The sequence below is a fragment of the Xylocopa sonorina genome, chromosome 11, assembly GCF_050948175.1.
Source record: "Xylocopa sonorina isolate GNS202 chromosome 11, iyXylSono1_principal, whole genome shotgun sequence".
Lineage (NCBI taxonomy): Eukaryota > Metazoa > Arthropoda > Insecta > Hymenoptera > Apidae > Xylocopa > Xylocopa sonorina.
The window spans coordinates 717,869-778,816 of NC_135203.1; the positions used below are offsets into that span (position 1 = coordinate 717,869).

Consider the following 60,948-nt stretch of genomic DNA (forward strand, 5'->3'; position numbering starts at 1 on the left):
CGCAAATTAGTCCCACGTCGACGTCAGTTAGTCAATTGAAATTCCTGTGGAATTTGACAGGTGGAACGATGACGGCGATTCCGTTCCTTCTCATTCAATATTCTCCATAGAATTTGCAAAAGAAGAAAAAAAGAGGAAAGAACTTTAAGTAATTCTCTACCATCATCGAATGTCGGCGTAGGGTAAGCGACCGATCTTGAACGTGAAACTGACCAGGAACAAAGAAAAGAAACATGCGCGAAAAGACCACTTTGAAAGGTGAAATTCGCGTGAAACTCGGACACCGATATGTGGGCGATGTAATTAGATGAACGTTTGAAACTCTCGTTCGATTTCTCGTACGGGATCGATAAACGTTTAAGGGGCCGCGTTTGCACAGATGAAGGATCACGAATAGAGAAGAAGGCACGATATGTCGTCGAGGACGCGGGTTTCTTCGCATCGATCGTGCGCGATGCGAGTCAAACGGCATTCCTTTCGTCCCTGAACGCTCGACGGAACGTCGTCCGGCGGAATCGATATTCGCGAGGCATCAAGGGAAACGAAACGGCGCTCCTCCGATCAAGAAGTCCGGAATAGGTTTCAGAGAGGCGGAAGGGATCGACGCGATACTATCGAGGGACCATCAATTTCTGAGTAAAACTCATTTCGGATCGCGGACGATCGGTGGAAACCGGGTCAACTCGATTCTGCAGGTCCGATGAAAACGATGGACGTGTTCACTTTTGTCAACGTGGCGGCGTTCTTTTTAAAATCAGAAGATTTTTCTTCTGGAATTTGACGTCGTATAATCAATTACTTGGTCGAGAAGATATTTTACTTTTTCTCTGGCATAAACGTAATTCAAAATGGTGGTAACTCTCCTAAAAGAAAAAGCTCTGTTATTTCTTCTTCGATTCTTCTCACTCCAATCAATTCTCACTGGAACTCTGTAATTTCTTCTTGATAAAGTATTTTCTCGATGTTTGTTTCGCGAAAGGTTTCCGTTCAAGCGCGATTTCCTCGCTGTGTCCCTTTCCCAAACATCCGACGACAACGGAGGCGACAGAGAGGGGGTTAGTACACCTCGAAGGTTTTCATCAACATTTCACGTAAACTGGACCACCTGTTGCACGCAGAAATGACCACTCTGGTGGCGAAAGGGTCGCTCGTTCTTCTCCTTTGAATTATAGACCATCCTCTTCTAATTTTCTTTATTTACCGCTTAAAAAGCAATGTTAATCGTTTAATCGTTCTAGTCGGAAGGTTTAAATAACTAAATTTTAATTTGATTCCACCATTAAAATTCGTCGCCCTTTATATTTCGCCTCGTGCAGAATGTTTGAAGCAACCGTTTCAACGATAAATAATTTAATTTCAGTTTAATTAATTAATTTTATTTTTTTTAATTAAATTGGTTTTATATTTACTAATATTTAAATTATTCATCGATTAAACATATTCATGCAATTGCTAACAAACATGTTAATGTTAATATCAATATATCATCACGCTTGTTTTTACAATATACTGTTTTATATTTTATATTTTATTAGATTCTATATTTGTGCAATAATTATTATAAGAATAATTCTAAGTTTATACTTGTTTCTCATCTATTATTTGTTTACTACTTAAAACAAGCAACGTCACAGAAAAAATGTTAATTACTCGTTAATCGTTCGTAGTCAGATGTTTGGAATAGCCGAATTGTTCGTCGCTCGTTTCTTGTCCCGTACAGAGTGTTTAAAGCACTCCAGGTTGTGATATTAATTTAGAGTCCTCCGCTCAAGGCTACATACGCGTCTCGATGAAAAGTGACGAAGGGAATGTCGTGGGTTTTCTGCCGAATGTCGAAAACCATAGACGAATGTGAAAGGCAACATGATAATAAAAGAAGATGGAGTCTAGCCAACGAGCTACGCTTGAATTGTACTGTTTTATCTTAGGTTGCACTAAGAGGAAGGACTTAAGTCTTGTGTAATAGTTGAAGTGAGATATTATTAATTTAATTGGTCGTGTCGCTGTTGCTTTTAAGTCGGACGCGTTTTTTATAATGACCGTAGAAATATTTTGGTACAAAGAGATTTTTTGTGAATTAGAGAAATTAGGGATCGATCGAACCAAACTGTTCCGTACTCGTGTAATCGGTGACGAGTAGTGCGCTTATCAGACGCGGGAGGAAAACGAGCTTTAGCGATTCAACCGTTTGCGCTCGACAAGATTTTTCGGTCGGTCGAAGTTGCGACTCGAGATGATTTATTTACAGGTAACTAATTCAACTTATCAGTGGAGAATCTCCCATTATCGTTGCTGTGCCATTCTTCTGACTGAAATGGGAATTTTCTATTGACTATTTCCACTCAAACGGTTAACACTGATTTCTTCACGAAACAAATCCGAATCAAATCTTCGCTCGAGCTAACTTCGGTTTCGTTTCTGAGATCCATTTTCAGAAAGCTGAAATCAATCGATGAGAAACTCGAGTTGCCGTGTAGAACACCGTGCCGACTGGGAATCGCCTCTCGGGCGCAAACAGTTAAATTAGTAAGATACGAAAGGAACGAGAGGGGAAAAAGGGAAACAAAAAAAAGAGCACTTTGATATCACCGACGTGCCGTTGCGTCTATCCGTTTCCTCGCTTAATCTGTTCAAAAGAGAGATATATATCGATTCTCGATCGAGCATACCAGTGACGTACACTAGGCATAAAATACGACCCGATGCATGAAATCTGTCTGAAATCGAACGATCGATTTGCGTGGATAAGATTGATCGAGATCGCGTACGTTCCTTGTAAATATATATGTATATTTTAAACGAGAAAGTCAGAAATAGACTTGCCTAACGCTTGTCTCTCTTGTACTCTATAAGACTAGATTGGTTGTTAACCTGTAAATACATTTGATTATTTTTTCATGTTCTTAGAAAGGCTATTGTAACCGTAAGCGTAAATTTTCTAGCTGTAACGACGTTATTCGTTTTCATTTTTGTTACCTTAACTCGTTTACTGCCACGCTGCAATCATACGTTTCGCTGAGGACGCCACCAGACAAGTAGAAAAGAATTTTTCATTTTTTAATACTGCACCTTTTAATTTAAATCATTCTCTTTCAATTTTCATTTAACTTTTTCATAAACGGTTAAAAAGTGGTCGAAGTTAATTTCAACTAAAACTCTCAAAATAGAAAATTGTTGGTAACAAAATAATAATTTTATTCTATAATTATTTTAATCTACATAATCACCATTACCGAAATAAATCAGGACATAAAGAAGTTAAAGAAATAGAAATTTCAGTAGAAAATTACAGAGATTACAATTATCATTACAGTATAGGTTATAGAATAAAATAATAATATTATTATGCAAAATGGAAATGTCCATCGAACTCCCCAAAAAATTGACTAATTAAACAAATTTGAATACAAAGTAAAATAATAACAGAATAACATAAAAGTTTCATTCTATAAGAATCAATCGGCTAGTTGAAAAGCTTTGTTTTTCTCGTCCATCATCGAATTTAAAGTGAGCGTCGATGTGTTATTGATTAAATATATATAGCGATGAGTTAAGCGAGTCTGGTTCTGACTGTGTCCTAACACAAAAAGAAAAAGCACAAAAATTATTCCGTACGCGCACGGTTTCCTTGGGACAAAACGACGTTCGAGTGAAAAGCATAACAAGCAGAGCCTATGTCTGTGTCGCCGAAACCGGAAGCAATCTGTTCGAACAAGTCGGGCGAATTGTCGTTGACGTATTCGATCGGATCTTCAATGATATTCACTCACATCTGTACAGTCTTCGTACTGTACTACAATACTCGACAGTCAATCGAATCTCTAATTCAATTAGAGTTAACCACGTAACGGTAGTCAATAACAAAACAAAAGAGAAAATTATCTACTTATACATATAATTATCAAGAAATGAATCGTTCATTTCAATTGGTCACCGGAGGAGTTTTTACCGTAAACACTCGGTTTTATTGATTTTTCAATTCTTCACGTTGAAGTGTTAACAAACAATTATAAATTAACAAATTGTTACAATCTTTCGTTTTTAGGGAACCTACTAGTTTCTTAATCTTTCTCTTTATCGAGTGAAGAGAAATAAACAAATATAAGTTTTATAAATATAAATTGCAACAAAGGTTTAGAGCTATGTTTAACAGAGTTAGTAGAGAAAATTTGTAAAAAGTTTAAAAATAATTCCGAGTGTTACAGGGTTAAAGAGTGGGAAAAGTTGCTGACTGAGGTTGGGGTAACCTTCCCTAAAGTAGATTCTTCCGAACTGTGTCAGACGCCATAAGTCAGGAATCAGACGCGATGTCACGCGTCGCGTACATATCCCAACAAATTTCCTATAATTTCATCAATTTTATTACCATGATGCAAATAATCGAACATTTAATTCCATTCTAAAAATTTGTGGCCGTTTCAAAGAACGTTCTTAGTATTGAATCAGTTCGTAAAATAAATATCGCAGATTCTCATCAGATTCGCGGCCAGAAAAGTAAGAATACTCTAAAATAAACCCACTACTAATCGAACTCCTTTAAAATTGAAAAACAATTTTGTTTACCTCTCTAAAATAGTTTCATCGCTTTTCGATCGCTCTGGAATGTTGCAAAATCTTTCTTTTGGTTCTTTTACTAATTTTCCCTAAATTAAAAACTGATATATCATGGTTGAAATTTACGTTGAATAGTAGAAGGATAATTAGTCGATGGAAATAAAAAGATATATAGCAAGTCGCAAAAATAATGAACGCGCGAATACAAATTAACGTTAGATCGTCGTTGTAATGTAAACTTGAACGAAAGTAAGAACAGAAAATGAAAAAAAAGAGGTACGATAAACGAGCAATTGAAGTTATTTTTTAGATACGCGAACGATATAAGCCATGATCCAAGAGGGTCATGCCTTGTGCGGTTCTCAGTCCAGCGAATATTACTTTACTTCTTTCTTATTCAAGGTTGGAGCACGCGCGCTTTTTGGGCTCGAAGTTTTAAAAAGGTGTGCGACGACGATCCGAGCTAAATATGTTACGATACTGTTCGTTGTGAACGAACTTAATTTTGTTATGTTCTGGCGACCATATTGAATGCGAGTAACACCGCTGCAACATGTGGAATAGATTTCTAAAAGTACAAAATCTAATCAATTAAATCAATTAAATCAAAAAAAATCAATTAAATCTTTTGCGTGAAACAATGTCAAGTATCTTTCTGAGTTACAGGATGGTCTGAAATAATGGAACCGAAATACTATTTTCTACTATTTTTTGCGTGGGACCAGATTATTTAACGCATAGATATTGTTAAAATTGGTTTCAGAAAAGAAATAGCTATTTTACAATAGCTGAGTACAATATACTTAACCAAACAGAAGATAAACAAATAAGACGAAAATGTAGAGGAAGATTTTTTCATTTAATATTCATACTTAATGTCGAAAAAATCGAGTTTGATTATTCAATGAACACGTTTTATTTGAGCTTATTCAACATTTAAAAAAATAAAAAAATAAAAAACGATGATACAGTGACGATTAAGTAAATAAATTGAAAAACCTGTAGAATTTTCAAACTCGATTTTCTCGAATAAATTGATTTCCTTGAATGATAAAATATTATTCTATATTATCGCCTTATTTCTTCGCGTAAATTCATCCCCTTTCCAATTGAAGATGTTCCGTACATTAGTTACGATACTTTTTCCCTATCTTAATTAATGGAAGAACACAAATTTTACAACATCCTGTATACCTGAAATTTGCTATCGGGCATGATTTTAACTGCAATGTTTCAAACGTTATCAACGTAATTGATCTGTAATTGATCCTCTCGCGACAGAAGTTTTATCTTGTCTTTCATTCGATTTTATTTTATTATCAAACATCATAATGCTAATCGCTCGGATTCACGTTAAGCACCCGCGAAGAGAAATTTTCTAGTAGATAAAGCAGATTAAACGAAATCTTGACGAAACTTATTGCCCCTTGGCGGTTGTAATGTTAGCCAATGGACAAACGAGCCGGCGAACGATGGAGAAAAGGTTGAAACAGATCGAAGTGGACCGATTGTTGTTTCGGTTCGTCGCATAATTAAGCGTTTAGAAGACTCTAAAGAGGACCAAAGTAGTTAAACGTAACTACGTCGATGCCGTGGCCGCTGTTAAATACAGCGATAAAAGCATAATTAGTTGCCAACTTTCGCGATGATGCCCGTCGTCAATAAGCAAAACGACGAGTACCAGTTAGATGAGGCAGATGGCGGTGAGGATGTAGATAACGGAGAAACGGTGGGAATGAACGCGATGTTAACTGTTAAAATTACGTACGCTCGAAAACACGGTAAAAAAAGAACAACGAAACTAACGTGACAAAGATTGTCCGTGTAATTATAATTTAAAATTAACTAACTAGACCGAATACGCACGTTATATGCTATGTATATGTGTATATGTACATGTATGTTAGTCGAATTTTCGCTACACCGAAACTTTTCGCGAGAACGCTCGTCTCTAATTAATTTCGGCGCGCGATACTTTTCTCGGAGCATCGATCGAATTTGATGCTTCCGACGATTGCTCCACGAATATAGTTCGTTTTTTAAGTTTCCTTTACGGCATTAAAATCTGGTAATTACTCCGTAAACTCAAGTTTTCAAGATTTTCTAAACACGTGCTTTTAGAGTAAAATTAGTCGCGGAAACACAAGGGGTCCTGAAAAATAAATTATCGCGCATCGATCGTGTAATTTTTAACCGGCAGATAAGTGACAGGTTTACCTTTTAATCCAATACAAAATTGAAATTAAATCCAATTACGAAATTAATTAGAGCGCGATCCGGGTTCGCCTCCGTACGCGATAATTTAGATTTCGCTCGAGTTCCATGCAGAGTCGATAAGTTGGAGACCTGCATGCAACTGATGCCACTATGAATCATTTCGCACGCACGCAGGCACACACGCGCGCGCGTACACAAACATACGAAAATGATGTCAATGAACGAACGTTGCGAAAAATAAACACGTTCGTGAAATAGAACTCCGCAAAGAGGGCAGGCATGATCGTCAGTAATAAATTGGTCTTCGTGAAAAAGGTTCAAAGCGAAACGAGAAACGGAAAGTAAAGAAAAAAACTGGAAAGCAGAAAGAAAAAAAGGGAGAAACGTGAAAGGTAAACAGAAAACATAGGATTTAGATTAGTGTGATACAAGGTACGACAAAGCAATAATTTAGTGATTGTATGATAAATTTGATTGGTGAATTAACGAGTTAAGTTTAATGGTAAACTTTTGGAACCTATAAATACCTATACTCGATAAATCGTATAGTTTTGTAGAAACGCTGGGAAAAGATTCGCCACTTCAGAGATGAAAAACCAAAAAAAACAAATAATAATAATAATAATTATAAAAATAATAAAAATAATAAAAATAATAATAATAATAATAATAATAATAATAATAATAATAATAATAATAATAATAAACAATAATAGTAGTAATAATAATAATAATTAACAATAGTTAATAATAATAATAATAATTAACCTTAATTAATAATAATAATAATAATTAACCATAATTAATAATAATAATAATAATAATAATAATAATAATAATAATAATAATAATAATAATAATAATAAAACGCTGTCTTGGGATCAAAGATATAACGACGAAGGACTGACAGGATTAGTAAAATGTGTGAAGCTGACGATCGTGGATACAGTTTTTCAATCATTTCTTTCATTCCGTGAAACTCTGTCCTGCCTTACATACTTCGTACATTAATAATCCATTAACGTTTTGATGAAACAATTATATAGGTCTCGATTTTCTGTTAACGAATTATACGTATAATATCGAATTTTTGTAACCGGTGTTATAAGCTTTACAGAATCTTTCATATGTTACGTTTAAACGTATCGCATACGAAACTGAGAAATACAAGTTCACTTCAAAATGCATGAACACGATGGATATGCTCTGACGAAAGAGCCATTGCGAATGATTACATGCCTATAATTTTGTACCTGTGTTCCGTGTCAAACAGTAATTGAATAAAAGAACGACTATTTTAGCTTATTCTGTAATACCAAGTCTAACGTATATGCATATTACGTACAATGTGTATCAATTGAAAAGTATCAACGAGCAGTTGCAGTTTTTCTGTTTCCAAATAAAATGCAGGCTCAAAATTGTCTACTTAGTTGCACAATATATGGAAGAAAAGAACAATTATATCTCTAATTGTTTCATACGGGAACAATAACACGTTAAACAGAATTTTGCAAATTTCTCGATCGAATACTTTTCCTCGGAACTAAACGTTCAAATAATTAATATTCCCAAGGGCGTTTCGGCTCATAAAAAAAAAAGAAAAAATAAATTTTAAAGAAAATCCCAAGACTGATAGTAAATATATCGAGATGCATGCACGTGTATTGCTCCGATTTATTTAAAACAGACGTCTAAACGAGCTCAAAGCGTATCTTGTGGAAGTCGTTTTTAAATGTTCTAACTTCATCGATAAGAAGAAAGGAACAGAGAAAGCATGAGAGAAAACGTGAGCGAATGAATGGGAGTCAGAATGGACGAAGGTCTGCAAAATTTCACATTTATGGACGCATATTATGCGTACACGCTCGTGAATAGGAAGCAGTTATTTTGGTCTTACTGGTCATACCAACCTATACACGTGGTCCAACGGTAATAGATTCAACAATACAAGTGAGAAATGATGTCTACTTATTTATTTAAGTAGACATCATTTCTCACTGCGCAGACGTTATCAAGCGTTTGAGAATGTGTTGAAGCAGAATCACTGGTCTACGTTTGAACAATCTGTTACTTATCGTTAATAACATCCTGCACTAATCGTTGAACAATTTAGTTTTATAAAACTTGTCACAAACTGGAGACAAGTACGTTGGGAACAACACAAGATGGAAGAAGGATAAGATTTGTTCCTAGAGCCATGAATTGGCTGGCAAGAGAAGACCTTCGTCATGTTAAAGCATTTTCAATCTTATCATAAACAAATATATATGTGGATCTTCGTATACAAGGAATGCAAATAGACCTCCTTTTCCTTTCTTCATTTTTGTTTTCCTGTTTTTGAATAAACGATATAATATTTTAATATAGGCGAGGAATTAACTTGCGCGCATGCGTTATTTTTCAATGAACACATCATAGGAATTCCGCCAAAGCAAAATCTAACAATTAGCGATAAAAAAAAAAGAAAAAGAAAAAAAAGGAAACAGTAACGTAACAAGTTATCAATGTACTTACAGTATTTAAGGATGAAAACAGTTTAATTGCACTACATTTGTAAACTTTATTAATTATACGTTGCAAAAAAATGACGTGAACGAACGTTGTTGTTTAATCCACCTTACTCGTCACTCTATTTATTTAGTCTTTTAAGAAAAGAGAATTACGCTCCTTTTTAAAAAATAATCGCTCTTTATACAATTATTTGAACAAAAGAAGTTGCATGATCTTTGCATCACAATAGCGCTTTGCATTATACAATTACCATGCTATAACTATATAATGCGATGGAAAATTTTGTAAATAATTTGTACATATTACACGCACTTTTTACATAACGGCTTTCGTTACAAAAAGGTTCTGTTAAACAATAGACAATGCTCACGTTGAAAATAAGCAATACTGGATCGATATAGAAGGTGTATTCATCTTTTTTGTAAAGTGGTACTCAATTTCCACAACGCTTTCAAGCTCCACATGTTGTAAATTAAATTATATTATTTTTTATAGTCGATACATACTCGTATATCGCTACTTATTACAATTATGTATTTCAAACTATAATACAAAATACTTAACAGGCTATAATCCATAACAATATGGTTTTATAATCGCTGTTGCGGTTGATTTTGAGAACTGCTTCCCGAAACTGTTTCTGGCTGAGGAACCGCGTTTTCCTCCTTCTTGTCGACGTCCCTCGCTTTGTTCCACTCTTGCAAACCTTTTGGCAAAGTGGTGTCCTCTTCAAACGATCCTGTGCCCTCAACAAATTGCTCGTAAGTTGATTTTTCGGGGAACGGTCTAGGTCCCAGCAACTCTATCATATCTTCTCTGCTTAAAATTTCTTGCTTTAATAACCGTTCAGCCACCTGAAAAAGAATTACTCATTTATTATTTATTTGGTATGCTATTCGTGTATCAAGAGATACTACATATTTAAACTTTATTTCTCTCCTGTATTTAATTTTAATATTACTTAATTTTTCTTTTATCTTGTTTAAATTTAGTTAACTACTTAGTTAATTTAGTAACTACATTCTAAGAGTACGTATACCTTTCGTGCATAAAGATTATTTTGACGTCACATCTCTGGTCGCGAGTTAATTATATATCTTTTAGACTAAATGAAATGTTTTGTACCTTAGCTACGTCATCTTTATGTTTCATAAGCAGATTGCGTGTGTGATTATGCGCACGTTCAATTAATTCACGTACTTCAGTATCAATAAGTTGCGCAGTATGCTCAGAATATGGCTTATCGAAAGCCATGTCGCCTTGTTGTGGCATTTGAAAACTAACATTACCAACTTTCTCATTCATACCGTATTGAATGACCTGAGCATATGCATTTGAAGTTACCTAATGAGAAATGAAAATAATTCAACATTAATACGAATTACTATTTGTAGGATTTGATACTTAACTTGAACCACTATATGTTTGTGAGAAAACAATACCTTTTGGAGATCGTCTTGTGCTCCAGTTGTTATGCGATCGAAAAAGATTTCTTCCGACACTCGTCCGCCGAGTGCCATACACATTCTGTCAAACAACTGTTCTTTTGTGTAAAGGTACTGTTCATGTGGCAGATATTGTGCATAACCTAAACCTTTCCCACGGGGAATTATGGAAACCTATCCCGTCAAAAATACGAATAAAGTTCAGATACAAAAATATATAAATATTTATTTATTTATTTATTTATTTATTTATTTATTTATTTATTTATTTATTTATTTATTCATTTATTTATTTATTTATCAAACGCAACGAAATTACCTTCAGAAGTGGATCCGCATACTCCAAGAACCAACCTGCTACTGCATGGCCAGCCTCATGATACGCAACCGTTCTTTTTTCTTCAGGTTGCAAAATATTTGTCTTCTTTTCCATGCCTGCAATGACTCTTTCAATAGCCTGTTCGAAATGTTTTAACTGAATATTATCGTTCAGATCTCTCGCCGCTATTAAAGCCGCTTCGTTGCAGACATTCGCAATATCAGCTCCTAAAATGAACTATTTATAATAATGCGAATGTATGATTTCAAGTTGTTTTGGGAGAGTAGTTTTGGTAATTATAATAAAGGATAACATCGTGTGTTAAACGTTCAAGTACACCATCGTGTGTTTGTACTGAATACTCAAACATACAATGGCTCCTCAAGGATCAAGGAAAATGGTCTACAGTAATGCCTCTAACAATACTTCAAACAGGTTTACATACCTGTAAATCCAGGTGTTAAGGAAGCCATTTTTCTAGCTAATTGATCTTTATCGATTGTAGCTTTTAAAGGTTGTAAATGTACTTTAAAAATAGAAGCACGACCCTTAATATCTGGAGCAGAAACGTAAATTTGTCTATCAAACCTTCCGGGTCGCAACAATGCTTTATCTAAAATATCTATTCTATTAGTTGCCGCCAACACAACCACATTAGTAGTGGTATTGAATCCTAAAACGGACAATATTATTTCATGAAATATTTAAAGTGACTTGAGCAACCTATAACCAGTGTACCTCTAGGAAAAGGTAATTACAACTCATATATAATAATAACATTTTGTACAATCATTATAAAGTTATTATATATATATAAAGTTATTATATACTGTGTAACATTCGTATACACATGTATACATACTGCATACGTCGCAGCTATACTGGTATAGGTTGCTATACTATACTTCGCTATAGCATGTATCGCTGCATACCATCCATCTCAACTAGAAGTTGATTAAGTGTGTTCTCTTGCTCTGAATGGCCGCCAAAATTACGACCTCCTCTCTTCCTACCAACGGCGTCAATTTCATCGATAAATAATATACACGGAGCATGTTTCCGTGCCATTGAGAACATATCACGTACCCTCGATGGACCAACACCGACAAACATTTCCAAAAATTCAGAACCTGATACGCTAATAAAAGGTACATTCGCTTCGCCAGCCGTGGCCTTAGCTAATAATGTTTTACCGGTACCCGGTGGACCTGTAAAATATCGTACAATTTTTAAATCGTTATTTTATGTAAAACGTAAAAAAAAAAAAGATAAGGCTAAAATACTAAAACGTATATTTACCAGTCAGCATTGCACCTTTGGGAATCTTTGCACCAAGTTCTATGTACTGTTGTGGATTTTTTAAGAAATTTACAAACTCCATAATTTCGATCTTAGCTTCTTCGCAACCAGCGACATCTCTAAATTTTAATTACACAGACATAGAAATATTTACGATAATTTTATAGTACAAAAATGAGAAACGAAACATTACTCCAACACAAAATTCTGAATAGGTATTGTGCAATTGCACACAACTTTTTCCTACTCTAAAAAACCGACAATTTATTAACCATTTTATCAGTATATTCGTGTTCCTTCTACGATGAGTATTTGTTACTTAAAATCTTGTTATTTTCTCTCTGTTCATTTCACCTTAAAACATTCTAGGAAAAGCGGTAGAAGAAGCCAGGAGTAGAAGAAAATTGTCTACAACTCATAGAAATCTTTTCAAATATCATAATGACATAACAATACGCAATATTCTCTCCGTTAACTTACTTAAATCGTACACCAATGTCCTTGGAGTTAATTAACTTTGCAGTTGACTCCATTATGGAACCAAAAAGACCACCTCTCCTTCCTCTACCGAGGGAATCCAGCGATTTACGGAATACATAATATACGAAAGCTGTAACATTTTAAAATTATACTTTGCTTTTAAAATTATAATTTGCTTGTGTAATCTGCAATATATCCGGAGAAACGGAATAAAAATAATATTAAGTAACAAACAACTTACCCCACAAAACCAGCTGAGGCAAAAATTTTAAAATATGATACAATTCTAACTCATCTCTGTAATGTACTGGTAAATAATTTTGTGGTTCTACATTTATTTCAATTTGTGCATTTTCCAAATTTCTTTCAAATGTTTCAACGCTACCAATATTGAACCACAAAGTGTCCTACAAAATGCATAGAATGGTTAAATAACCTTATATAATATTATATTTACTTTTATTAAATTTGAATTGAGTCAGTAGTTGAAATATGAGAGTAAAAATTGAAAATTAAGGTTTTACCAACAGTAATATTTTGAAGCCTTATTTTACTTATATTGAGAGAAGGAGAAATTTAAGGCAAACCCAACTTTCCTTCTGATCGAACGAAAGATTAAATTATATATGTTTATTTTAAATTGTTGTAAACTTACTTTTCCATTCACAAGCTGTGCAGGCAATAACTTGACGCGCACCCATTGTTTATTGACAACTTCCACTTTATCTACTATTCCTTTGTTCAAACATCTAAATAAGAGCAAAAACCATTTACATAAGTTTTTCTCAAATTCATACATTGAAGTCTAGAAAAGATGATTACAACCAATTACTTTGTTATAAATTCTCTCCATGTGATTTCCATTGCAGCATTCGATGTATGGTGCAAATATAGATAAGTACATCCCATTAATAAAAAGCCAACAATGAGCATTTTCTCATTGTTTTTATTTCCAAACGAATTGTTTCCCCAATTCCATTTAAACTCCCACGAAAAAGTTTGTTTATCAGTATTTGCAGCACGTGCAGATGATTTTTGACCTCTGGTTTCTGATGCCTGTGATTTGGAAGGTTCTGTGGATGGTTGTTCCTTAACTTTCTCACCATCTTTTTCACTTGTTTTATTAGAAGTACGTCCTTCTACAAAAAAATATTAAATTTATGATCTTTTATAATAGATTAATATCGCACAAAATAAATTAGTAAGTATGAAATATAATAACTTGGTTTGTAAAATTTTTCAAATCCTTTTGGTGGCTCATTACACAGTAATCTCCATTGGTTCCTTACACGCTCTATTATGTTTGTTCCATTGTTATTATTTATCAGCGATAAATATCTTCTTAACTATAAACATGTTACAATGTATAATACATATAAATCATGTGTGATATACAATAGATATATGAAAAAGAAATAGAAAGAAAATAATTATGCTTGTCAATTTTGTATCAGTCATATTATGATGATATAATGATCGTCGAATAAAATTTACTTCATTATCATAATTATTATTACTTTTAGAAAAGGTCAGTTATAACTCATATTTAATAATAACATTCTCTATAATCATTACAAAATTATTATATACGTATATTGCTGATCAACTTTTATATACATATGTCTGTGTGTGTGTGTGTGTGTGTGTGTGTGAAATAGGTATTTCGCTATTATACATCAGAAATAAGTAATAATTAAATGCATCGCAAATAATACAAAGTAGAGCAGTGATAACGTGTAATCAAATTGTAATTTTTACTCGTAAATGTTATTAAAGAAAATAATAATAGTAAAGAGAATAGGTTATAATAGGTAATATTTGTACCTGAAACATATTAGCATTTTTGTAAACGGAACTCAAAACAAATCTTTCTAATTTACTTGTCGAGTATAACAACTGATGGGCCATATCTCTTGAAGATTTTTGTAATCACGTAATATGATGAAATTTCGATACATTCACTCTGTCCGCACAACAGATTACCGGCCACAAGACCAAGAGGTTGCATCAACAAATATCCCCAGTCTTAATCCTTACTTCCCATTTACAATGCGATCTGCAAATCGACAAACATTCTTAAAACCGATATAACATTGGTACTATAATATATATATATATATATATATATATATATATATATATATCGCGTGAACAGAACTGACTAATAAATGAGTTTTAGACTGATTATTACCAAGGTAATAGTATTATTCGATGCTGCACTGAAAATACAGGATGATTCATTAAACATGCACACTGCGCTTACGAACGCTTGCACGGCTTAATCACTACGTTCAAGACAATCAACCAGTGGAATGTTATTTTTTTAAATCAATGAGAGTTGAACCAAAAAAGTAAATGGATTTTTAAGTCGTGGCTCAAAAAATTCCTACATCTCGTCTGTGGTACGTATTCTGGAAATGTATATTTTTGGCAACTGTTCAAAGAGAACAGTGGCGGTGATCGATTGTGTACTGGTAATCAATCTATATGAGCCCTCGCGTGTACAGTTGTGTCTTGATTGAATCGCTCTATAGAGGAAAACAATGGGAAAGATATTTTTAACATTCTAAGAAAGATTATTTTTATTAAAACACGCGCTCTCACACTATTGCAACATTCGAATGAACGAAACATATGAGTTTCGACCAATTCGCATACCATAGTGAATTAAATATCTTTATATTTCCGATAATTACTTGTACGCGTTTTATTGCTTTTACATTGGTACTAAATTTCTAAAATCTATTATAGCTGATTCTAAAAACTATATATATATATATATATATATATATATAGTTTTTGTACAAAACGTGTATCAACCTATTGAACATAGAAAAGGATACAAAACCCCATTGCAGTATATTTACTTTTATGTAGCGTATGTATATATTACTAAACTCTAAATTTATTATACATATTATTTTACAAAATATATATTATCGTATTAATGAATTTTAATTGAATGATTATTATAATACGATATGCTAACTTTCCGTCTGAGAATAATTTGAATTTTCTTCTATGCTTATAGCACAAGGGACGTACTCTTGTCCTGACTCCTGCGAACAAATAAATCATGTACACGCACACTTTTTATATGGTTGTCAAATAATTAGAAAAAAAGAAAGAAACACACTGAATTAACAATAATTTGTCGTCCTTCTTCCAAATTAAATCCATCCACATCTTCTGCTGTTAATATTATCATAGACTCTTCTGGTATACTATTCTCATCTATGTAAGTTATAGGTATTTCTGATGAAACCTACGATTAAAATTCGTTATAATAATCATAAAATTTTATTAAAACGTAAAAATTTTTGAAATACGGTAATACCTCGCAGTATGCGAAATCCGATCCTTCAGTTTTTGTTCCTATATTATGCTTAGAATCAGTTAATCTTTGTTTCCTCGAATTTAACGATCGCTCTGATTTTTTACCATCTTGTTGAAGACGCCTCCATATTGTAGTCTTTGGAATATGATAAGTCATCGATGCCGCTGCTTGAGACATTTTCCCACCTTTGCAAGCAGCAACAGCTTCTTCCAACCGAGACTTTTTTAATTCCTCATTTTCTGTCTTTCGTTTCTTCCAAAATGACAATGGTAGTTTCCCTTCACCTACTAATCGAGCCTTATCCCTAAATAGCGTAGTTTTGGGAATCTGAAAAAGGCAAGTATACCTATCGAAACGTTTAAATAAAAAAAAGAAAAAAGCAATAACAATACGATCGATAAAAAATGAAATTATCTACTTCAAATTCAAGCGCAACTTTGGTTAGATTCTCTCCTCTCTCTAAAGCCTTGACTGCAGCTTCCCGTTTGTCTGAGCCGTAAGATCTTTTCATTTCAGAACGTAATATTTGATATCCTTCTTTCTGAATTCTCCTCCACAATACAGTCTTGGGTATGCTAAACATTTCTGATGCATGTTGTAAACTTGATCCACCTATAATAAAATAACGAATTACATTGAAAAATATTATAAAATTAATTGTTCATCGTAGATGAAACAAACACCTACCGATCACTGCATTTATAGCGGCTTTCATACATTCCGCTGGATATTCATTTCTAGATGCATTTAAATGTATACCTAATGCTTTAGCACGCATATACAAGGTTGAACGCGGTATATTATGTTTAGTGGAAGCTTCTATTAGAGTTTGACCCGACTTTAAATCATTTATTGCCGATGCTAGCATATCGTCGCTATAATCTCTTTTGGCTGTGTCCCGCCTGCGCTTCCTTTTCTTGCTCAGAGTGCAGTTCTCGGTGACCTCATCTTTCTTTTTATCCTCTAAATCTTGGTAAGCATGCTGCAATGCACTGATAACATTTTCTTCAGCCTCGCTAATTACAGTCACTGGCTCTTCGTTATTGTCGTTAAAGTCTTTATTTTCAACAGAATCAGTTTCATCAATCTGTAAATATAAGCAATGCCATGAAGAAACGAAAGGCAGTTTTCATCTAATTTCTTTGAACTCTTAGCCACTGCTCTCAAATGATCGAACAATGGAAGTTACCTCTATGAGGCCGCAGATTTTTAACGAACGTGCTGCATCTAACAAACTACTGATATTCTCAACAGGAACTCGCACCTCCCCATGATAAGTGAATTCTATGATAGATTTTATGTCTTGTGCTGATATATCGCTTAATATTATTGTTGGATGATCTTCGTTTACTTGACTCAATATTTCCTAGAAAAACAAAGAACAATTATTTATTCAACAAATCATGTTGAATATTGCAAAGGTATTCGAGATGCAGCGTATATAATTTTTAGATGAAAAAAAGTAAAGAGATTAACTTATATTTAGTCACATTTACGCGTCTATATAAAATTTTATAATGTTTAATAAAAAATTAATTAAAAACAATATAGAGAAATTAATTTCAATTGTCGGCTTATATTTATTAAACGAAAACGATTGTACAATTCTCAAAATTGAAAATTGGGTAGGAGGCGTTCTCTCCGTATACATAAATACAAAAGTTGTTTACTCGAAATAAAGTGCTACAAGCGCAGAGAACTATGCGATGAGCATGAATTCGTTCCCCAGCGGCAGCCAGGGTAACGTCCACCATGCAATCCTCCTCTAGGAGTTCTCTAACTACATCAGATAAATGACTCCCATAGTCATTCCATTTAAACCAGTAGCTCTGATTAATCTCATGTTGGTTAGCAATCTCGGACATGCCGTTTCAGTTTCGTTTCCTTTCCCGGTTTCAGTGACCCGTATACAAACGGAATTTGGAACAGGACTGAACTCTTCACAATCGAGAAGTGCGTTTTAGTTACTCGTTGAACGTGACATGGTTCAAAAAGTGCAAGAAATTTTCATGGTTTTCCTATATAGTAATTTCTAATATCATCAATTTTTCGACTATCCTAGACGCATGTTGTTACGCACTTGTACCATTTACGGTTAAATATTTTCTATTCAATTTTTTAATCTCAGCAGATGGCGTTTGGAAAACTTTCATTTAATTTAGTTATATCGCTAATTTACATTCTCTTCTCTTAGTTTTTACTTGCCGCTCTATTCTCTCATTGCACACTCACACCATACTTTCCTCATCAGCTTTCCATTCCTTATTCAATTCCTTATTATAATTTTGAACTAGACTATCTTAACGTTAACTATAGAATTATCTATTCCAGCATTTTAACATAAACATATTGGGTTAGCATGAAAGTATTTTCGGTTTTGTAATGTGAAATAAAACTTATATTTTTTCTGCATAGTATAAATTAACAGCTACAAACCAAATTACACATAATTTACTTGTAAACGAACCTAAACATAACTGATATCGAATGTGCAAAGGAAAAAATCGCAACGCTGACGGTAATCTTCTAAAATAATAACAACCAACTATCGATATATGAATACTGAAACTACTTTCTTGCCAACCCAATATAATTTTTTCATCTTTTCAACTTTTACGATATATAACACTTTCGATAGTATATGTTAAAAGTACATTATGATTGGTAGATATATAGGTATTCTACACTGTAACATACGTGATAATCGGAGGGAATTTAATTCGAAATTTGTTAAGCATATATATATAGTAACAAATATTCTCTAGTGAGCATTTGAACGCATTTATTTTACACATTTATTCGTCAATATTAAAAATTTAACTATTCCGTTCGAAGTAAATCAATTTTTATTCGATAAGGTTGGTAGAAAATAGGCCCGCACAAACTGGTTGAAATTTTCTATACATAGATTAAGGGTATGGGTCAGGGATTCTCAACCTTCTTTGTGGCGCGTTCGACATGAATCATTCGTTATTACGATAGTTGTTGCGCGCACATGTAGATATCGTGTGCTCCTGGGTATAAGGCTGTGAACCCTTGCATTTAGTAAACTCGTGTCCCTTCGTATCGACACATTTGCATGTTTTGTGATTCTTGTAAAGTGACAAAGTGTTCGTTCACCAAGTTTTTCATCATTTCGTTTAATCGTATATTATAAAACAAAATGGCAAGTCGTTCTACGTGTACATCATTCTACATATTATATACCTGGATATACTATTTTCGTGATATGCAAACATGTGACAACATAACCATGATGACATTTTACTTACGTTAAAAATAACGTATTATTTTTCATTAAATGTGAATACACTTATTTTCGAAAAGTTATGCACTATTTTCCCAATCGATAGTTGGTTGGAGACTTTAGAACTTGAAAAATTCTTTTCCACACTCAATACGGTTATTGGAGCTCTCAAACATAATGTAGTTTTCGTGTTACGTTATGGTTAGGTTATTTCGTGTCGCATAAAATTCAAGGATGGTATATCCTTTTCATACATGAGGAGAAGCTTAATAATAATGATGCAACTATTTTTTCATAGAAACCTTTGATGTTACACGGGCACGAACGTGCCATAACACAAATAAAATATAACAGGGAAGGTGATTTATTATTTTCCTCGAGTAAAGATAAGAAACCAAATGTTTGGTATTCTTTGAACGGAGAACGTCTTGGATCTTTTAATGGACACAATGGTTCTGTATGGTGTATCGATGTTAATTGGGATACAACAAGATTTTTATCAGGCAGTGGTGACAACTCTTTAAGAGTTTGGGATTGCCAAACTGGTTTGTATGTCATTGTCGTTTAACCCGTTCCAAGCTTTAGCTTGAGGTGTTACATTTCCGATCCTATTATTATTATTTTTTTTTTTATTATATAAGTAAGGTTGATAAATAGAAGGCATAAAAAAGTCTAAATGATAAAGCAAATAATTTTTTTATTCATTTAATGAATTCGCTATCTTCATTAATACCTTATTAATATTTAATAATACTGCCTTTGTTATGAAGTAAGATTTCTAGTTATAGATGCATGCCCATCAAATTGTGGTAGCAGCGAATGACAGTTATGGATACATTCATTACCGCTGCCTTAGTTATAGATGTATGCACTAATAGCTAACTGAATTTTGCCTCAGTTGTGGAAATGCATCCTGTAAATGCTTAAAAATAGTTAATATTTCCATTAATTCATTTTGGCAATATATTTTTGTGTTGTAGGAAAAGAAATAGGTCTACTTCACACAAATAGTTCAGTAAGGACGTGTAGCTTTAGTTATTCAGCAAATCTTGCTGTATATTCCACTGACAAAGCTTTAGGGCACCAATGTGAAATGTTTATCATGGATATTAAGAATGTTGATGCAGTTTTATCGCAAGATGATGCAATTTCCAGAATTGCTGTAAACGGTCCTAAAATCTCTGCTATTTTGTGGGGTGCGTTAGATGAAACAATTATTACTGGTCATGAAGATGGTGAAATTACTCTTTGGGACGTTAGGGTATATAATATACTTTTATGATGTAAAATATATATCTAGTTAATTATAACAATACATATGCACAGTGACTACATTTCTCATTCACAGACAAGAAAGAAGCTGACAAGTGTCAAAAGTCACAAAGCACAAATAAATGATATGCAATTCAACAAAGATGGCACCATGTTTGTAACTGCATCAAAAGATAACACTGCCAAATTATTTGATAGCGAGTCGTTGATGTTATTAAAAACATACAAAACGGAAAGGCCTGTCAATTCTGCCACAATTTCTCCTATTTTTGATCATGTTTGTCTTATGCAGAATATTTATTGTATTGGTAAAATAACATTTAACAATTAATATTTATGATAATTATACATTTATAGGTGGTTCTTGGGGGAGGTCAAGATGCAATGGATGTCACAACAACGTCAACTCGTCAAGGGAAATTTGATTCCCGATTTTTCCACTTAGTTTTCGAAGAAGAATTTGCGCGTTTAAAAGGGCACTTCGGCCCAATTAACTCTCTTGCATTTCATCCTAATGGTCGTAGCTTCTCAACGGGCGGTGAAGATGGTTATGTTCGTATTAATACGTTTGATCAATCCTATTTCGACTTCCATTTTGAATACTAATTCGATGAGATTAAAAAAATAAATATGTACCAATTAAATAAACCGTATGAATTACATTTTTTTATTAAGTTTGTCCGATTATCTCTTAACATACTTGTAGCTAAAGAGATCGTGGTGGTTATTGACAGTCCACATCGTCAAATCGAAAGAAATCGAAAGTAATCGTGTGCATCGTGCAATTGTAACGATCGGTCAAATTGACATGCTGTTACTAAAGATATGGTTTTAATTGGTGTAACATTATGTATATTTCTTAGAATAACACAAATTTTATTATTATCAATATATTAATAGGGATAAGAATTTACTGTATCATACCTAAATTAATTATTTTATTTGTATAAAACACATACATTTTATTCGTGGAAACAATATTAGAGGTAGTATTGCTAGTAGAAAATGCTGAAATATTTAGCACATATAAGTGAATCGTATAGAAAAAGTAACATAAACACAAACTTACTTCATTTTTTATTTTAACGTTAATTTTTAATATCAAGATGTTTGGTTATTTAAAAAAATATTAGAATTTATATTTGAAATTCATTTTTACCAAGTAACGCGCTTTTACTTGAGCAACATCGTATACAATGTATTCATTGTATAAGAGAGCTGTTTTTTTCGGAAGCTTAGCAGGTACAAATGCACCGTACGGAACTTCAACTCCGTCTTTCATTTTATAAACGTTGTTTGGGTCAGGTTGCGTCTGACCACGACCCCAAGTTGAATGCTTACTACTTGGTAATTTTTCGATATAATCTGCTTGATACCTTTCGTACATGTTACCCAATGCAACTTCGCAAAGCAACAATAATCCTGTAGGATTCTGACTATTTGTACAACAATAATTCGCAGATTTTGAAACCATATCTGCAAAGTATATACCCTTACCGAACATGTAACCAGTAACAGGTGCTTCTGGTGGTGCTATTCTTAATCCCTGAGAAAGTATACCAGCAAAGTTAGTGGTTCTAGAACCATGCCATAGTAATTTCTTGTTGGGCAATTTTTTGAATGGTTTGTATCTACTATCTTCTCCTTGCCTCTTGATAACAAACAGATCTTCAATTTCAAGTTCATATTGCGTGTGAGTTGCTGCGTGCGTATTGTTTACGTACTGTTCGACCATTTTATATTCCTCGCTTTCCTTATCTAATGCTTTAATCTCAGTATTCAATTGTTCATAGTGGGCGTCAAGCGGATTTTTCGTTTTATCCATTTTAGTATGCAACAAAGAATAGGCGATCTCCATTTCGAGTAACGCGTCCAACATTTCGCATTTGGCATTGATTTCTTCTATCGTATCCAAAATCTTAGGACCAGATACTCCAAAATTATGGGGTATTAAATTGTAAAATCTATTTGATGCATCAACCAATTGTACACTATCAACGTTTTTATTCTTTAATACTTGTTGCAGCTCTGTTAATACCGTATATGCCTTCTGAATTTGTTTTTTAGACAATTTCCCGAGCGGCATTTTATCTGTATCAATTTCGAACTCTGCCATTACTTTTTTCATGGTTGCTTCGTCGAAGATTAGTTTCATTAAATCTTGAACTGGTTTTTCTAACTCACTCTCAATATCAGACTCTAATAATTTAGTTGTTTCTTCATCGCCGTAATCGATATCTACCGGATACATTTTTTGTGGCACTTTAACAAAATCTTCTCTTCGATTCCAGCAATTTCCACTTTTCTCCTCGTACAGAGACTCAAATTGTTCTATACACTCCTCCAATAATAAATCCTCCAATTTGGTACCGCCAATAGTTGTACCAATTCTACCCCAACTTCTGAATAACCAGTACTTGTTTTTCTTATCATGTTTTAATATCTGTAATTTGTAATAGCTGTTCTTCTTAGTTTGTATATCTGTGTGTACCAACGTGACGGTATATTTATCTTTACCCCGTTGATATACATGCGCACAATCTTGTAAACCACTATCTGGATCGACAGTTCCACCTTCTTTCAATTGTAATTTCACTTTACCAGATCCTGACTTTTCATAGATACTTTTACCTTTACTCTTATTAGAAGTAGATTTTTCTGCCACAATTTTAATTCTATCGGACAAATCGCCGCCCCAACTTGAAATGGTTTTCTTTTTAATCAATGATATAGCCGGCTTTGTGTATTCTTTAGCCTCTTCGACAAAGTCCTTGGTAATGACCTGAATGTTGAGATTCTTAGCTTCCTCCATCTTTTTACTCATTTTATCCACTTCATTTTGAGTTGATATTACAGCAGCTACATGTTCATGAATTTTTGAAACTACATCTCCTCCCAAAAGCATAATTTCTTTTTTTAATACATCCTTATTTATTCCTGTCTGTCCAATAATAACAAATTGCATATGCTTTAATGGTTTGGGTTTTACTTCAACTTTGATTTCAGAATCAACATCCTCGTCTTTTTTCACTAGACTAGACGTTGATGGTGCAGTAATTTTGATCAATCTTCTTCTAACTTTGCATTTTAAAGATCGGCTGTTAAATATCAAATTAACTGTTAATTCTTTTTCATATGAAGCATGCATCATACGTATATGAAAATACTTACAGCTCTGGATATGATCCTTTTAAATCCAATGGTATTACAAATTTTTTTCTTTTTGGATCCTGGATTACATTTTCACATTTAGTCCATTCTGTTAAATTCCCGGTACATTTATATCCGAGCCCCGATTGATATACAAGCTGACCATTGCATTTTAAACAAGGCTTTAATGTTCCAAAATAAATTGCATCTGATAAACGATCTATTATCTGTAATGACACATTTCTTCATCATTCAAATGCTCCTTCGATACTATTATCATAATATACATTGCATACCAAGAGAATTTATATTCGACATCATGAGTTATGCATATATATATATATATATAGATTGGGCCATGCATATGTGTATGACGAGTACAAGTGCGTGTGTCACTCTGTGTCGTACATATATAATTCAAGTGGGATGTAGTGTGTACAAGTATTAAATTATACAATTAATGTAACACCTACATGTGACACTCCTTCTGGAACATGTTGTTCATTTTCTTGCAGCATACTGATGAGATCAGGCTTTTTTACTGAAGACAACATATCCCTAATCTTAAACAATTCTTCGTTCTGCGTTTTTATTTCCTTCTCTTCTTGGGCATCTTCTGGTTCATCTTTAATTTTTTTAATTGGTGGAGCATCACCGGACTTGATCTGTGGTAATACAGTTTTGAGCTTCTTTTGGTCATCTTTGGAAAGTTCATCTTTGCCAGGAAGTTTATCCCCGCTCTCATAGAATTCTAAACTTTCTCTTATTTTGACAAAGCATTCCAGATGATACCATCTATCTATACCACCATACTTTTTGCCATGCTCACTTTCAAAATCCTTTTTCGACACTCTGATTTCACCCTGTACTATTCTTTCTTCGCATCCTTTACAAGTCGATCTACTAGATTTTGCATACTGAATCAAAAAATCACGTAATAGCCCAGCAGTGATACTAGTACGCTTTTTTCCTCTCCCAAACACCGGTAATGGAAGGTTAAGTGCATCTACTATAAAAAAATGTCTTGTTTTCAATTATTTCATTGTACAAAGTGAAACTTAGTTTTCTATATGATAATAAACAAACCAATTTTCTTCTCAATGTCTTTTTGGTCTTCCCAACGAATATTATCAAAATTAGAAAAATCAGCAGTGTTTTTTGGTCTTTGTTTCAAAAAGAAACACGGTGGATGATACCATTTCGGTATCGTTCCATCATGAACAGGACTCTACAGGTTAAAAGACATGATTTAACAAACATCATACAAAACATGCAATTCTAAGGTATGTGCTTGCACCACAATTAAAACGCAAATAAAATTATAATTTATCTACAAAAATTTATCTTTACAATATTACATTCGCTACGTTCTATTGCAATCTTGTTTCGAATAAATAGCAAATTAAATTACATGCTTAACCATGTTACGCAGGGTGAAACAAGTTTAATAATAACGAGAATAAATGTTTATAATTTTTCTAAAGTTAAGTTAGTAAATAGCGTAGTACCGATCGCATTAATTTACGTAACGTTAACACTTTTCTAGCGTTCTATACCTGAACAATAACAGCGAGTCTTAATGAATCCTTTTCGATAGATTTCTTGCAGTTTTGACAAGAAGCTCGAGAGCTTTTTGCATATTCAACGGCATATGGTAACTCGGTACTCATTATTACGTGTTTCTCGTTCTACAATTTCAGTTTCTAAGCGAAGTACTGCGACAGAAACGGTGCATTCGGCTGAACGAACGTTCACAACCTGTGCGTTACGCGCCATACATTCGGAAATTCAATTTCTCTTTTTGAGTCGTGCCAAATAACTCATTTAACAATATAAAATCTTAAAACAACCATGTGCGATTTTAATAATATTTATTCATATTGTACCGAAATCATTGGAAATAATGTATACAAAATATTTTAATGCAATGTATGCAAGTTGTTTAATTGACCAATTTGAGAATTTAAACCGGATGTGACATCTGAGTTTCTATGAATTTAAGAATATGTCTAATTGTAATCTATACAGAAATTGTCTTTGTGTATCTGCAATATGAACAAACATCTACTAATAATTTACAAACGTAACAGAGTGTAAGAAGACATTCTATTTCAAAATCGGTAACCTTTCTGACAATATTAGAACAAAATGTTCTCATGAAACATTGGACTAGTGTGCCTGCATTTACATATGTGTATACCCTGACTTGACAAGTGAAAAATATGATTTTAAATAAAATTTTCACTCTTTCTCTCTTTCTCTCTCTCTCTCTCTCTCTCTCTCTCTCTCTTTCTCTTTTATTCTATTAAGTATAAAGTTTTCAATTTAATGTTACGAAAATTGATTCAAGATTACACTGATTATACAATTTTTAAATTTATTTTCAAATTAATAATTAAAAATATAAAACATACATTTATTTCAATGTAATACGTACTTGTAATACGTTATATATATATAATTACTATAATTAATATATATATATATATATATATATATATATATATATATATATATATATATATATATACTAATTATGCATAGTAATTATGCATAGTAATTGATGATTATTTTATACACAGTGTATGTTTTGTTTGACATATCACTTTTAAATTGGTATATGTATAGTTACAAACACACATTCATCGAGAATTATAAATAATTCTATTAGAATTGGCGATAAGTTTTTGATAAATTTAGCCATAAACAGAATTGCACATTCTGTTATAGTATGCTGTGTCCAAAGGATGTTACAAATAAATTATGAATTGTAATACAATGTTGGTACACTTTATTTTTATAATCATATAATATTGTACAAATTATTACAGTAAACTATATATTTCTGTAATTACGTCTATGAATGTTTCTCTGTTTTACCAACATAGCTTGCCATAAAAGTGGCTGACAAGTGGTAGTAGAATTAAATAATACAGCCATAGAGTGCAAAAAATGCACTATGTTATTTTTCTTTGACGAATGCAGTTTTCTTTTCCTCTAAAATTATTTCCTACAATAACGTACAAAACTTATTAAGAAAAGATCGAAATTATTAAATTAAATCTGTACTTCTTTTGACTATCTACATATTCATATAAGCCTATTATAAATCCATAGTGCTTACAAGATGATGATTAATTCTCCCATCTTTTACCACGCTATCGCTATACTAGAATATAATTTTACATATTTATATATATAATATTCTGGTCTAGATATATTATATATATACATATATAAATATATACGTTTACATGTCGCGATGTTCGTACTAACAAGTTTCGGTGTTCCATGATAAATTGATCGTTTTGAACAGAAAAAATGTATACACATATGTGTGCCATCCTATTTTATTGATATAATCGTTTATATTATACTCTATGTTAATGTACATTTTTGTTTATATAAGAGCGCAAAAATAAAAATTAAATGTCTTATTACAATGCTGCGACGAAAGATGTCAACTTATAGCGATAGATACAATTTACAACTTCGAAAAGAACTTTCTTTTTCATTCTATAACTTATTGCATATACACAAAAAGTTTGCGAAATATTACAGAGAATCAAACAGCGAATTATAAGTTCCACATTCGTCGCTTTATAAGTATGATGGCGAAATTAGAAAAGAAAAAAGAAGAAAAGGAATGAAAAGAGAAAAAAAAGAAAGAAAAGAGAAAAAAAGAAAGAAAAGAAAGGGAAAGAAAGTATACATGTAATAGAAAAAAGGGGAGAACTATTTGGTACTCGTTACGTACCAAGAGACATCGTGAAACAGTCTAGGGCACTCTCGTTTACATTAGTACAATTTGTTGTTACTTGGTATATCATCGTTCAGAAATTGCTTCGCAACATGACGACGCATAGACACATCGAATATATGGAGTAAGGACAGTTTTATCGTTCATTGTCCTACGTAATTGTATTAGCGTTAATAACAAAATAGAATTAATTCAAATATATTTGTCTTAGAAAAAGAATTTATATTATTAGTGAATTTACTATTCAAGAGTGATTCGCAGTATGACATTTGTGAGTGTCGCATAAAATGTAAATATACTTCGTATTTATAGGTTCTCATAGGCGTGTGTAGGTCAGGAATATGCAGCTCTAGGATTAACCAAGGAATTAGACTGAAGGCCACCCTTTAATATTTTTACAGTCTATTTTATCTATGTCTGATAACAACAATAAAAATTCTTAAATAAATATATCGGTATAATCATTGATGGAATATTATTACGCAATCAACTAGTTTCTTTTTTTTGTTTTGCCAAGAGTTGTAGGTTTATGTGTTTGTAATTGCGTCTTAAGCATAATATGCATACACATGTACACGGCACGTCAGTCATCGTATAGTTACAATGACCGGTATGGAGTACCACAAAATTACGTGAAATTCATTAAGACAAGACACATGTATCACTCTGCTGATCATTGCTATTTTCCTCTGCCTTGAGATGTACCCGACCTGGTTGTAGGTTTTGCTGGTTGTGGAATAATCGTGATCTCATCATTGATCTTCAATGGTTTTAGAAGGGAGTCATTGGATCTGGACGATGGAGATGAAGGTGTATTCTTCTTATCCATTACTCTTTTAGCTACGACACTATGTGCTGAGTATACGTGATTCTCAAACTGCTTATACATTCCAAACGTGGCAGTGCAAACTGTACATTTATAAGATAGATGCGCTGGTTTTAATGTCATTCCATGATCTCGCGCAACATGATTTAGTAATTTCCATTGATATACCTAAAAAATTAAGATCCACAGTCCTCAGGTATTGTGCTGCTTAAATTTATATCACCCAACCTCAGACACGTGTAATTTCGAATGTCGAAACAAACATGAAAAGGAATAAACTTACCCTGCCGCAAGCGGGACAACGACCTGCATCTTTTCCTCTGTTTGCAGCTTCCTGCATGCTAGATGTAACCAAACCATGGGAGCCAAGTAAATGTCTTTCGAGACCCTATAATGATAAAAGTGGAATACCATTTTGATTTTGTGCTTCTATATAAAAATGTTAAAAAAACGTCAGTTAAATAAGTAGAAAAAGGATAAATTTCTTTTAAAACTACAAAATGAAACTAACAATTTAATCTAATAAATCTTTAATTACTTGGTAGTTCAACTCATACTAGTTTTGTGTTCATATAGGAAACATTATGTACTTATGTACCTGATCTGTGAAAAATCGGAACTGACATTTTTGGCAATTCAATGGAGGTCTATTGTAAATCATCTTTGGATGTATTTTTACTTTGTGAATCCATTGCATATGATTCCGCAATTGCTCCAAATCCTGAAAATTACAAGTTTATAATATATATTATTTGTAAACTTAACTTTTTTTCAAAGTTATTTAGATGTAAAATGGATAATTTACCTTGATATAACCATCGCAGATTTCACATATAACAAATGTGGTTTTTCCACCAGACTTTGATGATGTTCCAGAACCAGGAATAGAGGTTTGAGATGTTGTACGCGGTAATGGTGTTATAGATATACTTGGTTGACTTAATAATTTTGCTGTGGGATTTTTGGAACTTGCTGTTGTGTTCTGAAAGATATAAAGTATTCCAATTACTTTTGACGAAATTATTTTCTGAAATATAGTATTCACAGTTAAGTGATAGATGGTGTTCATCAAAACAATTGTATGATAGAAATTAGAGTTCTTAATTCGGAACAGTTGCATAGACAAACAAACTGTATTACATTTTAAATTCGGATTGCTTTTACATAAATGTTTCAAGAAATTCTTCATAAACTTTTCCACAAATTCTGAGTAATTCAAAATCTACAAGTTGATGTGAGATGTTAATAACAAGAGTAGGCAAATTCTCATAATGCAAAATACTACAATGGACAAAAAATATGTTACCGAAACAATTAAAAAAAGGAAAACAAAAGAACTAATTTCACTGCACACTAATGATATGTTTAGCCATAACTTTACACATACTGTTAAATCCAATAAGCAGCTGTGTATAGCTCTGATTATGGTAAATCTTAATAAATCGGTTATAAAAGCCTTTTCGCACCTGCGGAACACATTATTCATGCGATCACAAATCTTAAGAAAAGTCAAATTTAATCTCCCTGAAAGGTTTCAACAATTATTTACCTGAGACGAGGAGAATCTAGAGAGAGAGTCGATTACGTTGGGTACAAGTGCAATGGGTGTGGGTTGACCGGAACTGCCGCCGCTACTGCTACTCACTCCCGAGACAGCCGACATGACAGTCCCAGAGCCACCCACCACCTGTCACCACCCATATATTTTTTTACTAATTCTCAAATTTTTAATTATTTAATTTTGTCAGTCTGTTTAGATTTTTCCATATAGATGTATCAGTGAAAAGAAAAAACAAGCTGATAAGGATTCACTCGACTAATAAATGGCTACACAAAATAAGATTTCTATTTTAAAAAACGAGTACATAACTTTTCCTTCTGAGACTAATAAATTTTAATATTAAATGAAAATAATTATAAGAAATCTTGTAAAAACATGGGTATACTATGCATATCATCTGTGTGCTATAAACGTATAATTAAAATATATTACTTTCAGAGCATGACTTTACATCATTATCATTGCTCATACTGTTAATAAATCCTAGTAAAATATAGGACATTCAAATACAGTTTACATAGAATATGACATATATACAAATATATAATACAAAGTTCGTCATATAATTAATCTGCCATAAATATTTTTATTCAAGATTTCATTTTATTAGAAAAACAATATGAGAAATAGAAATGAGAAATTGTTTACCTGGAATATTTGGTTACTACCGAATTGGTACGAAGTAGGGACCAATAAACCGGACGATGTTGGACGATACATCATTCCTGCAACATTATCTAAAACATTCCGGGTACATTACAATCGATTTTATCAAACAAATACATAAAGTATAATATTTGATTATTAATTTTAAGTGATAGAAACTTACCCTGTCGTATTGTTGTACCACCTGGCCGTAATGTTTTCAAATCTGAATATCTCGGCTGCATAGGTGGTCGTCCTCTTCCGCGGCCAGTAATTGGAGCAGGTAGCAATTTTGGTAAAAGCGGCTGAGGTCCTTTACTACCCATTGCCATTGCAAGTGCGCTAGGATTTGCAGGACCAACGGGCCTCGTTCGGTTTAATCTTGGAATCTTTGCCGGTGGTTCCCAATCAGCGGCTGGTTCTAAATTCTTCTCAGGTCTGAACTTCTTGGTACAAGCAAGTATATGTCGAGTTAATTTGCCTTTCTGGTTATCCTCGAATGGACAATTGGGGCATTGATGAAAAGCTGGACCACGTTCCAACCTCCCGCGAGTATTATGTTCTGCTTCCATGTGGAACAAGATGTCATGAGGGCTTCGCACTTCGATCGGGCAAAAGTTACACTTGTAAACGTAATTACGCATATGCGGTGTCTCCAAATGATGCTGCATGACTAAGGTTGATTCTGTTTTAAAATTACAGAACTCACATTTCTTCAGTTCTAAATGGAATGGTTCATTATTTTCTTTACTAAATTCTAAATTCTTAATGAGTGAATTTATAGCTATTTGAGTCTCTGCCGATGTGCTACCTTTGCCTTGTTTACGCTTTTGAGTCCGTAAAAGATCAGTTTGTACGTATTCTTGTACAAGATTCATTCCAATTTGCATGAAAAATTTTCCCAATGGTAAATCAAAATATGTCAGTATTTTATTCCTATCATCTTGCCTTATATCTTGTTTATCACTTATACTACTGAATCCAGGTTCGGCTATGTCTAATGAATTATCACCTCTGTCTTCGCCATCTTTCTTACTCTTAGAACTTCCTTCATTTTCACTTTCATCACTTTTATCTTTATTTTTCTGACTCATATCTAGCGAATCCTCTTCACACTCTTCACCCTTATCTTCCACACTCCTGCTTTCTTCCCTTTCTTGTTCTTCTAAGCATTTTTCTAATTTTGTGACAAACTCTTTCAATGGTTTTAGAGGTGGTTTCTCATATACGTACGGTACTATAAAAGATGGTGCTTCTACTACGAACATGTCATCGGTTAAAGTTGGTAATATAGGAGGTGTTACTGTTGGAGTTACTGTAGTCATACTGGTAGTCTTAGGGCTTAACTGTGCAGTTTTCGAAGTCATCGGCACTGGTGTAATAGTTGTTCTCATATTAGGATACATAGTTTGCGTTGTCATACCCATTGGAACTACTGAAAATGAACTAGTACCGGAAACGTTGTGATGAGATTTACTGCTACTCACAGGAACACCGCCACGCCCAGAAAGTATAGAATTTGTGTCTATAATAACTAAAGTAGGTTCTTTCTTTCCTCCCTTTACAGATTTACTGCCAGCGGCTATTTCTACCAGCCGTTTCGTATCGTTAACTACAATAGTTGTTTTACCACTGCTCTTCACTGGTGATTTGAGTTTAGAATTCTCTTTGTCTTTACAATCGATGCCAGCCAAAGGATCTTCCATCTTAATTTCCTCAATGTCCGATCCATCGTCCTCTACTTCCTCTTCTACTTCTTTTTCTATGTAACTGGTCCTCTTTATGTTACGAGAACTCCTTCTTGGTGTAATACTACTAAGATCTACTTGCTTTCTCGATTTTCTTTGCTTCAGGTCTTTATTAGCACGTTCTGGTGATGTATTATGTCCATTCTTTGCACTGTCAGTTATTTCTTCGATATCGGGACTACCGCAACTCCCATTCTCTTCACAGATCTTCACGTCAGATGTATCGAAACTACTATCGGCAATTTCGCTACTATCGTTAAGCTGTATATCACTACTGCCCGATAAATTTTTATTATCGTTAAGAGTAGAATTTTTCATAGTGAACACATCATCGTTATCAAAGTGTATCTCTGTTACACTTTCATCAAGACATTCTACGTCTGAGTTATTACTCTGCTCGTCAATTTCCATAGCATCCAACGATGTGTTTTTACACTTATCATCAGTCTTAGACACTTCACTAAAATTGTCCGTCTCACTGACACCCTCTGACGATTTAGACATTTTTGAATCATTCTCCGACTCTGACATGTCACTCCCTTTACTTCTACTCTGAGCTATCCCATTTTGTTCACTATTCTCAGATTCTAAACCTGGTTCTTCAATTTCAACATCCATTCTATGTTTGTCCTCGTCGTCATCTTCTTTCCCGCTTGCTTCCCTCTCCCCGCTTACTGCACTACTAATTTCTTTCGACGCAAGTTTAGATGTATCAGTATCGGCATCAATGAAATCTTCTTTGACATTATAATTTCCATTAATCCCATTTGGAATCAGATCTGCAAAACATAATAGGATATACTTTATATACAAAAAAATCATTATTTTGGTACAAATTTGCAATCTAATTGTAGAATATTAATCGCATTGTTAAATGATATGTTAACGAAATGTATTTGTGATCAATTTGACACACCGACAATATAGAATTGAAAAGTATACCATCATACATGCATAAAAGTGTGTGGACTAAGTGTCACACATATATATAGTTCTCGATGATGTTCAAATCCAAATTAAATGTTACAAAATATAGTGAAACACAGTGGCTCGTGGCATAATAAAAAAGGAAAAGAAGAAAGAAAAGAAGAGTCCAATGACAATATCACTTTTCAACGAGTAATCAAAGAAAGTGTGGAGTAAACAGAAAAGTGAGAACTGGATAGAGAAGATCAGAGTAGTGTTGAAACAATTTGAAATAGAGACAGAGCGTACCTTTAAGAATCTTATCAGGACTGGTCTGAGATGAGTCCTTAACAGGGGGTTCTTCCAATGTGCCTTCCATGGAGCCACCACTGTACAGTTGATCTAAACAATTAAAAAGAAGACAAATATAAGCAGCTCGTGGCGACGACGCGTTTCATTACATCGACGATGTGAACATGAGGGCGGGGAGAGGGAGAGAATTTTTAGCGGGGCCGAATTTTTCAAAATGGCGCTGCGAATTCCGTAGTCCTATTTCCTTGTTCCCATAACCAATAAAGTTTGTGGCACGGTCGGCTTCCAGGCGACGCGTTCCTGAAATGTGTCCGGCTCGGCAGGGTAAACGTCGCGGCACGCACCGTTAAAGAAGCGGTCAGAGGATAGGGAGTCACCCGTGGATAAAAAAAAAATGATCGGACGAGCCGAATCCTGTGAAGTAGCTTGAATGGTTAGCGTCTCTCAGTCAGTCACCTGCACTCGCCAGCCACCGCGTCCGAGCGCCAGCAGCCAGCCAGCCAGCCAGCCAGCCAGTCAGTCAGCCCTCCACCGTACCTCTCCTCTCAACCTTCGCAACCTACCAACCTACACCTATACCTACAACTTACACATCGAACTTTCGCCTTTCGTACACATCCGCGCACGTATAAATATACACGCGCGCACATACGACCTATCTACTCGGTGCCCACGGGTGGGCGCGCGCGCGCGACCGCACAACCTTCCGAACTCTCTCTATACTACCATGCCGGACAACACACCAACCACCTACGGAACAACCCTATGACCCGTCGAATCCGATTGTGACAAGCTGATCTCCCACGACGATGCTACACACGGCTTTCCTTTACGAATATTCAATCGTTTAGATCCATGTGACTAACGAGCGTAACTCGCGAGCCGAGAAACATCGTAACACGGATTAATGTATATACGTGACGAAGAAGGAACTAGATAAACGCGGACCATTTTGCCAGATTATCTATATAGATCTGATCCACCCGATTAGCGTTCTTATTCGAAGCACTTACTACTAGAATTCATCGAGTTACTGTTTGCTTTTGTAAAGAAGCAAACGGTTCAAAACTTCATCCCGAGAGGACTCGTCCGTTATATTGGGTATAATCATACCGATGTATGAATTTCTTTATGAATCTATGAATCAGAAGACGTTAACACTCTTCTGAAAGATGCTGAGCATATTTTAACCTACACTCTTTGATGTTCGCCTTGATGTAATGTGCACCTTAGTTCGAAGTAACGATAACGTTATTCGAAATAGATTGGGAAACATAAGAAAGAACTCGAGAGACCGGTAACTGAAAACACGAGGAATCCCGGTTAGTTATACTTGTCCGGGGTATGTCTCGTGCTACTTAACTCACTATCCACGAATCCCGGCAGTTCTATGAGGTAATGGAACGCGTACAAACTCCATCCGCATCCTGTCACCAGGCACAAATATACGCACCTGACCGCTTGCTGTCCTAAACGATTTTCTGATACCGCGACATTTTCACAACCTGCAATCTTCAGTGGCGGCGGTGGAGCTACGATTCGTCCTTATACGCACGATACACGATTTATTCACAAAACCTGTAAATAGTGAACATTCATCGCTGAAAATTAGGCACCAGGGGGCAGGCGCGACGTTGGAAACGCTAAAAAGTTATGCCCAGGGCCGTCGTAAAATCGTGGGCTCTTATTATGAGGGTTAAGCAGAAACAAGGGGGTCGCAGAACAGAGGAGAGAATTTTATGGTACATTCCTTTCGTCTAGACGGTATTCGAACCATATTAAACTGTTTTTCATGCGAGTTTCATTATAATATCGTCCCTTTGACATTCGCGCGAAAAATCAGAAATAAGTTGACGAATAAATTTCTTGTTCCTACGTCGGTAACAGTCATTTAACGATATCGATTCGGTCTATTTATCTCAAAATTGTTTAAATAATATTAAAACAGAGTTTAATTAAACTGTTTCTTTTTTTTATTTTAGAATCGTGTGCTGTGTTGAAGGAAGATAACGACGCATAACTATACGAACTATAATTAAATAATTAAAATGAGAAAGAAATATTATATATTTTTTTTATTCAATTAATTTAAACAATAAGGACCATGATATTATTGCAACTTCAGTATTTTACATAAGCACTTTGGGCAGAATTCTATTTCATCTTCTGCTAATCACGCTCGTAGATAGACAAAAACTAGCGATACAAGATTACACTATTAAAAGAATAACCATTATACTTTCATACAATTAAAAAAATTCATTATTTATCATTAATTTCAATTTTTCATTTTTCATTGAATTGTTAAATTTCGCATAAAACAATAATAATGTAATATTTTTAGTTTTACTAAATAATTTTCAACATGCAGATGCTATATTGAAGCATTTCATATAATTAACGAAACCAAAGTCAAGTTATACGAATATTTCCTTTTAATAGCGATCGATATATTATAAATGTGTAATATTACTACGGTAATAGTAATCTATTTGTACTACAAGTTAATCGAGTAATATAAATGTTAAAAAACATTAATTTAAGTGTCGTTACTATCCATCGGAAAACAAATCTGTTTAATGAAAGATAAAGGAGTTAAAGTTGTAGGAAATGCGCAAGGGAATTGAGAGGATCATCACGGCCCTGGTTATATTGTGTTATTCGGTACCACAACTGTACAAATCATAAATTCAACAAATCAAATCGCAGGTCCCTTAGCGTTTTTGTGCGATATCTGTTCTCATCTACGATCAAAATGTGAATCACTCGTGTTTACGGATTTATTGAAATTTAGAAAGCTGCCGCCATCTCTTCATAAGGGCTGGCTTAACTGTTGAACAGCTGCCGTGGTGGTCGCTAGCCGATCGCGATTATCCCCCCAAAAGAGGACCAATAATCGAAACACGCACACATCGCAAATCCCGCGCTATTTAAATTCACTGACCGTTCGCAACCACTGATAAATATTCGGCTACACACGCGACTCCTCCGACACTTGATATACACCGTTTTTATATCAAAATTATTCACATATACTTTGTGTTTATTTGGGTACGACGTCACGGATCCTTCTTACCTTCGTCGTCGAAAACTGCCAAGATGGCGACGATAATCACGTGACCGCAAATTTTATGACGTACACGTAATGTTAAAGGGACGAAACGACCAGTAACGTTTGTTATATATCGTCACGTGACCGAGTACACGTGCACATCCAATGAGAGGCTCTCCCAAGAATAAGGACAATCTGCAATTGCAACAATGTGTAATAATGAATTGACCAGCAAGCCCCCGCCCTTTTCCATACGTTCCTTCAGGAAATACCTCGATATGATTCATCTGAGGATATCTGTCGGAAATCATTGCAATTTTCATGATTTTTACTTAGAAACAATAATGTATCTTTTCGTTTACTTTTTATACGTACACTATGCGCCAATATAGTTCGTTTTATTTCAAACAATTTCCTCGCATATCATTATTCTTTGTTTAAATATTAAAGTAATCAATTAAATATACAATTTTATAAATTTTTGAAAATTAATTTAGAAAGGTTTCTAGTTTTATTCATCTCTTTTCTCTCTTTTTGGTTACATCGAAATTTTTAACAGTATTTTAAAAAATAAGGTTAGAGTTGTATGTACAATAGTATTTACATTTAAAATATAAACTCATAGACTCATAGTTTAAACGTATTTGTGTTGTTTCATGCAAACTTGTTATCAAAATTAAATTATCTATATATCGTTACATTAATCTTAGAGAAAAGCCTTACCGTGTGTGTGTGTGTATGTGTGTGTGTGTATAACAAAAGTGTACTTGAAATATCTTTTTAAAATCAATACTATCTATATACAATGTCTATGTTATCCTATTTTATATATTTTAATTACTAATGCATATATTTAATGCATCCAAGTGTAATATTACAGATAATCATTATCATCATCAACATCATCATCATTGTTAAAAGATAGCACAACCCTTTCCTTTTTCATTTTTTTAATCTTTTTTTTCATTGGCTTGTCTAATGCATCAGATTCACCTTTTGTTATTTTATTTTTCCTGAATATAATTTTCTTAGATAAATCTGCCGGGCCATTAGCTTCTTCTAAAATTTACAATTTGCGTGTGATTTATTTATCATCCAACTTCTCAATTATTGCATTTGAAAATTATAAAATGTATACCTTCCTCCTTTCCTTTCTTATAAGCATCTGCCTCTTCTGCAGTCAAATGTTGAGAATTTAATACAACTACAACAGGTTTTTCCTCTTCGCGTTCTTCTTCATCATTATCTGAAACTTGCGGTAATACTTCTCTCTGTTTGAAGAAGTTATTTAAATAGATCTTTATGCTAGTTATAAATAAATTAGTTATAAACATTTATTGTGTGCAACATAATTAAAAGACTATGTATACATATAGCTGTCTATTCATAATCATATATATACATATTTCTTTTAATACATTTCTATATTAATTACAACGGATTAGTGGAATATAATTGCATTAGAATTCATAATTTTCAGATTCAATAATTGTTGTTGCATCATGAGAAACAACAATATATACCTTTGTTTCTATTGTAGGTCCTTCTTTATATCCAATTTGTTCTTTTAGTTCACGCAAAAATTTGGGCTCGTTTGGTTTAATATATGACACATTATGTTTCTTCCTTGACATTTTGTTACTTTTCCGTTAATATTTTCAAGGTATAACCTCTCTCTAACTTAAATTCATCATAAAATAATAGCGCGTGTAAACATAAAGAATTTATAGTACATAGATAGAAAAGTGAAATTTATCTAGTAAGATTCACTAGTACATTATTTCTAATAGGTTGGTACAATCGAAAACTTATATGAATTTTATGTGTAAGTTTCTATTTGTGATTTTGACACTCTCTCTCCTCTCTCTCTCTCTCTCTCTCTCTCTCTCTCTCTCTTTCTCTCTCTCTCTCTCTCTTTCTCTCTCTCTCTCTCTCTCTCTGGTCTGGGTATGTGCTTATAAAACATCTTTACGTATATAACAGGTATTATGTAAAAGATGGTAAAAAGTAGACGGCTTCTGAAAAAAGAACATCTTTCATTTTTGTAAAAACTTTTCGTATATTTCCAGTTTCTACTTCATTTCCATTTCAAGAAACTACAGGGTATTGTATAATTCCAACTTCAAAATAATACTTTTTAGTAATTTCTTTCTTTCACGGTAACGATTATGTTTCTATTAACGTCCGTCACAGTTTAAAACTGTTTTTAATCAATAGTATAATCAACTATCAATAAAAATTTGAAAAACATTTAATTAGGACTATGAACGTCGATATATCTTTTTTTAATGACTCGTGACTATCAGTAGGAAATCATTTGTTGGTCAAACGACATTTTAGTTAACCAAATTTGTAAGCGATAATTATACGTATCCGAGAAAAGTTTAAAAAACGCTGGTCCATTCTGCTCTCGTTTGATAAGAATACAATAACTGTCATGATATAAAGCTAAATACAAAGGTTTAAATGCGAACAAGCTCAATGTATGTTATACCCATCTTAGTTGGAACTCCTAGTTTCATTCGGCAAATTATTCTTGTTTTAGAGTACTTGGGAATATTTGGAGTTTTATAGCGTTTTTCACATCTTAGTATAATCGCAAATGGTTTTGCCTGTCTCGAGTATTCAAAACATTAGGTCGAACGAATAAGCTAAGCAGGGCAGTATGATACATGTTGGATATATCATTGTTATCCAAAATTCGATATAGTAATTATGCGAGTATTTTTTATTAGAGTACAGTTTCTAATCAAATTGGTGATTTATAAACGCGTTACCTCAGAGTTATTTAAAGCCCTTAATTTCCCATCAGAATGGCTAGACCGACGATGTCGAACTTGAGTGTGCGTACTAATAATATATCCACCTTCGTCCTGTCGATTATGTTTCTCCATCTGAATTACAGGTATGCACCGTGGCGCTGGCCCGTCTAAACACTCACAGCTTAAACTGGCATCTAATTCGCTCTGATATGGCGGTGGTATCAACAGACTTTCGGTAGACTTAGTGGGCTGGAAATGTCTACTGGAACTGCCCGAGTAGGTGGTGCTACTGCTTGTTCTTCTTTGAACGGTGCCGGTGGGCGTTTTCGCCCGTCCATGAGTACCCTTTCCGGGTCTCTCGGCGCTGTGCGTTTTTATCGTAGCTGTGTCTAAATAACCGTATCCGAAACCGTAGCCACCGAACGCCTTGGTAGTCAGATTGTCCCAGGATTTTGGCTTGGCGTATTGAAGGCACGGTGGTGGTCGTTGATGCACGCTTGGATCCCAATAGAGGGTATCCGTGCTTAGGCTCGTTGAACAAGAGGCGACGCTCTCGGCCGCGGTTGAAATGTCGCTACTGGTAATGGAATGTAGACTGTGCCCGGATGTGTGAGAGCAACTGTGAGCGCCATGTTGCTGTTGTTGCGCTTGCTGTGATTGTTCTCGTGCATGGTGGTGTACTTGTTGCTGTTGCTGTTGTTGTTGTTGCTGTTGATGATGATTTTGTTCGTTTCTAGCTCTTCTTTGCTTCTCTCGACGTCTACGACTGGGCACGCAATTCGGATCGCAGCATGGACTAGCCAAGTCGTAAGCGTCCAAACTGCCGCTATCCGATTGCTCTCTACGACGGCTGGCGCTAGAAATGCAAGCAACGCATAGACTATTTTGTGGCGGAGGGTGGAGGACAGAAGGGTCACCACTTGTACTTGACTGTTGTTGTTGTTGACAGGATTTGTGCGATTTCGACTTGGCTGGTGTACTGTTCATTCCGTTGGTATGATGATAGCTATGCCGTGACGAAGTGGTCGCGCCTGATTCACTTGACATTTTCGAAAGAAAATGGTGGTGATCGCTTCGCGAACGGGGAGGACCTACAGCTACCAGGCAAGCGGTATTCCGCGGAACTAAACACGGACGTCCGTCAGGAAACTGTAAATGCATTCATTATTGTTTTCTGTGTTGCGGGTATTCGAATCAATCTGGAAAATAAACGAATAATTTCTAGATTACCACGTTGTAGAATAACAGATGTTCCGTGGATGTAGCCGGTCGACAACATTGGATCGTGGAAGAATTGAAACTTGATGACGGCGATGGTTGATTGGGGTTATTTGTAATCACATTATTAGGCGTTCTCTTGCGCGCTGGCAGTGAATGGGTTTTCCATCGACCCATGAGAATAGACCGTTCTCGCTCGCAAAGTCTGTCCAATTCCCCGAGGCGTGATTGGAGGGCACGTTGCAATTCGATATAACGCATATGTAATTCCACCTGGAAAACATTATCCATATCGCGTTAACGCTGAGATCTGTTCCATTGTCTATTAATTGCGAACTATATATGTCCTTTAGGTTTACCTTTCTTACACAGTCTTCAAAGGATACGACCATTCGCATCCTGGTATCACAGTTCTTTATGAAATTGACCAGCGTTTTATGGTCGGCTCTGTCCATTTCGTGGCCGTTTATCGAAAGTATCACGTCACCCTCTCGCATGCCGGCTTTGAACGCTGGTCCATCGTAGTCCACATAGTCGACATACGTGACCATCTCGATTTCCTGTTCCCTTTTGTAATGTATTCCGTAGCTCTATACAATTTTACGTAGATCCATTAAAATCTTTTCGTATTTGGCTTAGAATTTTATTCTCCGCGACAATTAGAAATTTCAAACGAACAATTCCGTTACTTATATAAGCAAGAATGTTACAGAAACGTTACCGTAGAATATTTTGCGAAGCTTACAAGCAAACGATTGCGTACGTTACCTGTAATGTGAAACCGTACGTGCTATTTTTCTTCTCGACGATGATTGTCCGACGACGTCTATCTTCATCCGTTCGTGTCACTCGATCTGATTTCGACCTCTCCAGAACAGCCTGCAGAAAGCACAATAGAACGGTAACTCCCTAGTGAACGATAAAAAGAATAAGGCTTCTACTTGAGACTTCAACATCGCATATTTTAACAGACGAAACTTATGTCTCAATGAACTACACGAATTTTACTAAACTTTCTAGCGAATCTACATTCTACAAATATAGCGTCGCAACAAAAACAACGTAACCCAGAGATATATGTGATGCATTTTTCGAATAATTCGCGTGGTGAATTTAGAAGTGAAATAAAATCGATGTATACATCTACCAAAAGGGCAAAAAAAACAATATCGTTATAAACAAGAACAAGAACAAGAACAAGAAAAACAACAACAACAACAACAACAACAACGATAACATCAACAAAAAAGTAAGAATCAGATAATAAGATTCAACACACGTTGTGCAACCCACAGAATTTCCTTGACCACGAAAAACAACTCGAAATGGGCAACAAGAAACTGCTCGAGGAAGGCTGTTTCAGCAAATAAAAATCATTCTTTCGATACACGAGTCGATGCAATAACATTACACATTCCACGACACCACTCCATTCCTCCTCGTCGCTGTTCTTAACGCCGGTACGGTGCTGTTGCCCGGCCACCTCGGTATTCTGCGGCGAGTTGTTCATGATTACTCCTCGTTAAAACGCAATGGATAGAAAAACGCAGGACCGACCGGAAATTAACCCTCCCACGAGAATAATCCACCGCGAAGGATCGCACCGTCCGGTATCGGTGGATCCTCTCTCGTGGCTTGAGATATCGGTTGATGCTTTACTTTCGAGCGTGGTTTACTTTCCCGTTTCTCTCTCTCATCGTGCTTACATTTCGACAGGCGACGCGTCAACCGACCAACCAGCCAGGCCGCGAGGTTAACGTGCGTTTAGGCGCGATTATATATGCTCTTTTATTGTTATCTTCCTTCCCGGCTGGTCGCCGGTTTCCAATGCGCCTGCCCGACAATATCGGCTTACAACCCCGTTCGCCGTTTGGTGGCAAGCGCCGAGGGTGGCGGAGGAAAGAGAAAAGGAGGAAGAGGGGAGCAAGAGTGCGCGCAGTCTCATCTTCGCGATTCCAGCCCCTTCCTTCCGTCGCCTTTTATCGCCCACTTTCCTTTCTTTCCTCCCTTCTCTCTAATTTCGTTGGACAGGAGTAACTCCTGGCGTGCAACGTCCTTGCTGTTTGCACACAAACGGTTATCCTCTCGTGTGAACCAACTTGTACAATTTTCCTACATTTTGAATCAAATTCTTTTCTTTCTTTACGTAATTCTCCATGGTTTTATACGTTCTCCATTTCTGTGTTTCGATATTTAGGTTAACTAGCCGAAAGAACGTTGGCGAATGCGAAACGTTTTGCCTGTTTCTTCTCATTGCTAGACTGCTTCCATTTCTGTACTTCGTCGAACTATGTACTGAACGACGAGAATAAACGGACGCGACGTCGCCATGGTCTCTGATGTATTTTTACGAATGCCTCGACAAACAAAGTAAAACGTAGTTGAGCAGGAAAGAGGTGCATAAAGGAATATGCGAAGACAAAGTTCCAAAGAAACGTAATCATAACATATAATTAGACGGAGAGACGTACATCGGATTTCGACTCTACTTCTTTTTCTTCTTCCCCGTGCCACTTTTTTTGTCAACTTTCTGCGCGTTCTTCTGCACGGACGCTTTGTTCATCGCCTCTTGTTTCCACAAAGGTGGCAGTGGTGGAGGTTTAAGTTTCAGAACTGGTACATGCCTGTAAAAATTAATTATCAACCTCGTTAAACTTTTTTTACACACATCTATATTCTGTGCATTGATGTTAATTACAGAAAATATTCAAAAATATAGTCACTGCTAAGGCACTGTAATAATAAGTAGTGGCAACAAAAAAATGATCGGTGTTTAAATCTACTTTCGGTCAGTATTTAAATCAACTTTTTGGTCAATATTTTGTCATCAAAAAGGGTAGTATAAAAATACCAAAGGGACAATATAAATAAGTAGAAAAAGCATAGTCTTAAACTCATTCCATTATAGACTTATTATAAGTCGAAATTACATTTAAAAATGTATTTATACGTAAAACAAATATATGTATATAATGTTTCATTTTTAAGTGTAATAGTGACGCCATTTATATTTAAATACTGACAAAAAGGGACTAAAATACAAGGCATAAGAGATAACAAATAGTAACAAATATTTAAAGTAAATTGCTAAAGACTGTAAATATTGTTGTTATCTATGACGCAGTGAGATCGTAGATAACTTTACGTGTACTTTAACCTTTCGAACCTAATTCAACACAGGTCATATTTACTATATTCTACGTCATAACTTTGATTATTTGTAAACGAAAGAATCATCTGAATGTGCGTCAAATCAACAATCACTTAACGTTAGACAATCTTCTATTTAGAAATCACGTTCGAATATCAATTTTTTAATTTTCAACTACCAAAGCTGACTAAATCGTACTTTAGTGTCATTTGTATTGCTTGGATGGATTTGTCTTGCGTTACATTGATCCATATATTCGACTGGGTTCTTGGTTTCATGCACAATCCTTTGGCCACGTAACATTCCGCGTTATCACAATCCTCCTGAGCCTGGAACTTCCTCTCCCAACATTCCCCCCATTTCCGCAAACGTTCCTTCTTCTCCGCTTCCCGTTTCGCCGCTCTTTCTGTCCGTTCTTTCTGTTCCCTCTTCTTGAATCGATGTGACTTTTTCCCTCTACCTTTTTTCTGTCCGGCTTGCTCCATCGTTTCCACGTTTACTGTTATTCGTATCTAGCCTTCTCTAACGCTACCCAGTAATTACTTCTTCCGGGTATTTTAATTGCGGGAAAGTTCCTTTTTTTGTGGACAGCAATACTTTCCCACGATTTTATGTCAATTAAGAAATACGTGATTGTGATATTGTTTCTAAATAAAGAGCTGCTTGCACACTTTCGGTGAAAATATTCAATAATGGCGTCATACCGGTGAATAAGTTGACTGAAAATGGAAAAAGAATTAGTTTTATTTACGGGTATATCGATGGTTTATAGGAGAAATATTTTGCAGTTACAATTAGTTTAAGGAAGATTAATTTTATTTTCTTGTATAATATTAGAAATGTGTAGTTAAAGAATTTCAAAGAAATGTTATTTGATTACCATATAAAACTTTAGGATGGCTGAGTCCAATACATGTTGTATGCACACAGAATTTTGCATAAAGACAGTTCGTTAACGAAAGGTTAAGTATTGAAAATAAAGGCTAATTAGATGACAACTTCATCCCTTTAATTCCTATTTTTCTCTGATATTTTATTTGACAACTATTATATAAAAAATTTTTCAAAATAATACAATACTTTTCCTTTACTCGAACTTACAGTTATGTGAATTATAAAATTTCTTTCATTTTTCAAGAGCAACAGTGTCTCTCATCATTTTAGTTTACTACAGTTACAACTGTAATCCTTGACAGAACATCCACATTTTTTAATAATCTCTTTAGTAAGCAAATCGCTGAACCCTTTCGGTGCCATTGAGAAGAAACATTTGCAACAAGTTGAACAAGAATCTGGTTGGGTACAAGGAGAACATTTTCCTACTGCGGCTGCCTGTTGACGTATGTCTTTGAACGTTTGTTCAACCTCTGAACAGCAATGCGAAGTTTCGGAGGCAGCTGGTAGTTGCCCTCGTCGACGTGCCTTTGGAAAACGTGGTGGACAGTCTGTCTGTTTCCTGAAAACAACGTTATTAAAAAAAAAGTTACTTTTGCGTTTACAAAAATAGTTTATTTGGGTATTAAAGTCGAAGAAATAAAAGGTGTATTTGAGTGTAATCGAAATACAGGTAGTTTAATCTAATTAAATTGCTTTCGATCATTGCATTCGAACGCGTTTGATTTGAACAAACAAGCCTTTTCTATCACTATTTTCAATTCGTTATGGATAAACTTTCGCGTTACTTCTTTTAATCATTGATCGACAATTTTGTCTTATTTATATTCTAAAAAAATAGTAACCACATATGCAGAAATTGACGTATGTGTAAATTAAAATAGAAATAATCGCACATTTGTGTACAATTCTTGTACCATAAAAATTAAATGTTTAATATTGTTGATAATATTTAACAGAAATGGCCAGAATTGTAACATGGAAATTCACTCAGAATTTCTTACCTTAGGGGCAGAATCCATGGTTTCAAATTAAGGCGATGGTATGGGTGTGGCAATCATGAGGTGTTGACTCTTTGCACTCTGAATTATTTCATTGCCAATAACTCCCTATTATTTTAAATGTTTTATTTGAAATTTGCAATTCAACAGGCAGTTCTTCGACTGACTTTTTTTTACTTACCAATGTCGATGGTAGTCACACTCGACAAAGCAGTGCAAAGGGTTAACCCCTTCATAATGATTTCCTCCACGCAAAAACAAAGTTAATCTACCCCCTCGTTTATCTCTTTAAGGTAATTCGGTATTTTCGAAACTAAACAGACTCACGTTACAAACGAGAGAAATTTTATTCTTTAAAAATTAAACAAATCTGGTCTCCCCTTATTAATAAAGGAATAAAATCAAGCCGTTGTGCAAATAACTTTAAAAGATGATAGAAAAACGTATGAAAAAGGTGGGACATTTTTAATAGCGCTATGCCTCAAAGAGTTAAAGCATAACAGAAGACGAGGAAACAAGTACCCAGGAGATCCCCGACGAGAAGGACAGCAGTGTCGTGGACCAGAATCAGGCATTTCGTGGTTGACAGATACCAGAGGAGGATACGAGCAGGTTTGTACAATCGGCGTTGGACAACAGGTTCTTCCGATAGACTCGCCGCTATCGTCAATACGTTTCTTTCGGCAGGTACACTTCAGTGGAGCTGGTGTGTTGCATTCGGATGGTATTTTTTTGCATTGGAAAACGGGACTGTCATCGGCTCCCTTGAAAAGGTACGGTTTCCTGTTGTGAGGGATCTGAAACTGGGTAACGATCTTCTTCCCGAAACAGGAAGCTCTTATGTAAACTGTCACAGATCCGACACATTGTCCGGTCGCTGTCGCGATATTGAACGTATCTTTGATAGTCTGACAGGGATTCGCTACTCTGAAGACTAGTTGACTCAGCACACCGTTTATAATGGCTTTCGCCTCGATCTGATGACTCCCAATCAGCATCACATCTGGTAATATTCCGGGTGGTAGCTTTTTGTAGACGGATAATTTTATGGGGAAGGTGGTCAATGGTCTTTGGAGAACGATCGATGGTAACGCGAACAAACAAGATTTGCCTTTTTTAAAGACTTGCGTGTCGCCCTCGGTGCAACCGCAGCCATCCGTTAGGGCTTCCTGGCAAATGTCAATCGGTGGCAGACTGAGAATCTATGGAATTATGCTTGGAGTAGTATTCGAAATCAGTTTTTGCGTTTTGTAAATGTGACTTAAAGGGAAATCATTGATGTATTTAGTACAGTTTAGTTATTACTTGAAAGGAAACGCAAGTGCATGCAGGTAACAGTTCATCTTGCATCGCCCTTATCACCGGAATTTTAACTCTGTCGACTAGAAACTCGATTAAGAAAAGTTGTTGCTCATCTGCCATTTCGTCTGAATAGCAGCATTACAATATTTCCAACATTCTTCCTATAATTGACTGGACTATTATTATAAAAAACCGGCGTTATCGACTAACCCTCAATTTAGACATTTTCATCAAATTGAACGATTTGAAAAATTTCAAAACCTACACGGAGGGCGCCACTGCCCTTAGTTACCACTGGGAACGTTGATTTCAAAAGACATCACATATGTTTGTTTATTCTGAAAGTGGGGCAAGTCCATATTTGAAAAAAATGAAAATAATGATAATTGTAGATAAAACTTAATATGATCTTTACATCTGTAAATAATTTATTTTTTAACAAAAAATCGACTTGCTCCACTCTCAAAATGAGCAGCACCATACAGTATTGGCACTTTAAATTCATTCTTCTGCAAATCAAGTATTTCTATTTAAATATCTTATTTGAAAAAAAAACACCAAATATGAACTAGATATAAAAAATTTAATTCGAAAAGATACAGATATTTAATAAAAATATTTTTAAATATTAGTAAATACTGATACCTGTACTTTTTGTAAAGAAATTTTTAATTTTTCACTGTTTAATTTATATGTGGTATACTTATAAATAAAATTAATATTCCAATACCGTATACAAAATAAGGACAATCGAACTCTCGAAATGTGTTCCAATTTAATAAGAGTAGGAGACATAACGTATCAAATACAATTCTTTTCATCTCTAAACGAAAATAGTTAAAAACAATCCGCTCAGTTTACTTCTTTTTCCTATTCCTCTTCTTTCTCCTGTTCTTTTTATCTTCCGTCTGTATTTCCCTAGTTTCGCACCTAATAGGGGGCCCCCTTTCGGGCCCTTTCGGAGTTTTCATCTCTAGCTGTATGTCCGACTTCTCTCCGACCCCGACGATACCCTTTTTTCCAATCCTGAGCACAAACACGTCGTAATTAGGATCGGAACCATCTGCCCCTGCGGCTTCCGACTCAGATGCAACTGTGACTGTCGGTTTCTTATCCTGGCCGGTATCCATGATCCCGGATACCTTCAGAATCACCGCCTTTCCGCACGGTTGCGCAGCTCCTCGACTCAACTCGATCAGGCCAGTCTGCTTTTGCGCGTCTGCGCAAGTCTCCGGTTTTGATCGGGAAATCGTAATCGGAGTTGATTCGGCGATCCGTTTGCGGCTTACGCGCGGCTTTAATGTAGCTCCGTTTGGATGTCCACAAGGGGTACACGGATGTTCCTTTCTAATACAAACACAACAAGGAGTTTCCCCTTTCACTAATTCCTCCTTCGAATCCCTGCAAACGTCTCCGATTCGCGAATCAACGATGCGACACTTGTATGCCGCTGGCTTCTGCTCAGTCTCGTCGGTCTTGAAGACATACGAAGAGATGATTCTATCCGGCGGCGATTCGAATTCCGTGACGATCGTCTGCCCAAAGCCGGAGATTCTAACGAAGATAGATATGGCGCCAACTATCACATCGTTGTGAATTAATGGGATTTCTCCCTCGAATACTCTCGGCGGTGGTGCCATTTTGTGCCAGCACTGCAGCATCTCCTTTCTCAGCGCGGCGAAATGTTTCGACAGGTCTACTTCTCCGTTACCAACCATCACGTCCGGTTTCACGGCCTCCGGCATTTTTTTCTGCACGCACAGTTTTACGAGCAGATCGAATAATTTGTTGATCACCGTGTATCGATTGATGGCGAAGATCACGGAACGACCGGAATAAAAATACTCGATGTCTTCCGCTACACCCGCTTGGGGTTGAAACAACGGATCCACCGAGGTTATCTCGATCCCATCGTTTCCGGTGAAGTCGAGGAATTCGACGGAAATGGTGGTTGGGACAAAGAACATTTGGTTGAGTTTCGCTAAACGTTCACTGGTCATGTGCTGGATGAAGAATTCTAGCAGGAAGAGGTATTGCTCTTTAACGTCCGGAATAGTCGCGTCGCGAAGCGTATTCGGTTTGTCCTCGCTCTCTTTCGAAGCTTTCTTCTTCCCATGGTGACCGCGCTCCATTAATACAACCTGATCGACTCAGCGACATTAGAGTGGCCTAAACGGGTAATCTGCGAGGTTTACTAAAGATTTTCATCGATCAACACTGTTTCGATGATAGACTAGGAATTTTCATCTAATTACAACAAGTAGGTTAAGGTTTCCTTGTGAAGTTCGCTCCAGGGCCTGGTTTCTCCTTTACAATCGATCGATTGCGATGGCTTCGGTCGAGGCGAGCAGCCTTGAGAAACTGGTTTCGATATCTGCCTTATAACTTGTCGGCGCCCGCGATTCGGCAATGATTTAGCGCAACGATGATCAACTGAAAGCTTGAAATCGAGAAGCGAAAGAATGCGTCTCTCGATGAGGTTCGAAATATTGGAACAGCGATAAGCTGTAATTACGTTATCTTTATTTGCGATGTAATACGCTGCGACAGGCGAACAGCAGCTCTCGCATCCTGTGCAATCCTTGTAAATCGACCCCCTTAATTAGCAATTTTTTTATTGTACAAAAGAGGGAATTTTTTCTGAAGAGCATCAGGTTTCGCGTGTCAACTACCTGAAAATGTTTATGGTAAGGAAGGAAGATTTACGCTTCTATTTACGGTAATACATTTCATGGTGTAACGATCCAGTTTCCAGAGCCAGCACGTCTCGATTATTACATAATCGACGTTTCGCCATCGTTCTCAGCGGAGGAGTATTCTACCATGGGAGACCAATCGCCACCCATAAATACATGGCTAAACAACTGAGACCGACTAGAGGGCAGTCTGTTAGTTTATCGCGTCCAATAATTTAAATCTTGTTCAAATATACACGATAAGCTTCCCCTGTCAACGTTCTTTGCAGACGTTCTCGAATATGAATTCGAAACGACTACTGTGCTTCTATTAATTTAATCTTGCAACAATAAAACATTTCCATCTCGATAGAAAACTTCAGGCAAATATGCATTTTTCGAATAGTTGCGGTGTAGCAAGTTCAACTTTCGTAATCGTTTATGAAAAAAATAATAAATAAATAGTATTAAATTCTCTTTTGACGCAGATTGATTAGAATGTAATTCGATAATCAAAATTTTGTCAAGTTAGCAACGATTTAAAGAATAATTACACACAGAGAACCGAACCACGTGGCAATCAAACGAAGCACGCGATTACGACTCGACGTGCTCGTCTCGCATCGTTTAATCGATCCTCCTCGGTTAATGGCATTGAAGGCGATGTCACAATCGAGTTAAGGCGATCGAATTAGGGGAATGTACGCATAATTGCTACAGTACACCCGCTGGTGCCGATACAGGAACGCGATCCGCGTACCTTGGATCGACGGCTCATGAAGGATAAGGAATTATACGTGGATTCTCCTCAAAAAGATGACGGTGACGTTTACAAAACTCTTATCATTATGCCCAAGTGGAGGCGAGATTATTAGAAAATGCAAAAATGTTGATGATGATTTATATTAGAATTACAGAGTAGTCGTATTGTAGAAAATTTGTGTTACAAATGCTAACGTAATTTAAAATAGATGCAATTTTTTTATTCACTTGCAGACAGAGCAATTGATACGAAATTTTCATTAATAAAATTGTTTCCATAATTGATTTTATCCGAATTATTTATCAATTTTGTTGCCAATAATTTTGAACTGTTTCATTTGAAATTTACTTTGACTGCTATTTGAAAAACTTGATTTTTTTTACTAATTATAGCATTAAATATAGCTTTGAAACTTTGTTGTACTTTATATTTGTTTCTTTTTTTTTTATTAAAGAGTGCAAAGAGTTAATGTAAATACCACGTTCTGTGAATAACAATGTATAGAATTCTTATTAAATTCTCGAGGTCAGAAGTTATTTATCTTGTTCGTAAGAATAGATCACCCGGATTGTCTGGAATATTAATTGTTTCCCACTTAAAGTAATGGACCGACACATAGGCGGTTGGCAATTTCGGCCAATAGAATATCGAGTGTACAAATAATTGGACGTCCCAAGAAGCAATCGATGACAAACTGAAACGCGCACGACATTAATTCGCTAATGAATCCAGAGTAATTTGTAACCCAATTTCAAAATTAGTCTAATTGCTAATCGTTGATTCGAGTTAGCGACCTGAATCAACCGTTCGAAAAGGAGCTTTGTTTTGTGCTCATAACAGAAATCGAAGACGATTTTCCCGTGTATCGTGAACAAATTTTTTCCATTAATAACACTCTCAATGTTTAGCATTGTTTTCAATATTCCCACGGTCGCAGCAATACGAATTACGGTACATTCAGAACAAACAGTTGATGGATTTTGAAAATTGTAGAGGAATCGCGATAGGGTTTGCAAAGGAAGATGCAAACCACCAGTGAGCGTCGTTTTTTATTCTTACGAAACCTAATTAGAGGAAATTAAGCAGTATTTTGTCGTAGACTGAAACGATCGACTTGCTGGAAAGATGAATCCAGAAAGCCGAGCAGTATGCCATTAGGAAACATAAACGATTACGCGTTCGAGAAGCTTCGAAACTTCGATCGAAAATCGAGAAACTTGAGATGGATCATCGAAATCATCCAAAAAAATATCTACTAAAGGTACTACCCGTATTATCAAAGTGGAACTTATTGTTCTTCGATGCTTGAAACTAAACGAACTACGTCCAATCATCTCGTCTAAAACAATAGTAGTAACAAAATTGATACGGTTCGTCCGTCACGTGTTACCGTAAGAACAGCACATCCGTGGAATTAAATATCCGGAATATAGCACAACGACGACATAACAACGTTCTTTTCCGCTGGAACTGTCGGAGCACGTATGAGCGTTATTCGCTTCACGGCTTAAAAGTCCCACCGTTATCTCACCAATTGCAAGTAACGCAAAATAGATCAAGGTCTCACCTCGTACTATTGCCAAAGTGAACGTTTACCCGTCCGAACTGTGCAGTTATCGTATTTTTAAACAATATCGAGAATTTACAATTTACAAAAGTGGAAATGTTCCAAATTAGTACCGTTTGAAATCATCAATAAAAAATTGGAAAAGTTTGCAATTTCTATTAAGTAATATGCTACCATAATAATATGAATAAGTTTATTTTGAACAGAATCCCGAAGAGACGAGTACGAAGGACAACTTAGAGTACGCTAATGCCTTTAAAGTTATTTCTAATAAGGACGAACCTTTGTTAAGAGCCCAACTGTCGAGAAACGATGTGTTCGCATCTCTGACAAACACCACCGTAAGTTTCCATTTTACAGTCGTTTTATCTAGCTAGAATAAACTACTGACATTTCTTCTTCTAATCACTCCGAATGATCTGTTTCACATTTCTCTAATTCCTTTTTATATATTTTATTACATTGAACTGAATTCTTAAAAATACGACGATCGTTTAACCCTTTCCCATAGTCATCCGAAGTAATATCAATATATTTTCCTGGATCAATCTTACTCCTCTTATTTTTTAAATGTAGTGGAAAATTGTCTACAATAATTTCGCAACTTTATACATAGACAATGTGCTTTCAAAATATATTTTATAGCCCGTAGGTCTTTAGTTCGTTATGAATTAAAGGTAGACGATGATGTAGAGCATAATGATAAAAAAATATTAAATGGCGACAATCGATGGTATCTTTTCCACGACAACATAAGCTTTCCAAAAAGTGACCTTCAAAGACACGAAGAATCATGAAAATTAACCAAGCCCTTTTCACATGATTTGCATAAATGGTACTCTAAGAATAAACCAACGAAACTGATCATCCCTCTTCAACAACCGGGAAAGAAGACAATGCCCGAAATGTGATTTTCTCATTTGTAAAGTAAGAAATTTCGTAAAAATAATAATTGCTGGTAACTAGAAAGTTTTAACTAACTAGCTCCTATTTCTAGAAATTAAATAATCTTCATTTCTAATAGTATCTACAAACTTTGTAGAGAATGACAATGCACAATGTAATCGATGATATCTACCGAAACTATTCGCGTAAGTAGGTTAAAATTGTACACTGATTAGACCAAAAAGAAACGTTATCATGGTTTACAGTAAATTAACAGCTACGTACATGTGAAACGTGTTGCACAGATGTGTCACAATTCTCGGTCAACAAGAACATATAATCAGTAACAAATGTCTACACATACATTGATAAATTTTTAATCTTTAACGAGAAAACAAGACTTTCGTCGGAAATGTTTCATAAAGGAAATATCATTTATTATTTATTACATGAATAATATTGGCCCTGAAAATAAAAAAAATTTGATTTCCTTAATGCTATTGAAATTATAAGACGCAACAATTTTTTAACAATTATTAATATTTTTTCTTCGTGAACAACTTGATTTGAACATTACTATTTAATTACAGTACGAATGAGTACGATACGATTATATGTCTTTTTTGCATGATGCTTGCAAATTTCATAGATGATCCTACTATCCTAACAACGAGTATTGTTTCCTCGCAGCATTGTGCTGGAAAATTCCTATAATTTATTCGGTACAGGATATATTTAATAACGATAAATAAAGAAAGTATGAAAATGAAAATATGAAAAGATTCATATGACGATGAATTTTAAAAAATGACGCGAGTATAATAGATCGATAAGTCCGTATATTTTCCGTGTGTCGCATTTGCATTTCATCGATTGCATTCTTCTCAATTACTAATGAATCGACCTTATACTCGACTTGTGTGTCACACCATAAGTCGCTCAAAACAGCCGGTTGCGATAAAATTTGCCATGAAACTGCTCGTTAGTTGATGACATTTCCACGAATACCACGGTTCAGCATTAAACTCTGTATTTCCAAAAGATAAGGGCGATAATTATATAACGCAGTGTAATGCAGTTATATTCGAAAAGATGCATAACAGTGTAGCGTTCATTTTCTGACGTAATACTAGTTAGATTTTAAACATCGGGGACAGTTAAAACATTTGATTAATTATGAGAGTAATTAATTGATATTTCAATCGTCTGAATCGCATTGTTAAGTGTATATATATATATATATATATATATATATATATATATAAAACTAAAAGCTATATATATATATACACACATACACGCTGCAGACACACCAGCCAGGATTTCATCATACGGTTCTTTACCACGTATTCGACGAACTAATGGTTTACCACGAAAACTACGTCTTTAACTGTAAATATTAACGCAAATATTAACGCAAAAAAGACGTACGGGTAAATAATTCCAGTTAAACACAATATCGCGCTTAGATAATTCCTGGCGAAATAAAAAAAAGTACACATGGCCTCTTCAAATAAGATTTCAAATAACGGAAGTAGAAACAAATAGATGCTTTATTGCTATTTTTAATTCGCTACTTTCGAACACTACTAATTAAAAAATGTATACTGCGAAGGAATTTCGAAAATAATGAAAAACTGTCGAACCAAATTCGATAACTGATCGCTTGGTAGGGCGCTCGACCTCTAGCGGTTGGCTGATGAAACGCAGTGGACGCTCTTCCGGGGACAAAAACTTTCAGTTTATTCCCGTTTATTCTTGTCCGGACGGCAGTCTCCTTCGGTCGGTGTTGGCGCCGGTTTAGTTTACGTCAGTACGTGTAGCACGAGTCATTTGGTGTGCTATTAAGCGCTGCCTCGTCTCCTATCCACACCGTAATAAATTCGTAATTTCTTGTGATACCGTGCGAACCGGCGTTTCTCAGAAATGAAGTAACGTTAAATCACGAGACCCGACCGTACACGCCACGTTCCTCTTCACACACCATAAAACCACCATCGAGCCGAGATTTCTGTGCACCGAACGACACAGGTACTGTTCGATTTACATTTGAAATCCAATATTAGACACTCACTCCCTCTATCACTATTTAAAGACGCATGCACTCGATTTAAATTACAAAATAGACGAGTATCAGCCCGATTAAATGGTCAATCGAACCTGTTTACAATCAATCGGTTTCAAAATTAGATTCTTGCGCGAGGACACCTGACTAACGATGATCATCGATGTTTACCTTACTAGCTTTTAGTTTTCATTCAGGAATTCATTGACGCATTTCGAATTGGTTATGCGAGAGAGATAATCGCCGGTGCTATTTGCTAAGCTGCGGATAAGGTATTCTCTCATGCGACCTTAGAACGCTGCGTTCGTCTGAATACATCGAAATTTACAATTCTAGCAGTTCTCTGTACTTTTCTGTTCGATTCCAACCTTCAGCATACGTTTTGGAATACGTCGTGCGCGCGCCTATCCAACCAGCTGTCTGTATCCACTGTGATTTCTCCATACTGTTAACTTCGTCGAGGTCGTACCTTTAAAAAATTCTGAGAAAAGAACGGTATTGTAGTACTGTACAATTTTATTCTCCTCTTAAATCCTGATCTTTCAAACACAAATTCGGGATTTTTACGCATAAGCTTATCGATCGAAAAATTTTATTTAACCAACGTCAAGGTACTATACTAGCAAAGGTTAAAAACGTGTATAATATTTCAAAGTACACGTTAAATCGAGCATAGATGCATTTCAAAGTGATAGGGACGTTGGGCAGAACATTCGTTTTCGGTTCTTAATGACATTTTAATGTCAGTTACGAGTGAGTGGAAAAACTGTTCATTCCTCGAAATAGTTTATCGAGACAATATAGGTGACATTGATTATGGAAATTCCTGCGAACGGTGACTGAAATTCATCAGCCACAAATTGTACAATATGTTTCGTCAGTGTAGCCATGCCGCCACGAGCACGTGGTGCTAAGTTTGTGTGCTCGCGACTTGTATGGTTCGTGATATAGTAATTCCATCGCACGGTAGCTTCGTGTGATGTAACTCTCCGTCGATATTTCGGAGATACCTATCCGTTCGATTCACCGTTCTTTCTCTATATAGGCGAATTCGTTCGTTACCCTCTAGTAATACATATACGCGTGCATTGATTTTCTTTCTGATTAATTCTATCACGTCATACCACCACTATTTTTATCCACGTCATTATATTGTTATGTTATATACTGCGCCCGTGTGCCTGTGTAACAGGCAAAACGATAGAGTCGCTGCGCGCTAATTATTGAACATACTGATACACGATAATGATCCGTAATGCTATTAGATACTCATCTCCTTTCTTTCTGTCTTATCATTTTTGCCCCTCGAGGAGGCGATGAAATAAAGGAATCGTACCGTTGCAAAGGTAACTCGGTCGACGAGTTGCATCATGTTGATGTAACTAGTTAAACCGATTATGAGAGTCAATGATACACTCTTGTTTCTTTTAATGAAATGTTAACAAAATTGATGCAATAATTCGTATCTAATAAGTAATTTGAAAATGTAGGTTTTTATTTCAGATTTTGAAAATTTCTACGTTGGTCGATTTTTATAAGATGATTATACGAATTTAATCTTTTCAGACAACACAGAACTTATCATTCAAATTGTATATATTTTTTCTTTTTAGAATTTAACAGAACTGTAAGACGTATCATTGTTTATGGCAACGTTGCCAAATTACGTAGGCAGGATGTATATACCGTAGTGGGATGGTGCGCCATTTCTTGGAATATAAGAGTCCGACCAATCCTACTTCGGTATGGCATGAAAAGTTGACCTCTAGATAACAATAGACTCTTGGAAACCGAAGATATTCAATCAGTTTCCGAATCTTTTTGAACTTCAAAGAAGAATATATTTAAAGTTTCAATACGATTCTAAATGTATAAAGATGAAATAAATTTGAAAAACTAGAATGCCTAGGAATAGTTTCAAAGTATCTAAATTAATACAACGCTATATAATATATCGAGAGCCTTGAACTCGAAAGGAAACCGGTCGAAGGCGAAACTATTCAGGAATCTTTACATATGCGGTATGAACAATTTCATTGACCTTGCACTCGTGCAACCTTATGGCAGCGTTATAACTGTAATAAGATTGGCTTTCCTTATTACATATTCATAGAACGGATTGATTTATGTATACGAATATATTCAATTGTCTTGTTCGTAATAATAGCTATAAAAGATACTTGCATATATATTAATTACTTAAGTTAAGTTCGTACATACAACTTTTTGATATTTAGGAGCTATTTTAGGAAATTCTCCCGCGATAATTAAAATAAAAGAAAAGGTTTATTTTAATACCAAACGCACGTGCCTGCGCACGCCCGCACACAAAATTGAATTGTTAGTGTTGCGACTTACCGAGCCAATTATTGGACGCCGATGCTTTAACGATGAGATAACTTACTAGTTTCTGATTGATCTTAAGAGGGTACACTTATAATCGCTAATCGGTCAAGTAGACAAAACCTTGACATCCACATACACACGTGACGACGGCGAAATTAGAAAAGGTGGTCTCGAGGTGACCTAGTTTTCGTATACGTTTAGTAACGTACTTAGATCAAACTCCGATACAGGTAACCAACTGTTGCAGCACGTGTTTATTTAGTACACGTAGCGATAACACAGGTATTAAGTAAGAAAATGTGATGAAACAGCCGGAAAAATATTGTAAAAGAAAAGATGGAGGCTACAACGTTCTTTCCTAAATTCTTTCCTCATTTATCCAACTTCTAACGGCGTTATTTATTTGTGGCACATTATATATTTTATTAAAACTATAATGTTTTTTTTACCTTTACGTTTTACTTTCTTTTTCAAACTTTACAGAATATTGTTATTGAATATCACATAAATATACAGATTGTACGTTTTGTTACTGTATAAGTATTGTAAAATTCAATAGTTGCAGTTTCATTCGCAATCAATGGCAACTTTACAAATTTTACTTCGTCATATATTTCCGTTAAAAACAGTAAGATGAATAAAAATATGTTTGCAATAGTTACGTAGACGTGTAATCGGAAGGAAGAAATCTATGGATGAATCAATTATTTATTTCAATAAAATTAGAGAGTATTTCGGTAAAAAGAAAAAAATATCATTCGTCGGTTTAGTTCAGGGTTTCTTAAACTTTTTGGTGTGAGCCCATACTGTGACCTCATAATATAATATTTACAAAAATTTTTGTGGGACCCCATAAACATTGCGGGTAAATATCTTTTTGCAATTTTGCATTAACTTTGAAAATTTGCAATGAATAACGAACTTAAAAAATATAATACTACAATAAAAATAATTTTTGGCGACCCACAGTTTAAGAAACTCTGATCTAATCGAACTGTTCGGAGCTCAGAAATCGCCAATTTATTTGCACAATATCTATATATTTACCCTAGAACGTCGGTTATTTTTATAGGTAAATTTGTTATCATAAAAACAATATTTAAAGTGTTTATCAGCATTCTATAAATTGAACATACCCATTGAGTTGCGTTATGAAACTGCAATTACTTGCAAAAATAACAAAACGATTTTTCGTAATTATACAGATTTTATATTTGTGAAAAAAGGGGTCAGTGAGTTTTAATGTTTCTTGAAAAAATAGGGTAAAAAAGGTACATTATCTTCGGCAGGTAAAAATATTTTTTTTTAATTGCATTATGTGATAAAACATCTAGTTTCATAAAAGTAGATAATGCAAGTCTGAAGCTTCTCTTCTCTTAAATGAAAAGTAGATATTCTTTCAATTCAAATGCTTTCGTTAAGTTGGCCTATTATATTTTTTGAAATTTAATATAAGGATAGACAATGTTCTTTCGAACTGTATCCTAGTTACGACGGAAACGCCTAACGCTAAGGAAGCAACCATGATAGAAGAAGATAAATGTTCCCAGATCTGTATTCACCTGTATTCTTTACCCTATGGTCTACAATAATGGTAAATGGTAGTGAAAACGTCGTTTGGCTACCAACTTTGCTTATCGTTGAGTTAACATATATAATTGAATCGAAGATTGATGATAAACAACCATATAAAATTTGGTAGTAAAAATTTAATTTGTTTCTTAAAACGAGCAATCCTTATCACGTTAAACATTTCCTCGACATATTGTTCCATGTATTTAGACAGACAGTCCATGAAATATATGTTACATGAAAATTATCATTATAACACGGTTGCAGATGACTCGTCAGAGTCAAACATCATGGGGTTATGAACGATAAACTTATCATCTTATTTATAAACATACTCTACAGATACGAATCAAACAAAGCTTCCGTAATTTTCCATTCCCGGCGCTTTCTACTTTACGCGCCGAGCGTGTTCCATTATCCTTTTTAGGGCACGTCGATAATTCGATAATGGCATTAACCGTAAAATTAACCGCAATGAACGAAAGGTTAACTTCCGAAGTTGAACGACCTAATTTTCCGTGTAACACTCGGTCTTGTAATTGTCGCTTTAACAAGGATAGATTAAAGATTAATTAATTCCAATGCGAATTGCAAGAATCGTCGGTGCAATTACCATCATAGTTCTCTTATCTGATTTTACGTCACTCTATGACATAGCCTGTGTATACAATCGAAACGTAAAAATTACAAAGAATAGAAATTATAACAAAAAGATAAAAGATGTTATTTGACATTGCCGCACGAGTTAAGTGCAAACATAATTACACAACCTTCCTCTTATTTCGTTTATCAAACAGGTGTGCAATTCATATTTATCAAAATAGCAGGGACTACATCGTAACAGCAACGACAGCTTTAACACGTGAAAGGCAACAAATTACTATCTCTACTTTATTTTATATTTTTTAATATAAACTATTCAGTAATGTGTACTCGCGTGTGTGTGGGGGCGGGCGCGCGCATGTGTGTTCCGAATCGTTGCAATGGTAGGTTCGACGTTGATGAATTCCCTGCGTGTATAGGGTTTGGAATATTTTATTAAAGCGTGATCGCGCGCAACTTCAATTTCTGATTTGGAGTTTGTAATTATTACTAGTATTTTATTGTCTGACGCCATAATTTTTTACCCAAAACGGTAGAAATTGTAGTACCTTTATATTATATAGGTTTAAATCTACTTGGAAATTTTTATCGGCCATGTTTGAATCACCTTTATAAACTCAAGTAGTAATATTTGTTAAAAGTCACTCGATCAATTAATTGCAGTCGTTTTTCGCGAACCCAATGAATTATTTGAATCCATAAGTCTAGATGAGTGATCTCCGTTAGGGATTCCAACAATGTACTGTATTCTAATTAACAGTTCTGCGACGGCGCGTTTGTGATACCTTATTGTCAGTGTGGCGCCGCGTAAGACGTCTTTGGATGCAGCCGCACAATCGTGCACGTGCAATTGCTAAACGCATGTGCAATTTTCGCAATGTCATGCCGATTATTCCGTTCTGTAAGTTATGATTTTCCGTCATCTTGTTTTCAAAGAATTGCCGGTGCGCCGAAAAGAGATTTACAAATACTCGCAAGGTTTCTCGCTAGAGAGACTAACATCAGGAAATGTGCAACGATTAATCTTGCATGTGCTTTACGCTTTACGTATAAATCGAAGTTAAGTAGAGAGATTGTGTAAACCAAACATTTCCAAATTTAAAGTACACGTCGAAGCCAACATTTGAGGCTTAAAGTAATTTCACGTCTAATAATTTTATTCGATATTTAGCATAACGTGACATTAACACGCGTATAATTTTATAACATGTGTCGCAAATAAAAATAATAACGAGTAGTTTGATTAGTCTACGTGTTCGTACTACCCATGTGTTAACTGTGCGCACACCTCGCAAGATAAATGTGCGATTTACGCGTAATTTGGCTAGATGTCGTGAGTCGAAGTTGTCTTACCGGTTTTGCTCATCGGTTATCTGACAATGAAAGATCGATTGTAATCGATTTCAATTCGTATTTTTTGACTACGTATTAATCGAAAATTAATTAACCGATTTGTTGCTTTTCAAATATTTTTTACTTGTACAGAATAGTAAATTTAATTGG

General features: G+C 35.1%; 9 protein-coding genes and 1 long non-coding RNA gene across 19 annotated transcripts; 2 read left to right on the plus strand and 8 right to left on the minus strand.

Annotated features, from left to right (window-relative positions):
- Positions 1 to 9,289: 9,289 nt before the first annotated feature.
- Positions 9,290 to 14,874, minus strand: Afg3l2 (AFG3 like matrix AAA peptidase subunit 2). Its single transcript, XM_076903862.1, has 13 exons — positions 14,650 to 14,874; positions 14,048 to 14,171; positions 13,658 to 13,964; positions 13,481 to 13,574; positions 13,067 to 13,232; positions 12,826 to 12,955; positions 12,346 to 12,464; positions 11,979 to 12,254; positions 11,492 to 11,719; positions 11,047 to 11,273; positions 10,725 to 10,901; positions 10,408 to 10,626; positions 9,290 to 10,136 (listed from the first exon to the last, which is right to left on the minus strand). Exons 1-13 carry the CDS (start codon positions 14,731 to 14,733, stop codon positions 9,873 to 9,875), a joined length of 2,415 nt encoding a protein of 804 aa, XP_076759977.1. The 5' UTR covers positions 14,734 to 14,874; the 3' UTR covers positions 9,290 to 9,872.
- Positions 14,875 to 15,748: 874 nt separating this feature from the next.
- LOC143429059 (uncharacterized) lies at positions 15,749 to 18,177 on the minus strand. Its single transcript, XM_076904446.1, has 7 exons — positions 17,833 to 18,177; positions 17,352 to 17,528; positions 16,850 to 17,249; positions 16,581 to 16,774; positions 16,163 to 16,489; positions 15,962 to 16,090; positions 15,749 to 15,884 (listed from the first exon to the last, which is right to left on the minus strand). Exons 1-7 carry the CDS (start codon positions 18,025 to 18,027, stop codon positions 15,810 to 15,812), a joined length of 1,497 nt encoding a protein of 498 aa, XP_076760561.1. The 5' UTR covers positions 18,028 to 18,177; the 3' UTR covers positions 15,749 to 15,809.
- Positions 18,178 to 19,229: 1,052 nt separating this feature from the next.
- Positions 19,230 to 21,343, plus strand: Eif3i (eukaryotic translation initiation factor 3 subunit I). The gene is made up of 5 exons (XM_076904450.1): positions 19,230 to 19,328; positions 19,708 to 19,954; positions 20,390 to 20,670; positions 20,758 to 20,958; positions 21,039 to 21,343. The coding sequence occupies exons 1-5, from the start codon at positions 19,326 to 19,328 to the stop codon at positions 21,285 to 21,287; spliced, it is 981 nt and encodes a 326-aa protein (XP_076760565.1). The 5' UTR covers positions 19,230 to 19,325; the 3' UTR covers positions 21,288 to 21,343.
- A 424-nt stretch (positions 21,344 to 21,767) lies between these two features.
- On the minus strand, positions 21,768 to 25,589 carry Parp1 (Poly-(ADP-ribose) polymerase). Its single transcript, XM_076904436.1, has 5 exons — positions 25,388 to 25,589; positions 24,918 to 25,059; positions 24,305 to 24,840; positions 23,853 to 24,058; positions 21,768 to 23,779 (listed from the first exon to the last, which is right to left on the minus strand). The coding sequence occupies exons 1-5, from the start codon at positions 25,499 to 25,501 to the stop codon at positions 21,811 to 21,813; spliced, it is 2,967 nt and encodes a 988-aa protein (XP_076760551.1). The 5' UTR covers positions 25,502 to 25,589; the 3' UTR covers positions 21,768 to 21,810.
- Positions 25,590 to 27,165: 1,576 nt separating this feature from the next.
- On the minus strand, positions 27,166 to 36,685 carry Mep-1 (zinc finger protein MEP-1). 7 transcript variants are annotated; one of them, XM_076905001.1, is made up of 10 exons: positions 36,666 to 36,685; positions 35,043 to 35,167; positions 33,587 to 33,679; positions 30,808 to 33,150; positions 30,627 to 30,715; positions 29,967 to 30,104; positions 29,223 to 29,399; positions 29,016 to 29,138; positions 28,701 to 28,805; positions 27,166 to 28,585 (listed from the first exon to the last, which is right to left on the minus strand). In XM_076905001.1, the coding sequence occupies exons 3-10, from the start codon at positions 33,654 to 33,656 to the stop codon at positions 28,271 to 28,273; spliced, it is 3,360 nt and encodes a 1,119-aa protein (XP_076761116.1). In that variant the 5' UTR covers positions 33,657 to 33,679; positions 35,043 to 35,167; positions 36,666 to 36,685; the 3' UTR covers positions 27,166 to 28,270. The 7 variants fall into 7 exon arrangements, with proteins under 7 accessions (XP_076761116.1, XP_076761114.1, XP_076761113.1 ...); XM_076904999.1 differs by having other exon boundaries at positions 36,534 to 36,684; XM_076904998.1 differs by having other exon boundaries at positions 36,366 to 36,684.
- LOC143429388 (uncharacterized) lies at positions 29,376 to 29,973 on the plus strand. Its single transcript, XR_013102525.1, has 2 exons — positions 29,376 to 29,454; positions 29,596 to 29,973. It is a non-coding gene; the product is annotated as an uncharacterized LOC143429388 (long non-coding RNA).
- Positions 36,686 to 37,515: 830 nt separating the features above from the next.
- On the minus strand, positions 37,516 to 38,376 carry LOC143428908 (uncharacterized protein KIAA1143 homolog). The gene is made up of 3 exons (XM_076904184.1): positions 38,165 to 38,376; positions 37,780 to 37,912; positions 37,516 to 37,700 (listed from the first exon to the last, which is right to left on the minus strand). Exons 1-3 carry the CDS (start codon positions 38,273 to 38,275, stop codon positions 37,516 to 37,518), a joined length of 429 nt encoding a protein of 142 aa, XP_076760299.1. The 5' UTR covers positions 38,276 to 38,376.
- An 885-nt stretch (positions 38,377 to 39,261) lies between these two features.
- LOC143429203 (uncharacterized) lies at positions 39,262 to 42,147 on the minus strand. 4 transcript variants are annotated; one of them, XM_076904702.1, is made up of 5 exons: positions 42,033 to 42,147; positions 41,390 to 41,500; positions 40,981 to 41,211; positions 40,637 to 40,894; positions 39,262 to 40,552 (listed from the first exon to the last, which is right to left on the minus strand). In XM_076904702.1, exons 1-5 carry the CDS (start codon positions 42,129 to 42,131, stop codon positions 39,404 to 39,406), a joined length of 1,848 nt encoding a protein of 615 aa, XP_076760817.1. In that variant the 5' UTR covers positions 42,132 to 42,147; the 3' UTR covers positions 39,262 to 39,403. The 4 variants fall into 4 exon arrangements, with proteins under 4 accessions (XP_076760817.1, XP_076760816.1, XP_076760815.1 ...); XM_076904701.1 differs by having other exon boundaries at positions 40,634 to 40,894; XM_076904700.1 differs by having other exon boundaries at positions 41,901 to 42,147.
- A 2,608-nt stretch (positions 42,148 to 44,755) lies between these two features.
- On the minus strand, positions 44,756 to 47,089 carry LOC143428909 (uncharacterized). The gene is made up of 4 exons (XM_076904185.1): positions 46,973 to 47,089; positions 46,190 to 46,869; positions 44,951 to 45,228; positions 44,756 to 44,868 (listed from the first exon to the last, which is right to left on the minus strand). Exons 1-4 carry the CDS (start codon positions 47,087 to 47,089, stop codon positions 44,756 to 44,758), a joined length of 1,188 nt encoding a protein of 395 aa, XP_076760300.1.
- A 737-nt stretch (positions 47,090 to 47,826) lies between these two features.
- Positions 47,827 to 49,101, minus strand: LOC143428910 (uncharacterized). Its single transcript, XM_076904187.1, has one exon. The coding sequence runs from the start codon at positions 49,099 to 49,101 to the stop codon at positions 47,827 to 47,829; it is 1,275 nt and encodes a 424-aa protein (XP_076760302.1).
- Between the last annotated feature and the right edge of the window lie 11,847 nt (positions 49,102 to 60,948).

Excerpts from the sequence above, each read along its gene's own strand:
- Parp1 (XM_076904436.1), bottom strand. The coding sequence starts at position 25,501 with ATGAGTACCGAGTTACCATATGCCGTTGAATATGCAAAAAGCTCTCGA. Across the intron at positions 25,060-25,387 it reads GACTCGCTGTTATTGTTCAG|AGTCCTGTTCATGATGGAAC; the intron begins GTATAGAACGCT and ends TTTAACCTGTAG. Across the intron at positions 24,059-24,304 it reads TTCCAGAAGGAGTGTCACAT|ATAATAGATCGTTTATCAGA; the intron begins GTAGGTGTTACA and ends GTGTCATTACAG.
- Eif3i (XM_076904450.1), top strand. Across the intron at positions 19,955-20,389 it reads AGTTTGGGATTGCCAAACTG|GAAAAGAAATAGGTCTACTT; the intron begins GTTTGTATGTCA and ends TTTGTGTTGTAG. Across the intron at positions 20,671-20,757 it reads TTACTCTTTGGGACGTTAGG|ACAAGAAAGAAGCTGACAAG; the intron begins GTATATAATATA and ends TCTCATTCACAG.
- Afg3l2 (XM_076903862.1), bottom strand. The coding sequence starts at position 14,733 with ATGGCCCATCAGTTGTTATACTCGACAAGTAAATTAGAAAGATTTGTT. Across the intron at positions 13,965-14,047 it reads TGAAAAATTTTACAAACCAA|AAGGACGTACTTCTAATAAA; the intron begins GTTATTATATTT and ends ATTTTTTTGTAG. Across the intron at positions 10,137-10,407 it reads ATAAAGATGACGTAGCTAAG|GTGGCTGAACGGTTATTAAA; the intron begins GTACAAAACATT and ends ATTCTTTTTCAG.
- Mep-1 (XM_076905001.1), bottom strand. The coding sequence starts at position 33,656 with ATGGAAGGCACATTGGAAGAACCCCCTGTTAAGGACTCATCTCAGACC. Across the intron at positions 33,151-33,586 it reads TCCTGATAAGATTCTTAAAG|ATCTGATTCCAAATGGGATT; the intron begins GTACGCTCTGTC and ends TATGTTTTGCAG. Across the intron at positions 29,139-29,222 it reads TCTGCGATGGTTATATCAAG|GATTTGGAGCAATTGCGGAA; the intron begins GTAAATTATCCA and ends TGTAATTTTCAG.
- LOC143429203 (XM_076904699.1), bottom strand. The coding sequence starts at position 42,131 with ATGAACAACTCGCCGCAGAATACCGAGGTGGCCGGGCAACAGCACCGT. Across the intron at positions 41,501-41,900 it reads AATTCTGTGGGTTGCACAAC|GCTGTTCTGGAGAGGTCGAA; the intron begins GTGTGTTGAATC and ends TGCTTTCTGCAG. Across the intron at positions 40,553-40,633 it reads ATCTGTTATTCTACAACGTG|TTTCCTGACGGACGTCCGTG; the intron begins GTAATCTAGAAA and ends ATGCATTTACAG.
- LOC143429059 (XM_076904446.1), bottom strand. The coding sequence starts at position 18,027 with ATGTCCGAGATTGCTAACCAACATGAGATTAATCAGAGCTACTGGTTT. Across the intron at positions 17,250-17,351 it reads AAATCTGCGGCCTCATAGAG|ATTGATGAAACTGATTCTGT; the intron begins GTAACTTCCATT and ends TTATATTTACAG. Across the intron at positions 15,885-15,961 it reads GACAAATTATTGTTAATTCA|GAGTCAGGACAAGAGTACGT; the intron begins GTGTGTTTCTTT and ends ATTTGTTCGCAG.
- LOC143428910 (XM_076904187.1), bottom strand. The coding sequence starts at position 49,101 with ATGGAGCGCGGTCACCATGGGAAGAAGAAAGCTTCGAAAGAGAGCGAG.
- LOC143428908 (XM_076904184.1), bottom strand. The coding sequence starts at position 38,275 with ATGTCAAGGAAGAAACATAATGTGTCATATATTAAACCAAACGAGCCC. Across the intron at positions 37,913-38,164 it reads GACCTACAATAGAAACAAAG|AGAGAAGTATTACCGCAAGT; the intron begins GTATATATTGTT and ends TTCTTCAAACAG. Across the intron at positions 37,701-37,779 it reads TAAGAAAGGAAAGGAGGAAG|AAGAAGCTAATGGCCCGGCA; the intron begins GTATACATTTTA and ends TGTAAATTTTAG.
- LOC143428909 (XM_076904185.1), bottom strand. The coding sequence starts at position 47,089 with ATGGCAGATGAGCAACAACTTTTCTTAATCGAGTTTCTAGTCGACAGA. Across the intron at positions 46,870-46,972 it reads GCACTTGCGTTTCCTTTCAA|ATTCTCAGTCTGCCACCGAT; the intron begins GTAATAACTAAA and ends ATAATTCCATAG. Across the intron at positions 45,229-46,189 it reads TCTCGTCGGGGATCTCCTGG|GAAACAGACAGACTGTCCAC; the intron begins GTACTTGTTTCC and ends CGTTGTTTTCAG.